The sequence below is a fragment of the Magallana gigas genome, chromosome 3, assembly GCF_963853765.1.
Source record: "Magallana gigas chromosome 3, xbMagGiga1.1, whole genome shotgun sequence".
Classification (NCBI taxonomy): Eukaryota; Metazoa; Mollusca; class Bivalvia; order Ostreida; family Ostreidae; genus Magallana; species Magallana gigas.
This window is the reverse complement of record NC_088855.1, coordinates 24,357,605-24,418,552: the sequence shown is the minus strand read 5'-3', so window position 1 is coordinate 24,418,552 and position 60,948 is coordinate 24,357,605. Positions and strand designations below refer to the sequence as shown.

Below are 60,948 nucleotides of genomic sequence, written 5' to 3'. Positions count from 1 at the left end.
TTGAGTTTCATACGTTGAATTATAAGCGAGTTACAGAGCTATGTGAACAAAGCTATTGTTTACGGTTTGAATGTTGAAGTGAAAATTCCAGTTTTAGACCTAAAATAAATGTGCTAAACGTTAGGAACTGTTTATTTATGCTTAAAATGAATAAAAAGAGAAGCTTTATAAAGATTTTTATTGGTATATTGAACATATGTAAACAAAAACAGGACACAAGCCTTGTTTACATGACAAAGAATTCTACGACTGACTCTCAAATTTAATTAAGTTAGAAATGCATTCCTATGGCATTGTAAATAATAAAAACAGACAGATTGAATTTGACCAAAATCGAGACCATGCTCCATTAAATATAGAAATTATATAGGCCTACGTGTATTTCTTGACCATGGTTTGGATATATCATCTCAATAGTCTTACAGTTAAACTGAAATGTCCATAAAATTTAAAATAAATTGTTAAAGCATACAATACTAGTAAGTATTTTGAACATATTCTCTCCTGTATTTTCCGATTATCAGTTGATAGCCAACCTCTTATCATCAAAGAAAATTCAATTTTAAATTAGATTTTGGTTTTGAAAATTATAATACTCAGTTATCTACTAAATTTAGACAAATATTCATTCACTAAACTAGTTTCGTAAAACAAATCATAGTTTACCCTTTGAAACTGAGAGATCGCATGGAGAACTACTACCCGAAATATGCACTTCTTAATGATAGTCAAATTGCTGACGGATTTCACCGTCTTTTTAGTGTTATGTTATCTTTGTCATGGGGAAAAAATACAAGATGCAAGAAAAAAATTTCAGATCATGGTATTACTTTTTACAAAGACCAGACTAATCAAATGCCATATTTAGTTTTACATTACAATTTCCAACGAAGATTTCTTTTTTTTTTAAAGTTCAAGGGATATAGCACTCAAAATTCCATATTCTAAATTTGAATGCACAGATTTTTTTTAAGTTCGAGGAGCAAACTGTCTAAAATCATCGGACCTGGACCAAATTCGAACTTGGTCGTATCTTATGGTTTAATACATGTATATATGCTGTTTCAACTTTATATTATTATACATCCCTTCCAAATTTAGAGAGCGGAAAACGAAAATATTAAGTTTTCCATTTTTATAAGTTCAAGAAGCTTACTCTGTCAAAAATCATGGAACAGATTCGAACTTGACCAGTATTTTCTGGAAAAATACCTGTATATGCAATTTTTTAAATATTTAAACACCCTTTCAAAATTTAGAGAGCGGAAATTGAAATCATATTGTATCAAGTGCGACATTCATTTTGTTTACTTTGCAATTGCTTCGGAATTACAGGTTTCCATAGTTTGTTTTTTTTAAACACAAATTTAAACATTATGATATTAAGTTTTATTTCCTAAGCAACGAGGGAAGCCCAATTGTTTTTATTTTACAATTAAAAGATATATAAGACGAAGAACTATTGTTACGTTGTACACGTACATGCACTGTTCTGTTTGCTGTGGAGAACAAATAAAGCATAGCGTCATCTTACAGTGCAATATAATACATGTACTGTTGAAATTTTATGCTCAGCGATGCGAGTGTTTATACAAGTAAAAGGGTATGGTGGTCGCCCGCTTGGACACGTGGGTTTTCTCCGGATACTCTGGCTTCCCCCAACGTTAATGACAAATAAAGCATAGCGTCATCTTACAGTGCAATATAATACATGTACTGTTGAAATTTTATGCTTAGCGATGCGAGTGTTTATACAAGTAATAGGGTATGGTGATCGCCCGCTTGGACACGTGGGTTTTCTCCGGATACTCCGGCTTCCCCCAACGTCAATGACCCCCTCGCGCTACATCCGTACCGCATGAGATATATGTTGCATAAATTGTTTGTTAATAACTGTAAATTTACTTTTAGGTACTACTAGAATTCCATTCATTTGATCTGGAATGATAATTAAGCTTACTTAGTATTTTTATACTTCAGGTGGCCATGAGATTAAAAGAAATCTTGTCCCCAATCAGAACTTACCAGAAAAAAAACCCCAATCTTTAACCTGAAACCGTGATTTGTTAACATTATATTGTGCTACAATTTTATATTAATATGTAAATGTTTACTAACGAATACGCGATTAAATATGTTCCAATTAATATTGATTCACCTGGCGGTTAAGTGAGGTACGGTACTCGCTACTTTTTAGTCTCTCTGCACGTCATATCCATGGAATTCGACTAATTCGAGACAACGAGTATATCAGTGTTCGAGATGCCGTGGTTAAGCTGTTCACGTGAAGTGCCCATATACATTTATCTGCACGATAAATAATTGGAGGAGAGTTACGGGGATTTGATCAACCTGTTTTATACACAAATCATGTTAAACTTTACCAAACCATTTATAAATATTGTTCACAATAGAACCATTTTAACACGGCCTTTGATTTTTGGTAGGACGTAACTATCTATAATTTGCATCAAAACAAGTTAACAATGACGCTGGTTCGAATGAAATACCGGTATGCATAGATTGCGTAGTCTTAGCTCAAAAGGCAGACAAATCTTGTTGATTTGTAAAAGAGCCATGACTGATGAGTGGCCAACAATGAAATAGGCGGGACTTTCACATTGCTGTTTGACACAACTACCCAAAGTCAAAGCTCTTGTTAAAATGGTTCTTAACACTTTAAGTGGGTGGGATTTAATTTGGTCAGTCCCAGGAAGGAAAACTAGCTTAAGGTACTTTTTTAAATCAGTTACATTGTGTAATTTGGCTAATGCAAACAAACATTTCAAACACTTATTCCACACTCAATAGGCCAACACCCAGCAGGTTTTCACAGTAACAGAGTGGTATGCATCATTACACTTGACTTTGCTGAGGCAGGCGGTATCATCAGCACCCATCCCCCAAATTTAAATTAACATAAACATTATTTATCAAAAAGTTGCCCCTCCTCCCTCCCCCCCCCCCCCAAATGAAATTGACATAAAAATGTGAATTATCACGGAGTAGCCCCCTACCCCCAACAAAGATTTTGGATGAGTTTGCTCCCCCCTTCCCCATTTTCATTCAAAAACGGTGCTATCCCTCTGAGGTCAGCTAAAAATGCGCTGTATACTTTTGATGATAAAATTTATTAAAAAAGAACATACATGAAAATATAAATAAACTGGTAATTTATTCATTGTAAATCCTGCAACTGATATCCTGTTCATGAATCAGAATGATAAGGTCAGGTGGTTTAACATCCATTTACAACATTCTTTTTACTAAACTAATTCAAATCAGTAAAAAACAAATATATTCCTTTCTAGGATCATAATAAAAATGATGATTTGTTACATGACTATTATCCAAATCAAATGTCTTTCTCATGCACACTCACAATCTATACATTTATTATCCGGAATCCTGCATGAACGAAGTGTCGATATCACTCATTTAATGGAATCATTGTGGTAAAAATGACATATTACATGTGTCAGCTCGGATCTTTTTTTTCTTTATCAGTTCCTAAAACAGGCTTTTCTAGTTCCCAAAGATCAATTTTGTGATCTTTGACTGCTTTCTGAAAATTGTATAAATAAAAATATTATTATTTGGAACAAGTACAATAACTGTACTTGTACAGTTACAATTTAATTAATTTATTCTATCAACACCTTATGTATAAGACTAAGTATTGCTAAAACAATAACAAATATACATAATGGCTACTTAATTTGAAATGAAATTCAAAGGGAAAAAAATAAATTGACACAGTTTTTGCACGTTATTGTACATGTAAAGAGTAAGAAACATACCTTGACGCATTCTTGATATACTTCAAATAAACCACTACATTCGTCTTTCGTGTTTCCCTTTAGATATTTTTCAGAAAACCATTTGTTAAAACATGCATCATACTTTTCTTTGAGCTCTTGACATTCAGGACTGATGCTGTTCATTTTATCAGGATGATCAAGCAATATAAGCACAAGAAGTTAGAGTTAGGGCTGATGAAACATGTGAAATGACATGCTTTACTTTTCACCGGAAGTGCCTAGCAACAGCCATGTATTTTATTAATTCGATTTAATATAGTTTATCGAGAAATAGTGTGTCTTGCAGAATAATTTCGTAATATGCAATGTAGAAACATATATGACGTATTTAACATTAGTGTCAATTTAAACTTGAATTGACTTCCATAACAAATGAGTTTTTGATAATGTATTAATCCGCATGTCCTAACACCTAAAAGTGAAACTGAAAGTAAAAAACATGCTGCAACGAAGGTTAACGTATTCCGTAAAGTTTTACATCAAACGATGCTTCTCATCAAAGGTATATCAAAATGAATGGAATACATTGATTTATGGGGTGTATTGTTTATATAGTTTAAGTTAACATTACAAGTGTATTTTTGCAGGTTCCAGAAAAACCAACATGGGTTACCATCGACAGATCGAAATTGCCAAAGGTTAATTTCTGTTTTCTCTCATTTTCTGTCTCATTTAGTTCCTTTTAAATCTTACAAACATGAAGTATTTACTGTATGTATGTATGATCAAATCGTCATTACAAAACAAGTATGTTTAGTCATGATTTGATCATACATACATACTTACAGTAAATACTGCACAAGACCACCTTTGAACGGTTTTAACAGGATATCAGTGATTCCAAACAAATCTTGAAATTGGTCACTCTATTAATATATAAACAAGTAATGGTAAAACTATTTCAAAATGATCCTCATGAAACTGATGACATCATGCAACAACGATAATCTTTAGTATCATCCAGATGCACTATCAAAGCAAATTTAGTGAAGTTAGGACCATTAAAAACTTAGATATCACTCCTGTCAAAACTCTAACCATGTAAACTGGATGCCAATGCTATGGTGTTCCGATGGGGCCACTACGACCTTCGCACTTTCGCCTTTAAGTCGAAGATGCGAGAGTGCGAAGTTGCGAAGGCGAAAGTGCGAGAGGGCGAAGGAGCGAAACTGCGAAGATGCGACGGCGAAGCGTGAAGATGCGATGGCGAAAGTGCGAAGATACTACTATCGCTCTTTCGCCATCGCAACTTCGCACTCTCACCTTCGCAATTTCACACTCTTGCAATTGCCTATTTTTATAGCATTCAGAAAGTCTCAGTCGATTACATAGAATTTGATGCAGGCACCGTACTCGCCAAGGTTTTCCGATTAACCAATGATATTATTGGTACGCATGCGCTAGGCCATTGTGCTTACTATGAATGTTTATAAATATTTTAATGTGTATATGTGACATATATGTTTACCAGTGCTGGCTATGCCTAATCATTATATACTCCACATTAAATGTTATGTCCGCCATAATGTGTACATTCTCCTGTCACTTACCAGCCGTCTGTTTACCGTGGATCAAACACAGTAACATTCTAATTTCATTATGCGACACTCCATGCTATGGATCTAGAGGGGGAGAGCACCCCCCCCTCCCCGGAAAATTCAATATTAATAACTTCACACATGCAGTAAAGGGGGAGAAAGGGTGCGGATTCCAACCCCCGGAAAATTTAATTTTATTAATTATATATAATAAAATCTCCAAAATATGTCTCGGAACCCTTCCCCCCCCGACAAATATAATTATATATCGACACCCACCCCCCCCCCCCCCCCAAAGTTATGGATCTGCGCAGGCTGTTGAAAATAAATTCTAAAAAGTTTATTGTCTACCTCAAATGTCCTTTTATACAGCTAAAATTGTCTTTAAATGATATAGATCTCCACAATTATAAAAAGGTGAAGGCGAAAGCGCGAAGATGCGAAGGCGTTAGTGCGAAGTTGCGATGGCGAAGGAGCGATAATAGTATCGCTTCTTCGCCTTCGCAACTTCTGACTTTCGCCTTCGCATCTTTGCGCTTCGCCGTCGCATCTTCGCACTTTCGCTCCTTCGCCGTCACACCTTGGCAACTTCGCTGTCGCAACTTCGCACCTGGACCTAAAGGAGAAAGTGCGAAGGTCGAAGTGGCCCCATCGGAACACCACACAATGCAGAGGGTCTCAAAGCACAGAAGGCAATGAGAATTACACTTTTGTTTGTATGCTTTAAAGTTAAGACTTCTATTTATACTTTCAGGAGCCAAAAGTAGATAGAGAAGTGGTAGATTTACTAGAACGACTGTCTCTAGTTGAGTTTAATAATCAGGAGGGAGTGGATCGGTTGACAAAGGCTGTTCATTCTGCTAATTTGCTGCATGCAGTAAATACTGATAATGTTGAACCAATGGATTCAGTTTTAGAGGATAGGTGATTTTTATATGCATGTCCTGTTTACATACCTTAAAACTACGTTTTATTCAAACATTTTAAACAATTAATAAAAGGGAAAAAAATACTGTTAACATCTCTAAAACTTCAAGGCAAATAGTGAAGTTTCTTATAGCAAAACCCTTTTATTTCTACAGTTATAATTTTTTATTTATTTTGTATTTAAGAAGATTTAAATTATCACAGAAAAAATTTGTAAAGATCCAAAGAGAATATCTTGGATTAAAGTATTTTGTAAGATATAGAGATAAATAAATTTGAACATTTTATCAAGTTAGTTCTTCGTGCTTCTTGGTTTTTCCTTTTTATATTTTGTTTTTTAAATTTTCATTTTCAGAGTTTTATATTTGAGAGATGATGTTGTAACAGACGGGAATTGTTTAAAAGATGTTATGAGAAATGCAACAAAAACTTTGGAGGATTACTATGTTGCACCACCAGGTATATGTATTGATATGAACATTACTATACATACAAATGTACAGTTAAATATATTCGTAATTATGAAAATTGATTATATCATTGACAAAAGCATACCTGATAATTTAAAACACAATGATGAACTGCGAGTTGTAAATATTAAGATAAGACTTTAAAAATTGAAATTTACCTGCTTTTTTTCCCAAACAGGAAATATACCTCTCAAGCAAAAAGAAAAAGACTATGGAAACAAAACTTAGTGCTTGTTGAAATTGTTTTTATTTAAAAGGAATGATAATATAATAAAATCAGCTATAAATTTCTATTGTTTTTTGTGTGTAAATCTCTATTACAATCAATCCTGCCAGTTCTTTGCACAAAACAAATTTGTTTTTTCCTGGAACAGGTTAAAGCTAATCGCGTTATTTGCGTCAGTTATGAATGATGGTGAAACTTTGTAATCTGCAGGCCATGTTCAATAATTTTTTTAATATTTAAAAATTATAATAGTTGGTTTCATTTTACCTTTTGCTTTTTATGATGGTAAACTTTAATAAACTACTGTAAACATATTATATTTGGCATGTACGATATAGGGCGGAAAATGGTATTCCTTAGTGTTCCTATTCTTAACATGTAAAGGGTATATATATAGATTGACGTTGAAAGTCTAGGATGTTTACAGTACATGTATGTCCATAAAGTATATTAGTGACATTACATCTTCACTAGCTGAGGGTGTAGAGGAGCAGAGTGGATTGTAAACCCTTGGCTGTAGTGAAAATGGTGACATTACAGGGCAAAATGTTTGATGAACACACTATAGATACACTGTAAATACTGTTACTAAAACTAACAAATGCATATTACATTTACAATTAAAATGCATTCAAAATGCACATGCACAATTTCACCAACTTTTATCTGCCAAATTAACTAACTGTAGGACTTGAAGACTCTTGTGCAAATGTCCCCTCAAAAAATCTGGCCATATAGTTCACTGTGGTCTCATCCATATTCATTGAATACCAATTTTCATGTAATTTTTTTGTTGAGTTGATCCATAAAGTGTAATATTAACGGAAGTGCAATTTTTCATAATATATTGTACTAATATTTTTGTTACCAATGAATTAGCATATCCTTGAACTTAATTACAGTAAAGTAATGAAAATTGACACCCTTGGATATTAATAAAATCCCAGATTACATTGTATGCTGACAAGATGAAAGAAAAAGAAACCTCATATACCCCACGCTTCCCCATTATACAAAACGATGCTACACATAATGAATGACAGGGTATTAATTTAAAAGCACTAAATAATTCAATAAAGGGACAAAACTCCCAAAGAATTTATCACATCAGATGCATATCTATACTATAAACTACAAAATTCTTAATTCAAAAACCAACTGATGGATAGGCAAAAAATTATATCTCCTGCAACAAGTTTCATGGGGTATACTAAAGATGGTAAAGACGCAAGTACCACTTATTATTCAATTTTTACTGCACTTTGATTAAATATTGTGTATACTGTAGATTCCTAATTAAATGTGAGATATTAATATTTGCATAGTCGCAAGAAGCACATCTCACAGAGTTTAAAATCTCACTTTTATTTTGAGAACAGGTGTTAACTGAATGAAACTATGATAAGAATTTTGTGTTTGCAATTTTATATTCTCACGATTTGATGCAAAATGGCTGAATTACAGAATTAAGTACTCGCGTAAAATAAGGAATCTACAGTACTTAATAAACAAACTGTACAGAAATAAATTTCTTAAGGTTTTGCCTTTTTATTTCAGTTTTTTAACTGATACATATTTGTACATTGTATAACAATCAATCTATATAACAAAAAAATATACAATTTATAAATATATTTATAATTTACACTTAATACCAGTAAATTATACAGGCCTTTATCATTTCATGATTTTTATAAATAGAAGTTTCAGTGCATGTGTTTAACATGACTTGTACAACTTTTAGCTGGTAAATGATCTTGTCAATTTAAATACAAACCATTTTCATCAGAAGATTGGTTTAATTAGATAATCTACTAATAAATAATGATTATTTCTCTTTCAACAATGTACAGAGAGAGAGGAATAATTAAAACACTTTTTTTATTAGAAATTATAGGAAAAAAAAGACTTTTAAGACAGTTATATAAAAGTGCACTTGATGCGCTTTTAAAGTCTCTTCTTGATTAACCTCTCCAGTTTTCGGATTCTACTAGATTCCTGTTCTGAGTTTTGAGTTTGTAGGGCACTGTTCTGATTCGTGTCACTGTGTGTAGATCCTGCTGCTGCAGACACGGGCATTTTTGCTCGATAAATTTCTAGAATGTTACTTTGCTCACTTCTCCGCAAACCCTGAGGACAAACATGTACAGTCAATAAAAGTGCAAAAAAGGAGACCCAAAGGCCACATTGCTCACATGAACAACAACTTCATTTGAGCAAAGTAAAGTGCAAGTAGCTTTACTTAAGAAAAATACCATACAAAACATGTCCAAAGGTTACATGTCAAACATTTAAAACATTAAATACATCTTTCAAAACATTTGATTGAATTCAATCCATCCTTCTTTCTATTATAACCTTGCTATCTGTTATATTTTTTTTAAATTTTTCACATATTACCATAAAAGCTACTGGCTTTTGCCTCAAAAGATTTTTTCTACATGTAATTGCTGTATAGTAGCTAGCTTTCATATCAATTTTACAAATTAAATCTTGAATGTTTTCCAAAAGAATATATACAGAAACTTTTTCCTTCTAGCTAGGTATCTTATGAAAATGTTTGGATATTATAAGCTACTTGGTTCTTGAAAAAATGTTTTTATAACACCTTTCCCTGTTTCCGTTCTTTCGTAAATTTTATCTTATCATAAAATAGGACCTGATCGTTCATCTAAATAAACATAAGTCCTTTTTCCAAGGATGTTATGTGCCAAATTTAGTTAAAATGGGCTCATTCATTCCAGAGAAGATGAAAATGTGAAAAGTTTCTGACATCAACAGCAAAAACATACAACCAACAAATTATGATCAGAAAAGCCTGTTTTTCTTTTTGTTTCAATGGTTAGCTAGTACAAAGAGAGAGAAAACTTTCAAGTGGTTTATTACAATTTTTACAAAAAAAATATAAATAATGCTTTTATCAATGCATTGCAAAGATTAAAAATTTCAGGATCTTATTATTTTTGTTCAACCTTCCCTTCAAACTTTTACAGTAAATCCCAAGACTAACCTTCATTTCTAGAACTTTCTGGAATTCATTCAGATCTGAATCACTGAGCATTCTGTAGTAGCTCTCTACAAATCGATGCTGGTCAGTATGTGGTGACATCACAACCTGTGATAATTCAAAAGACTTAATTAACATGCTGTAAAGATATACATGTGTTAAGTCAAACTTGCTAAAAAGAACTTGCGCACACACAAGTTTTTCATTCAGTCTTTAAAATTCTTTCTGAATCAGTTCATACATTACCTTAAGGATATGCTCTGCTCTAGTCATGCCTTTCACAACTATTTTTGTGTAACTATAAAAAAAAGAAGTATTTTTACAACATCTATTAAATAAGGCACTAGCTCCGACAAACTATGCTACTGTACATAGAGCCCAGAATAAAAGGAGCTTCACAAGGTATGTTATTGTGAAGTGTCTTGAAGCATACCATCATAATGATAACTGTTTTATGTGATGTGAAACATGTTCTAAACTTATCTCAGTCATTTGAAACTGTAAATACATGTATTTACATTGGTTTAACAGATTACAACTGGTTTGTAATTACAATGTACCTTGTTGGAGCTTTCCTAACAACTTGTGATCCAAGTGATGGTAGATCTAGCAGAATTGTCTTCAGGGAATGGGTGTCTAGGAGTAGCTGTTAAGAAGACAATTTCACTTTATGGTAAATAAAAACTGTATACTGATCAATATAAATGTCCCCTAGTAAAGTATACATTTAATTATATAAATTGTTACCCAAGTAATACGGAGATAAAAAAAATCACTGTCAGTGGTAAATATAACTGCTATTAATCTAATATTTTAGTATTTTCTATTGCATCATTTGGTACATTTCAATGTGAACACATTTTCTATGATTGTCCAAATCAAATTTGAATGCAAGTGAAACTTCAAAATATGTATTAATGCGACACAATGTAAATACATGAGTGCTATATAATTGTGTTTCTTACAAAGAGCAATGTATTGTACAGAATAACAATGGCATATTCTGTTATTTTCTTACTTTGATAGTAACATACAGTAACATAGAGGGACAACTATTGCGGTTTGAAAACATATCATACCTGCTCTGCAGCCACTGTGCTAATGTTTTTACATTTGAAAAGATGACTGATGAACTTTGGGATAAAGGAGCTGAAAATGAGAAATATTAAAAGAAATTAAAATGAAACTTATTCCTTGAGTATAAATGTATATAAAATTACTGGTATAGATATAAATCTGATTTTTTCTCTAATTACTCTAATACATGTACATGTAATATATCTTAAAAATTGTGCATACTTGGCAAACTTTAAACAAAATTGTGTAAAGAATTTGCGAGATGAAGCTAGGTTGTCCCTAATGACTGGTAGATTCTGCTTGAGGTGGCCTGTGAGGGCTGATATATAACCACTCTGATCTCCCACAGACTCAACCGATGACCAAGACATCTAAAAAAGAAAAGGAGGATTCATTACTATGCTACTATGGACAGAGACTTAGATAAACTGATATGAACTTCATGTAACTTAAAATTCTGCATGAATACCAGTGTGCTATATGGACTTCAAAAAATTTACCTTGCTCATTGCTGTGAGTGCTGGCTCACAAGCAGTTTCTAAATCCTGCACCAAAAGCTGTATGCAATTGGATATAACACTGTAAAGAAAACGGTACCTCTTTATTAAGTTTTTGCTTTAAAAATAAAATAAGAAAATTTATTAGAATTATTTTATAAGCCTCTTATAGCCTAATACATGTATAAGTATGATAAGCGGAAACTTTGATAAAAAATCTTGTTTTAGTAAAAAATCTATGTGTTGAAAGACTGAGTACAGTATAACCTCTGTGTAAACCAACTATACCTTATAAATTAGCTAGGTTATACAGCCGAAATGTATAAAGAATGTTTAGGTGTAATTCCCCTTTCATATACATGTACTCTGACCATTTACTGTGTACTTTTTGAGTGGAATATGCAATTTACATTTGTCATACCATCTATTTTTTTTTAATTTTAATTCATAGAATTTTGTAACTCTGTAACCAATATTTTTTGTTTTAAAATTTAGCAAAACATCTGTATGAAATGATATTTTTTTTAAAATGAAATTTGTATTAAAAAAAGGAAGGGGGGGGGGGGCCAGAAATTGAACCTTATCAAATATAGTCCTGAAAAAAACTTTCTCTTTTTACTATCATGTATTGAGTATCCTCTTATGCTGTCTCTGATACAACTGTGTGTCATTCTGACATTACGTAACCACTTAAGGTGATGTTTCATTGTGCTATTTTAAACAGGATGTCAGTAATTTGAGCCATAAAAAACCATAAAGCCATGAACCATAAAAAAATCCAACAAAGGTAGAGGTTTTCATGGCCAGTTGAAACAAATTACACTGTATAAGTTTCAAGGTGATTATTTTGGTGAGAAATATCTCGGCAGTATTCCTATTGTCTTCCTCATCGATAACAATATTGACCAATATTTTAAAAAAATATGTTAAACTTTATTTACTTGTGGAATGTGTCTTGCTCTGAGTTCATATCAATTTGATTTGAGAGACTGGGGTTGACTTTCTCTTTCAGTTTTTCTTCCAGCTGCTGACTAGTCTCCATGCAGTATTCAGCTGTACACAGTATGCTACAGATCCGACACTGTTCCTCCTCTGTAAACTTGGTGACCTCCCCTTCTTTCAGGATGCTTTGAATTAAACCAGACGCTGAGCTGATTCCTCCACTCTGGTTTGAGGCCCTTCACAGAACAAGATTTGTTTTTTTCAACAGTTTCAGTAACATTAATTGACATAAAAAAATATATAATACAAAGTCTAATTATTTACAGTAACATAATGTACTTCAATGCCTGCAAGGAGTTTTCAATCTTATATCAACTAGATGTAACTGTGAGCAAGCTCTCAAATGATACCCCTTGCTTAGAAAATATCAAAACTGAAGTATTTCTCTATTTAAAATTATTGATGCTTCCTTTTCTCATAGTGACATTGAACTTGCAGAAATGACCAAAGCTAAGGTCAGGACATATTGACAGGTCACAAGCAATCTGTGTGTCAAATTTTAGCTCCTAAATATTTTCCATTATAAGACATGGCCTAGACATGAATTATGCATTTTTTAAACAATGACCTTGAACTTGTACAACTGACCCTAGGTCAAAGTTCATGACTTATTCTCGAGTCGTAATAAATTTTTACATGAAATTGAAACTTAAAATGTTCTCCATATGAACAGTATAAAGTAGACACGAATTATAAACTTTTTCTTCCAATGACCTTGAACTTGCCCAAATGACCTTCGGACAAAATCATGTCACACCCTTAGGTCGTAAGTAATGTTTGTGTGAAGTAACAACTTCCGATGTTTCTTCATGAGAAAGATATAGACTGGACACAAATTTTGCACTTTTCTAGCCAGTGACCTTGACCAAATGATCTTGGGTCAAATTCATGACACACCCTCAGGTCATAAACAATATTTGTGTGAAGTAAGAACTTCTAATGTTTCTCCATATAAAAGATATGGACCAGACATCCATTTTGCACTTCTCCTGTCAGTGACCTTGACCAAATGACCTTGGGTCGAATTCATGACACACCCTCAGGTCATAAGCAATCTTTGTGCGAAATAACAACTTAAAATTTCCTTTATAAGATAGATTTGGACAGGACACGAATTTTGCAAAGATAGACAGACCGAAGGACAAGGTAATTCCTATATACCCCACCCCCCCCCCAAAAAAAACCAACTTTGTTTGCAGGGGGTATAATTATCATTACTATGCCAACTATCTTTGAAAAAGTAACAATACCATACATAAAACTAAGGGATACAAAAACCTATAAACAAACAATTTGTGTGCATGTTCAGTGATTGGGAAGGCCAAAAATGTCAATGGGACTATGGCCCCACAGTTATTAATTTTAATGGGCCATTTTCATAATGAAAGGGCCATCTATTTATTCATTGGGGCCATTTTGTAAAATTGAAATTTGAAAAACAACTTCTACAAAATTTAAAAACTTAACCAATTGGTTAAATTTCATTTATTTGATGTGTTTATACATTTCACTGTGCAATTTTTTGCTTAATGATAAATACGATCAGTCTCTGTACTTCTGTGTTTTTTGGGGTATTAGTCAAACCCTTTTACCCAATTATTACCGTTATGTAGAGAATCTTTCAAACTTTGTAGGTAACTGTAGGGAAACAGTTTTTTTTTATTATTTAGACATTACTTTTGTGAGTTATTAACTAATTACAAGTAACAACTAATTGTAGTATCGACACTCAAATAAATAAACATCGGTTGTAATTTTCAATGCACAGTGTGGTTGCATCACCCGTATTTAATATTGTTATACTTTCATGTTAAATACTGAAATCTGATTGGTTAAGACGCAGTTAATAATATTTTCTATTACCCTCAGCGTTAGCAACGCACTTAGCAATGGGTAACATTAAAAAATGTTACATGCGCGAAAATTATGCGCGTACGGTTCGCTGTAGAATTCACGTTATTCCTATATAAAAGCAGTAAAATTTTCTTAAAAATTAAGACATTCAGTATAACAAAATAAATAGTGCCTGTTTGGGAGGATAACAGTTGAAATTGACACCCCTCGAAAACCATTGTCAACCTCCGCTTCACGTCGGTTGACAATGGTTTTCTCGGGGTGTCAATTTCAACTGTTACCCTCCCAAACAGGCACTATTTATATAATCACAACAGGGATTAATTGAGGCTGTGAAAACGTCTTTTCAATTAGATAATCATCATTTTACTGCATTTGGGGTTAGTTTACATAATTGAGAACTCAGAATACTGGGCGACTTCAACTTCTCTTTCGGAGGAAATTCTGGAATGATCTACCACGCATAAATGAGTGGAAACGTTTTTATTGGTTGTTTATTTCTGTTTTACCAAACACGACCAATGAAATTTGATGTTTTAAAACGAATGTATTAAAAGACAATTAGGTAAGTCGTACAGAGTAAATTTCCAGCGGACATCGCTAAAACTTTTATAACCGATGAGAAATTTGAATGCGCACTTTGGCGCTTAGAGTAATTGATTTAATGCGCCATTTTTCTCTTAAATGCGACTATGGCGCGTGGCGCAGGTCCTTCCCAATCACTGCATGTTTGGAGAAACTTTGTCTCTTATACTACATGTACTCACTTTGGCAAATTGTTGAGGAGGACTCTATTGGCGTATTCTCTGAGGTATTTTTGGAATGTTCTAGTGAGATCAATCATAGGCTTGCCTGTGCTGAGCTGGGAACACTGGACCATGCACTTTTTGTAGAACACAAACAGATCAGCACAGCTTGGCAGCACATTGCTGCTCTCCTCTGTCTCCATTCTAGGGGTTCCCTGCTGCCTTAGATCTTCCAGAAACCGGTTTATTAATTCTGCTAGATTCCTACAAGATAGATAGAAACTATTGAAGCATCTTATTCTTATTTATGGCTATACATGTACACGAAACACACCAGAATGTGCAGATAAGTTATACTCCCCTTACACCTGGTATTCAATTTGCCTACATAGCTAGTGTGTAATATAGGTAAGACAAACTGATAGTGTCCATGTACATTAAGATCATTTTATTTTGTTTAGTTGTATCAATTATCTATACATCATTTTTAGAATGAAGGTACAGTTTCTTTTATATGTGCCCTAAAACTTGAATGATACTAATGACATTGAAATAATGAAATTGCATCCATCATTAGTAGTGGAAGGTGGTGATACAATTAAAACTTAATTGTTTTCTGCTAAAATTGATATTTTTCATGATATTTTTAAAACAGGGCAATAATGACTAAAACTTTCAAAGTAGGTAAGAATACTAGTACAGAAATGAAATAACTGTTTTACACTGTATGTGCTTCGAACTTGAAGTTAGTATAGTACGTGTACCAAAAATGGACATGAAGAAACATGATCAAGTACATTGCATACTACAGTAAATGTACAAAAGTCTGCTCATCATATGTACCAGCATTTACGCTTTGGAAGTGATATTTCAGCAGTAACAGCAAAGGACTTACTTGTCTTGGGAATCAATGTAAATATTAAGGTGTTGTTCAAAGCATTTTGATATGATGCCTGTGAATGGAGAACCAGCCTGCTTCAAAGGCTCCTGAAAATTCATGAAGAAATGTCAGACACATATACATGAATAATGTACTATAATTTTTAAACTTTAGTATCTTTTAACAAGACATCCAGGGGTTTGAGATATCAAAGTTGATAAATTTGGCATCCTTGTTATACATAGAATGCTGCATGTTATTTTTTCTACTCATTAGAATATCCAACGTGTAATTCAAACACTTTTATTTTAGAATTTAGTTATAGACTGTAGATAAGGTGAGAAGGTATATATCCCATAGCTAAACCTAATACCATTATATCATCCACAGTGTTAGTTGAGTACAGTACCAGTAATTTTCTATTAATTTTGACATTTGTGAAACATCATTATTTTTAATACAGATCAGATGTAATCCAATAAATGCCAGTCAGTTGGCTAGTTTAAATTTGAATAATTTATCATACCTTTGATTCTTCAGATGAACTCATTTCTTCTTCCGATTCTGTTTCGAATGGATTTGTAGACTCTACAAATGGGTTTGAAGACTGTGTTTGGGGATTAGCTACTTTCCCACTCTGAAACAAAAGTAGAACATGCACATGTAGCTGTTTCATAAATGTTTGATGTACATTTATATATTTTGTCTGAGTTATGTGAAAAGGTACATGTTCATGTTAAATGTAAATGCAAGTGATCCAACACATTGTGACATCAAAAAGTATTAGATATCATTAATGTGATACAAGAATAAAGAATTGATTGTAAATATGAGAACCTCCTACCTGTGCTTCATTCAATGTCACTCCAGTAAATCTTTTTGCTATCAAAGCTTCAAAGTTTGTTGTTCTCTGGATAGCAAAAAGCAACAGTTTGACATCAATTTCATGTGTCCTTCTTCCCATAATTCTGGATAGCTCTGACCTACATGTACCAGGGTATTAATTAAGTACATTACACATGTTATAAAACAAAACTAGTTCTGAGAATTGATGTTACAGATTTTACTCATTTCAATGACTGAAAATGTTTAACAAGACTTTTGGAACTCATTCACATTTTTTCATATAATTATTTAGAGCAATACAAATATCTCATCATCAGAATTTACCGGGTAGTGAAAAAAGATACCTCGTTAAGTTGCAGAACTCAATACAAATTCTTTCTGAAACTTCCCAAGCCTCTGGAAACAATGGACCAAATTTCTCTTCAAAATCTACTAATGTTCTTTTTATCCATGCATATCGTCTGTCTATTTTGTCCAACCAAGCAACCTGTTAAATCATGTAAGGCTTTAACTTAGTATTCAATAGAGCAGGTACTCTCTCCATTTATGCATCCATTTACATAATTACTAAATGCTATGAGATAATTCTATATGACATAAATACTTACATGTAAATACTAATTACTCCCTCATACATCAGTTCTTTCAATTTACAATCGGATAATTTTAGGATCCAAAGAAAGTATGGTTATATTTAATAAGTCAACTACGACAATTAGCACTTATGGTAGTAGTCATGTGAGAGAAACCATGTACATGTAATATATAGCAAATTCACAATACTTATTACCGGGTTTAACAAAATCATAATAAAGATATGCAAAATGTTTGATGTTGCAAAATTAATTTCAACAGTTCATCATACTCACTTCTTCTTTTTCACCAAATAGGACCAAATATTCTGATAGCTGAAGTTTGACGAACCATGCAAGAAGATCTTTTTTTACTTTGGAATCCAAAACATCAACAACTAAGCAAGCTTCCTTCAGTTGTCTTTGATTGGAGGGACCATACTGTTTTGAAAAAAGCAAAAAGACAGAAACGATGACATGTAACCCATATTTTAAAATATAAACCAATTGACTTTTAAAAATAACAACAATATCTTTAGCAAGCATTCAATATTGTATAGAAAAATTCACCTTTGCTCCAGCTCCTTGAAAAGCTTCCTCAAAATCAGCCAGAATTTGTGATCCCAGATCTGACTGAATTGACTTAACTCTTCAAAAAGAAAGGGAAACTCATTGAAAATAAAACTAAATAGAGATACATATACAAAAATCTAATATTTTGTCTAAAAATACTTGTCCAAGTGATAGGAAATTTGTGAAATATCATTAATCTAGCAGTACAAATCAATCCACCTGTCAGCTAGTTCTTTAATTTGAGGTATTTCCATGTATTTCTGAAAGTGTTCCAAGACGTTCTGAACTCCTTGGAGTAAATTTGCAACTTCTCCATATTGTCGCCTCTTCGATAAATTCCTACGAACAAAATAATGAGTTATCCAATACTTGCTTGTGTGAACAGTACATGTTGATGGCTAATTGATAAAATAAAACATACGTCACCAATCTCTCTTTTTAAAATACTTACGATAGAGAATCCACACCTCCCACTAGCATATGTAGATGATTAAGTGTTGTAATGGAGCTAGTCAGATTCTTTTTGGCATGATCTAGTTGTTTTATATCTCTAGTTATTTCTTTCACCTGATTAAGAAAAATGAAATGGTTAGTTTTATAATTTCTATAGTTTCTCTTACCCCCGCCCCATTTGTAGACTACTTAATGGAAAGAAAAACTACACATAATGATGTTAAAATTTCTAAACCTAAAAGACAATGAGTTATTAACTATGATAATTCAAGATGAATCATGCATGTCACACATATCTGACATCAATGTTGAAATGTAAGACCAACTTCTCACCATTTCCTCTGATTTGTCTGCCTTGTCTTTGATCTCCTTGATCTTGGAGAACAGTTCCTGTATTGCTCGCTGTGCTTCTTCCAGGGCTAGCCTGCCATCCTCTCCAGCATTGGTTTGGCCTCGAACCACAGACCGTATCTCATCATCTAGTTTTCTGAATAAAAAAAATCTAATGAAGTGGAATATCTAACAGAAATTTTGTTGAATTCAATAAATTTAAGGAATCCCCCTAAGTATATTTGATGCACATTTTCACATACAGAAAAAGTGTATAGATAAATTAAAATGCACTTAATTAGTAATTTTAAAATACATTTTCATCACATGAAAGTTTACCTTATTTTCATTCTCATTTTACCAACCACATCGTCAATGTTCACAAGTGACTGCTCTGTAGGAAATAATGTGTTGATATAGTCTATGGGATTAAAATCTGCTCTATCCAAGGGATCATCACTAGGAAGAATCTAAATTATAAAAAGGAAAAACAGTTGCTATAATATTTAAATAAAACACACTGAATTAGTGTTTTATTTAAATAATTTTTAAATTTTAAAGGCAGGCATACAAAATTTGTTTCCGCTTTCCAGATCCTACTTTATATTAAACAAGTTTTCCATGATCTTGGCTTCAAAGGCCAATATGTTGCTCGAACAAATCAAAATTAAAGTACTAGCTGTCTATCTTAATCACAGTATGACATACCGTATTTTTATTTAGCTTTATACTCTTTATGACTACCACATGAACTGATAAATGATCTACATTATACTTTAAAACCTGAAAGAAAGATTCTTTGCCTGAATGGTGCACAGGTCAAGTACCCAAGACACATACAGTCTGGCTTGCACTGTTGGTAAAATTTAAATAAGTCAGAGTGTTTTACAAGCTACTGATGTGTAGCACATGGTAGATGTATGAAAACATTTGATAGAAATAGTTTAGTGTTTTGAGAATCCAACCAGGATTTAAGTATTAATGGGCCAGAGGCCCATCACCATGAAACTCCAGAGTAATCCTGTAAGTTTAGGTTAATTGTCGGTATGAATTAATAAAATAGCCCTTTTGGGAAGACTCAGAGCTGAACCAAGAACTCCAGACTGATGCAGAGCAGACAGAAAGAGTAGACACTGATTTCAGAAATTATAGATCCTAAAAGCAAAAGTGGGGTCCAGACTAACCAACAGAATTATAATATGATGTCATACTTGTAGACTGGTCAAACACTAATTACCCAGTAGTTTTAACCTTGGTTTATGATTAGAGTAGGCAAACAAATCTAAAATTTTGTTCCCTCTTTCCAAAAATTAAACTGTCTCTGTATAAATCTCTGTTCATTCCAATGGTCACATTGTTTACATATTATTTATATTAAATCATAGAATTATTGCCATGATTTCCATTGCTATCACTGACAAGTAAGTTTATCTTTTAATTAACCCTTAACCTCTTAATGCAACCTTTTGAAAATCAACAAAAAAGCGATGGAAACAATAACTTGACACATACAATAACAAATTCTTTATTTATATCCTGTAAGCAGTTGAACATTTTATTTATATTTAAAACTATTTGTCTATCTGTACCAAGCAAGAAAAAAAAATAACTATGTTCAAAAGATGGCAAAACGAGCTGTCCTTGCAAAGTGCAATCATAGAATACACAAATATGTATAAAAATTCTATCATACACAGTTGATATAGCAGTTTAGAAAGGCTAACAGGTTTGTGTTGTGATGCATCATTATTTCATCAATGTTCATGTGATGCAGGTAAACAATCAAACAAGAATATGACTTAATTTTGTAAATTATTACTACTTATTACATAAAATTGATTTTTTTCTACGAAATAAATATTCACTTAAAACACCTGTTCAATGACTTCCTGTATATCAGGTGGGAAATTGAGTAAAACGTCTAATTGATCATCATCTAACACATCATCATCGTCAACAGTAGCCATCTTGAAATGCAGACGACCGGAAGATTTGGCGTATTAATACCTATTTGACCATTTCTTGAATTTACAATTTGTATATTTTGTGAATGACTTTTCAGAACAAATTCATTATTTTAGATGTGTTATATTCCATACAATTTTATAAATAGTCGGATTTTTGCGAACTATTTTCTACATGCGTTATTGCCGGAAGTGGAGTAAGAAGGCATTCAACCATGTGGAGTAGCTGATGTAAACATGGGGAAAAGAAAGCATGGATTTAATTGGAAAGCACGACAACAGAAGGAAACTAATGTTGACAGGTCTGCAGAAAAGAAGGTTAGTTGCCAGCGATTGAAAAGTTTAATCTGTAAACATAATAATGTGGAGACTGAAGTTTGTTCTTAATCATTTTAAGTACATTCATTTATTTCAAAACAAGCAGACAAGTTTAATAATGTGTTTAGTACGTATTAAAGTAGTCAAAACATTGGGTTGAGGTGATAAACCTTTGTACAGATTGGTCAAAATTTATTTTGTAGTGAAATTACCAAGTATATAGTCTAGATAAGAGCTAGTCACATACATGCCAACTTTTGCACCTACCATCACTGGCACCAGAAATGAATGTTAGTTTTGCGTTTGAGTTATAACTTCTATTAGATGCAGTTTGTAGCTCCCAGTCTGACGAAATTTGGACAGATAACAAGGGAGCCAAAGTTCCATGTTAAAAACCTTTGTTTAAGATGCTTGCTAAACATGTTAAAAACTTTCAATTTACGACACACAAAAATTTTTTAGTTTTGGGCTGATTAACCTTATTTCTACACTAATTCTGTGACAATATTTAGTACCATTTTAATTCTTCAGAAAAATTACAACTTATATCATCGCTTTACTTGCCTCAGAATTTTAGAAATACTAGGTATTTGTGATTAAGAACTATAAACAGATGAAATGGAAATATAAACCTTCCTTTTTAGATTAAAATTGTGAACATAACCTTTTTAATTTATTTTCTTATTTTATGTCACAGATAAAATTAGATATTGAGGATAAAGAAAAATTTGGATATGATGACAGCAATGCTCTAGTTTTACCATCAGAGAAGAGGTCTGCAAAACTAAAACAAGAAACAGATGGACCAACTGTCAAAAAGCTAAGCAAAAAAGAAAGGAAAAGATTGCAGAAAATAATTGAACAGAAGGAGAAAAAAAATAAGGTAAGTAATAGAAGCATTGCATGTTAATTAATAAAGTAGCTGTTATTTATTATAAAGAAATGCATCAATTTCCATACTTAGCTATTATAGCTAAATAACTATCAGTATGTAATGAATAAAATATAATGTTTTGTACATGCATTTAATATGCAACAATTATTACTGTAGAGAGCGTCATTATTAGAATCATTGTCAGCTGTGCAAGCAACTTCAGAGGAATTAAAGCATCTTGCTAGTATTGCAGAACTTCAAACAGGAAAGTTTAAAAAGTAAGCAATGGTTCAATCACTTTTTCAAAACCATGCAGCTTCGTTATAAAACATGTATATATTAAAATATATTTGATTGACCATTCAGAGTTATTAAATGAATTTTTATTATCTTTTTACATGTACTGGTCTATTCCTGATAATTATCTTTTTTGTGAAATAGAAAATTATTATCAAAAACTGATGATGAAGAAAGGCCGAGGAATGCAGTTGCGGGAAGTAACAAAAAGAAACATAGTGTGGAAAGTGATGATGGTGACATAAGTGAGGACTCAGACAGTTCAATTCACACTTCTGACATGTCCTCAGACGAAGAGGAAGAGAAGGAAGTGGTACAAGAGGAGGACCAGCACACCAGTTCAAAGGTCCTCGAAGGAGAGGAAGATATAAAATCTAAAAAACCAGAGACAGATAGCGGCTGTGATGAGAAAATGTCAGAGGACTTAGAAACAGTTAAAAGTGTGGATATTTCTGTAAAAACAGCTGAGAAGAAAGTCATGGAGCATAACCCTGTTTTGAATATTCCTGTTAACAGAAAAGCAGATGTACAGGCAAGCTATTGTGTAGTTCTAAATAGTTTATCTATGGAACATGCTTATCATGGGCAACATTATTTTCATACTATTTCCTACTATTAATAGTGCATTTATGATAAATGTATTAATTTTATAATCAGATGAATTTTATAGTACTTTTTGCTCCAAACCATGCAAAAATGATGTAAATAGTGGTGTATTTTTCAGTACATCAAAATCAACATACTGATTTAAACTATTTTAGGAAGCAAGATTAAAGCTGCCTATTTTAGCAGAGGAACAAATTATAATGGAAACTATAAATGAGAACAGTGTGACAATCATTTGTGGAGAAACAGGTTCCGGGAAAACCACCCAGGTGCCGCAGTTCTTGTATGAAGCTGGATATGCCCAGTAAGTGAATCAGTTGATAAGACAATACATTCTAATAATACTGTTAAATACTTATAGCAGTATGAAAATATTCATTGTATCATGAATACAAAAAGCAATCAATTCTTCGTAATTACATGTAACTGCTTCTTGTTGATGAGAAGGAATGTGTGGTTTTTCTGCATGACCTTGGAAAGGACTGAAAATAAGATAAAATTTTTAAAATATTTTAAAATCTACAGGTAGTTGGACAAAAAAGTTTTTGAAGATATAGTTTAAAATGCACAGTTTCACTGAATTTTTACATTCATGTATGATAATACATGCTCATATTACCCATATAATAGTTCTTGTGTCAATATGTAAGTATAGTTATCACATATTTGTCATAATATCTTTATGATGAACTTTTTGATACTGATAAATTGAAAACAATATCCTTTAACCTTATTCCTTAAAGGTTGCCAAAGCGGATTTATAGATGATCATGTAGATTTAAATGCCATATAAAGATCGTTCATTAACATTCTGTTATAAAGGATGGGATTTTTATCCAACTCGCTGCTTTTTGTTCTTCATGGCAAGGCCATGCAGGGCTATCCATGAGTTTTGAGATAACACACAACTTAATGAATAGGTCAAACTGACAAACACTATCAAAAATCATGGGAGATCCTGCATGTCTTTACTAAATACTCTTGATAAATATGTTCCTGGAATTAATCTGCGAATTCTTACTCTTTAGAGGTGATGGCATCATTGCAGTGACAGAGCCAAGGAGAGTAGCAGCCATCAGTATGTCGTATAGAGTGGCCACAGAGATGAACCTCAGCAGTCGGTGAGTGCACCGCAAGGGCCTACTGAGATACCTATAATGTCAGAGGTTACCATTCACTTCCCATGCAGTCAGAGGGATGGCTCATATTTGACTTATTTTTCTCTTTCATATTCCAGGGAGATATCATATCAGATAAGATATGAAGGAAATGTGACAGAAAATACCAAGATCAAATTCATGACTGACGGGGTTTTGTTAAAGGAAGTACAAAAGGTCAGTAAAAAATACACACTGGAAATTGTACTAGTATCTATTTGTACATATTGGTACATTATATCTAATTATCATGTTGCAGTATATTGCATTGATGGTTTTATTATTTATTAAAATTACATTTAAATGTCAGAATTTTATGTGCACTGTCTATATACATGTACTTGTATGATTACAACAGAATTAATGCATTAAAAATTATTTTTACTATCCAGGATTGTAGGGAGTTTTGTGGATTGTTAGAAGTTTAAGCTTAATTGTCAAATGAATATTGAATTAATTTTGTACTATTTTCAAATAGGATTTTCTTCTGACAAAGTACAGTGTTGTAATTATTGATGAGGCCCACGAGAGGAGTGTATACACAGACATATTGATTGGTCTCCTCTCAAGGATTGTCCCCCTCAGACACAAGGTACTGTGTGTGGCCAGTACGTTGTTATAATTAGAATACAATCATATATTTGTTGTAGTGTAGTAGTAAAACCCTTTACTAACTTAATGTGAAATGTGTTTATAGTACATGTTTGATTTAGTTTATTGCTTTATTGAATTAATTTAAAAACATTCTGAGTTTTCATTACTTTATGTTTTGTACAATCTTGCAAAGAGTCAATTTATGACTGTTATGACCCATGTATTAGAAAGGGAATCCCCTGAAGCTGATCATTATGTCAGCCACACTGAGAGTAGAAGACTTCACAGAAAATCGAAGACTGTTTAAAATAGTGCCTCCTGTGGTCAAAGTGGACTCGCGTCAATTTCCTGTCACCATCCATTTCAATAAAAGAACTCCTATGGAAGGCTTCCTTAATGAGGCATACAAAAAGGTAGCAGTACACTCGTATTTCAAAAATAAAGGAAACATTCAAATATGTACATTGAGATGTTGTCCTGTGGATTATGGATAATGTACTATGTGTTTCTTCCCATTTTGAGGTTTGCAAAATACACAGAATGCTGCCAAGTGGAGGAATCTTGGTATTTGTCACCGGACAACAAGAAGTGTACACGCTGTGTAAAAAACTCAAGAACACATTTCCTGATAATCGCGGACAAAAAGGTATGGTGTATATGAAAAATTGCTCTATGGGGACCTTGAAAATCAAAGTATTGAATATGTAAAAGTAAGCATTGCCTTCTATTTAAAAAATGCAGTATCTCTCAATTTACTATGCAAATACCTGTTCCTTCTAATATGAAAAAGTATATTTATTTAGAACAGCCTAAAGAAAAAACTAAGAAAGGCAGAAGAAGGAAATCTGACAAGAAGAAAGAAGATGTGATGCCTTCAATTAATCTGGACAAGTAAATCTTACTGTTGATAATATTTCATTACAGTACTATTAAATGCTGTTGCTAAAACTTCTTTGCAATGCCCAAAAATACAATAAATATTACTAGTATTCAATCACATTCCTCAGAATATGTTCAATATGACAATACACTCATGCCTTTTTGAACTCACAGTTACTCTGTGGATCCCATTGATGAGGAAGAGGAGAGAGAGGCTGGAGAGGACTCGGACTTTGAACTGTTAGATGATATAGACCTGGATGACAGTGTACAAATGGTAAATCTCATACCCCCGCTACATGTCTTTAAATTTACACACCCTGACATTTATTTGCACTACAAGATACAGTGAGCATAAGAAATCTGTACATTTAGATGTACATGTATGTGAGCATGCATATGTTATGCCAGATTTTACTCATTATACCTAGTAACATATCTATGAAAATGCAGCCCAACGAACCTTTAAAAAAATGACCATCAAGGAAAATTGACATGTACAAAATTAAATGAAAGCACAAAAAGTATAAAGCCTTTTCTTAGTGTACTTTCACAATATTTTTTAGCTATTTAAGATAATGAAGAAAATAATGTCCTCGTGTTTGAATTGTTTTTATCCCCACTCTCATGTACATTAGTTTTTTATCATTATTTACTTGCATTGCAATTCATAGTTGAGCTTTAGGATTATTTGTGATATTCATGAAGTTGAGATTTGTATTCTATACATTTGTTAATCATTCTTCATTGTTTTGAGTTCTGTTAATATTTTCCTTTACATTTGTAGAGTTCTGATGAGGAGAGTCAGAGTAAACAAGTGTGTACAGAGCCATTGTATGTGCTGCCATTATTTTCTCTGTTGTCCACAGAAAAACAAGCCAAGGTGAGTTCTACATCATAATTTACAGAATGTAAATGCATCTAAAGGGAAGAATAATATACATGTAGTATGGCTCCATTAGAAGCACATGAACATACATTATAATGATATGTGTTTATTTTCCTCTCCTTTCTATAGGTTTTTGCCCCTCCCCCAGAGGGCTGCAGGCTGTGTGTGGTAGCAACCAATGTGGCAGAGACATCACTCACCATTCCTAACATCAAGTATGTGGTGGACACTGGCAAGGTAATTAAAGCGTGGGACATTTACATGTACTTAGAAGTGCTAAAAGTAGCATTTCCATCGTAGACTTTGCCACTTTTTTTGCTCAAATACTGAACACTAGATTTATGTGCTTTTACGAATTTGGTCACATTTCAGGTGAAGACAAAATTTTACGATAAAGTGACAGGTGTATCAACATTTAAGATTGTTTGGACATCCAAAGCAGCAGCCAATCAGAGGGCTGGAAGAGCTGGGCGTGTCGCTCCTGGTCATTGTTACAGGTTAAAGAACCAAATTTTATCTGTCTAGTGTTCATCCACTTTGATGAATCCTTTTAATTGATAAACAATGTGATACTATTAGATACTCTGTAATTTGAAGCAAGAGATGTGCAGAATTGCTTGACTTGTCAAATATTAGATAGAAGGCATGATTGATTATAGTCTTACTGATACATGTACATGTATTTGTAACAGGTTGTACTCTTCTGCTGTATTCAACGAAGACTTTGAAAAGTTTTCCCCTGCAGAAATAACAAGAAGACCTGTTGATGATTTGATTCTGCAAATGAAGGTATACTATTACTTTTTTTATTATACAGAAAAGTTGGTTTTATAATCATGCAATAAATGAACCAACAGTAAAAAGTTTTAGACATTGGTTCCCATGAAAATATTTTCTCCAGTGTTAGTGCTTAATATATAATCATTGCAAGTGTTGCAGATTCATATTTTATTTTTATCATGATTAGTATATCTTTATGCTGTTTGTGAATTTATGTTTAACTTAATAATTTATGAAGCCCCACTGTAAATATCATTTACCCTATAATGTCTAAAAAAAAAGTTTGATCAAGAATCCAGAACAGGACCAAGATATTAAGATTGATAATGTAATACCTGAACCTGTACTTGTAAGTGCTTAATATGGATTGTGATGATTGCTTCCCTCCTCAGGATATGAACATTGAGAAAGTTGTCAACTTCCCATATCCTACACCTCCTGATATTGAACAAATTAAGGTAGGATAAGCATCAATTATATTGGTATGGCCTTATAAGAATGTGAATTTTTTTTTAGTAAAATAATTTCAACTATTGTTTGTTACCGTAATTAAAGATATGAGATAATACATCTATATGATGTTGATTAACAAGAAAATTAACAGCTTTGTAATGTTTGGGATTGGCAGTACTTGATCTGTGACTATTCATCTATCGTATACTTTTGACAGGCTGCAGAAAACTTGTTGATATCACTTGGTGCTCTAGCTGTGGAACAAGTACAAAGGCCGTTTTCACGGCGAGGCAGACGGAAGCCCCCCGACGTAGTCAGTCGTATCACCCCCCTAGGACGAGCCATGGCCTGTTTTCCTGTTTCCCCCCGCTATGCCAAGATGCTGTCCTTGGGTCACCAGCAGGGACTTTTGCCCTATGTTGTTGCTGTCGTGGCAGCTCTCTCTGTACAGGAAGTGTTCGTTGAATTCCACAAATCCTCTGAAGATGTAAGTACCAGCTGATGTGAAGTCAATAGTACACCTTTTTTGTCTTCCTGATATGATCATGAATATTACAGGCAACAAATCTTTGGTTTAATTTTTCTTTAGAGTTGGAACCTGATTTTTAGAAGTTAACATTTTAACAAATTTTTATCATATTAAATAATTACCAAATTCAGTTTTTATGCCCCCCTTCGAAGAAGGGAGGGCATCTTGCTTTGCTGCTGTCTGTCGGTCGGTCGGTCCACTAACAGTTTCCATTCATTTTCTTCGCAGAGGATCAACATATTGGAATGAAATTTTGTATACAGCTTTATCATGATAATATCTAGGTCAAGTTCGATATTGGGTACGATCGAGCAATTTTCGACAGAGTTATGGCCCTTGGACGTAGAAAAATTCCAGTTATTTGCAGTTTCCGCTCATTTTCTTCGCAGAGGATCAACATATTGGAATGAAATTTTGTATACATCTTTATCATGATAATATCTAGGTCAAGTTTGATATTGGGTACGATTGAGCAATTTTCGACAGAGTTATGACCCTTGGACGTAGATAAATTCGAGTTATTTGCAGTTTCCGCTCATTTTCTTCGCAGAGGATCAACATATTGGAATGAAATTTTGTATACAGCTTTATCATGATAATATCTAGGTCAAGTTTGATATTGGGTATGATTGAGCAATTTTTGATAGAGTTATGGCCCTTGGACGTAGAAAAATTCCAGTTATTTGCAGTTTCCGCTCATTTTCTTCACAGAGGATTAACATATTGGGATGAAATTTTGTATACAGGTTTATCATGATAACATTTAGGTCAAGTTCGATATTGGGTACGATCGAGCAATTTTGGACAGAGTTATGCTCCTTGGACATAGAAAAATTCCAGTTATTTGCAGTTTACGTTCATTTTCTTTGTGGATGTTTCCAAGGGAGGGGGGCATAAGTGTTTTACAAACATCTCTTGTTATATCAGAGTTGGAACCTAATTTTTAGAAGTTATCATTTTTACAAAGTTTTGTCACATTAAATAATTACCAAATTCAGTTTTTTTCATAGCTGGAACCTAATTTTTTGAAGTTATCTTTATTACAAAGTTTTATCATATTAAATAATAACCAAAATACAATGTACAAGAAGTGTTATAAGTGTGTTATTCCTTTTTAATAAAACAATAGGTGAGGAATTTCAATTCATTCTACTACTGTATTTCATCTTTGCAAACCACATGTCTTTTTGTTCAGAACTAGGCTAGTAAATTTGATTAAACCGTAGAGAAATAATTTAAGAAAATAAATTTATCTAAGCTACTCATAAAAATGTTTAATATAGCATTTAACATTTGTTATATTAAAATAATAAATATTGTGATGGTTTTTTTTCCCTCAATCTTTAATCGATAGTTTCAAAAACAAATAGCACATAGTATATACATGTAGCACATTCTAAACTAATTTATTTTCCTTTGTGAATGATGATTTCTCTTATCACACATTTTCATTTTGAATTTCAGAAGGCTGAGTTTCAAGAGAAACTGAAATACATGACACAGATCAAAAGAATGTGGGCTGGCTCTGTAAGTATATGATTTACTTGTACATGTATTTAAAAGGACAACATTACTGCCATAAAGCTGGTACATTGTAATAATAATACTTGAGTAGTGACTTGGTTGGTCAAGTGTTTGTATCCCTTGAAGCCAGAGGATGTCTTAGAAGATTTGATTATGTATCAACCAAGTTCACGGCTATTTCTTACATTTACTTTTGACAAAGATGGATTGTTTCAAATTATTAACCTATAACTGTTAAATTGTTCTATATACGCATGTACATTATGAAGCAGAAGACAACCTATAATCTTATAGGCTGATTATGAAGATGTCATAAATATGACCTCTTGTCCCCTGAAAAGGTTCATAAAGAAATGAAAACATTTGCTTTTCAGTAGGTTCAAATTAAGAAAATCAATGTACATGTATTTGCAATGTTAATTACATTTTAAACTAATGGAATGAGACAGTGAATACATGGTCATAGATTGTACCGAAAACTCCTTCATTTGATCTTACTGACAGAAATTTCGAAAATGAATATAATTAATAGATAGTACTTTTTTCTTGAGGTAAAGGACCCAAAACTGATGCTTGATTAAATTCTGTAATATAAAGTTCTTTTTATCCTATTACCAGTACATCTGCTGTGTCTATTCTATATACTCATTCAATGTGTAAACCTGAGGTAAATTCCATGAAAGATGAACACCTACAGTTTCAAGGCAACTTGTAACATTCTTTTGAAAGACAAAACCTACAAATGTACTTTTCAGGGGCATTCTCTCCTGCTGGGCGATTTGATGGTCTTGCTGAAGGCAGTAGGGGCCTGTGAATACCAAGGGGCCTCACCTGAGTTCTGTGAGAAACATGGAATCAGGTACAAGGCCATGAAGGAGATCAGAAAGTTACGAGCCCAGTTAACTAATGCAGGTAAGATTTCTAACATTCATAAAACATTGGTAGAAACTCCAATTGTCATCATTTTTTTTATATTTCTCATCTCAATTTGTTTACATGTATTTGTTTATCTTTTTCAGTGAATACAGTCATTGATAATGCCAACTTGTGTGTGGACCCTAAACTTGACCCCCCAAATGATCTGCAGGCTAAGCTCCTGAGGCAGATTGTTCTAGCTGGCCTAGCAGATCATGTAGCAAAGTGAGTTCTGATACTAGTACCGGTATATCATCTTAAATATACAAAGTGTTCCATCACAAAGAAACCTGAAACTGCACCTGAATGTATAAAGGAAACGTTTGCTTAATTTATTAAATGTGAAAATCTCTCATTTGTATTGTATTTGTTTTAAAAAGCTTGCATTTTGTCCTTATTTGGATAGGAAGTGTCCAGACCCAGCACCTAATGCTGATGAAGAGGCCAAGAAATTGAAGCATGCTTACTTTGTAAGAGCATATTACACAATTTATACCAGTATATTAACACAAACACCATTCATGAGACAAATAAAGAATAACCGGAACATGTATTTAATTGAAATACTTTCATTTATACATGTTACAGCATCTGTGTCCAAGCATCAAATATTTTCAAAAGACCAAAATTAATCCATTTTATAGTAACATTCATATTTTTCCATGTAAAAAAGTTTTAATTCAATTAAAAGTCAAGTGGATTAAAATTCACTTTTAATATTGTTTATTTTATGAATAATTTGATTTCATGGTTAACAATAGAAGAAAGATGTTTGTGTATTAAACCTCACCTCATGTTCCTTTTTATCAGTGTACGGAGCTTGAGGAGCCTGTGTTTATCCATCCCCTCTCCGTGCTGTATAAGCAGAAGCCAGAATACATAGTGTATCAGTACATACAAGAGACCTCCAAAGTCTATATGAAAGGTAAGGATCAGATCAGTGCTGTGAGAATGCTCATTATGAAGCATGTTGTTATAGACTGTTGCAGTATGATACAGTGTTCTGTTACTGAAACAAATGTTCTTAATGACAGGGATCAGTGCAATAGAGCCCGAATGGTTGCCAGTCTTTGCGCCATACCACTGTACATTTTCCAAACCATTAGAGAGCCCAGAGCCCTCGTACAGTAGCAGCAAGGGTCAGGTGGTGTGTCACATGACTTGTACATTTAGCAGATGTTCATGGCCAGTCCCACCAGTAGAGCTCGAGTATCCAGAAGGCTTAGACAGATACAGATGGTTCGCTCGTTTCTTGCTGGAGGGAAAAGTAGTGCCAAAATTGAAACAGTTTGGAGATGATCTCCTATCCACTCCTGTCACAATGATCAAGTCATGGGCCAAGTAAGTTCATAAAAATTAGTATAAATTTGTTGTATTATACATGTCCATTTTATTCCTTAGAGTGCAGTAGAAATGACCAACACACATTATTACAAATGTACCTTCATGTGTTTTTCCACAGCTGTGACACATGCTTTTTATATTTTTCTTGAATATGTAGATAAGGCCACAAAAAAAAGAATTCCTTGGTTTTCAAGCCAGTTTTGTCGAAAGATACATTTAAAAGTTAGAGTATAGTGGGTTTCATTTATGGACTTCATAACTATATATGGCCATAGGGAGTTTTAGGCTAAATTTTAATTTTTAATACATGTATAATATTAATATATGATGATCCTTGTATTTCAGATTACAGCCTAGGACTGAGGTTCTTTTGAAAGCTTTAGTCTCCAAGGGTGTGGACAATAGAGATTCTCTGTTAAAAGCATGGAGAACAGATCCAACATGTAAGTTGGAATTCTTTTCTTTCAATTGTTTGTAGGAAATATAAACTGAATGTGTATTTCAATTCACAAAACAGTCTTTGTTTATCAAACCTATAACCTTGAACAGAATTCAGAGTGTGTTTATAACACCAGGGCTCCAGTGAGCTCTTCTAAAAAAGATCAAAATTTGTCCAGCATCAGTCCATCTTTGTTATTGTCTGCTGTGTTCTTTTTTGTTTTTCTCTGGAACCACTGACCCAATTTTCAAAAAAATGCTTCAAAGTTCTTCTCATGAAGGGCCAAGCCTCTTTCCATGGAGAGGTAATTTGGAAAGAAAATAGGATAGGATTAATTTTGCATTTGATTACGCAAAGTTACAGTGGACAACACCTTGAATCAGCCTGACATTGTTGCCGAGGCAATTTGTAAATTAATCTGCATGGCAACAGGCTTTAATATATAGGGTGGTTTATATAGGGTGGAATCTTGTTTGTTTGTTTGTAAAATGACTCTTAAATGTCAGAGAGGGACCAAATTTGAGATGGAAGGGGAAGGGGCTCAATTTTAAAGCTGCATGGTCCGATTTTTTCGCTATTATAGTATCAAATAATTTTATATACAAACCAATTATCTTAGAAAGTTACGGACTTTCGCCTTTTTACACCACCAGAGTCGGTCTCCTTTCAAAGTTAGAGAATATTCAAAGTACCGTAAATAAAATAATTTCTTTTTGGGCAAACGAAAAAACAAACCAAACTGCATCATGGGAATGTTTAGAAAAGGAAACTGTTTGATTTCGTCCCCCGCATGATTAGGTTTATTCAACCGCATGTTATGCATCGAATGTAAACAAAGCAAACAAAAAAATATTAGTGAATAAATGTACACAGGTTCAATTTTTATTTGCCAAAATATTATGACCTTTATATATAAAGCGATGATATCATTTCAAAGTCGTAATACTAATATAGCCCTCTCGACGCCAGGGGGCATATTTTAATATGAGATGAAATTACGTCGTACCCTTTTTGTGTCGTTTGTTTTCAAAATACATTTTGAACATTATTTTTTCATTGAAATATGGCTTGATTGACCGGGAAAACTACTGCAATGTCTTTTATTATACACATACCTAGCAAACCCATCATTTAAAAACAGTCACAAAATTTGATATAAAATTGGACCAAGCAGCTTTAAATAAGATTTTTGAATTATATATACAAAGAAAACAGTGTTTAAAATGCTTAGTTATGTAACAATCCAATGGGGCCACAGAGCAATTGTGTTTTGGGGGAGAGTTCATCCAATTTTGCCAAGAAATTCTTTCAAAAGAAAATAGAGACTTTAACCCCAAAAAGTAAAATGATACAAGATAGTGTAGGAAACTATCAAAGTTAAATCATGCTGCAACCTGTGGGTTCAGATAGAGGTCATTGTTAAGTGAATTGGTAAAGCCACTTAGTTCTGTTGGATTTTATTTTGATCGGGTTAGCTGTTGGATTTTATTTTGATCGGGTTAGCAATGTGGCCCATTGGCCTTGTGGTATGAGACGTAATAATACTGCAATGTAATTCTTAATAATGAAAGAACTTGTTTTTTTCAGATCTGCTTTCTGAATATTCACAGTGGCTACCATTGTCAAAACATGATGACTTGAAAGACTGTTGGCCTCCTGCTACGTGATATCTGGGGCCTTATGTTGATTATTACACCGAGAGGCTTCATTGTTTGTGTGCAAGTATTGGTTGTGTGGTTGGATAAATTGTTAAAGAGTCATACAATTACTGTTATTACTGGTATTTGAAATAAAACTACCAAATTTTTTTTTCTGTTTTGTTTTTTTAAAACACTGCCAGTATAAATAGAAAAAAAAAATATTAGTTGATGAGGGGCACTTCAGAATACCAATTCAGTCTGATTTCATTGAAAGAAAGATTCTTGACATTTATTTCAGATCGAAGTTTTTCTGGATTTCATTTGCCTGTATCTATCATTTTTTTAAGCCTTAGGAGATATAAAGAGGCCCCCTCCAGCAGCTTATTATCTGTTGATGTACAGAATAAAAAATTCCAAGTCCAATATTGTGGAAGCTGTTAGAATTTACTGTTCAGACCCCAGATATTTTTTACCATTTTTATCACACTTAAATCCTTGGGTACTGTAAAAGTGGTCATTTGCGCATGGGGAAAATTTGCACTAGGTACGTGCTAAGCTCTAAACATTGCATGCATGTCTCTTTCAAGAATATTTCGATCATACTTGAATATAATTAAAAGCTCCATAGTTCTGCGGGAAATTTACCTATGCACAGAGGCATTTAACATTTGAAATAATTGTCAATTTCTTCTGCAATAGAATGAGACCTTCAAGTTTAGGTTCATATGTTGCAAGAGACCCAGCAGCCAGCTTCTACATGCATGTAGTTTGTTGTGGTTAAAAGTTAAGCAATGCACATACTCTTCTCAATTCAACCATGAAGATTCAAGATTGGAAACAAATGTTACAACAAACATTAATTTGTACAAACATTTATTTGTTGTAACAATTTATTTTTACTGTTTAAAATCTGCTTCCTTCCTTATTTCAAACAATAACCAATGTTTGTGTATATGAGTACACTTCAGATGTTTTGGAACGAGGAAAAAACAAGAAAATGATTTTTAAAAGATCAATTTTAAGATAGACAACATGTATATTTTGATTTAAAAAAGAAAGAATATGAGGAACAAATTTAAGAAAGTACATGTACAATTATTTATACATCTACTGTCTAATAAAAGAAAATGTCAAAAAGTAATTTTGATTAAGAATTGAATTACCGTAATAAAAGTATAGACCTTGATGTACAAAATGAACGTAGCTACAAATTAAAAAATATTGAGAATTAAATTTTAAAATAATTTTTTTTACCATATAAATTAAAAAATACCTATAAAACAGTCTAATGTATGGCACAAATGTACCATAATATCAAAATTTGTGATTGTACTAAGTATGTACAAAATGTAATTCCTCTAATTGACTGAATATAAACATTTTGTAACAGGTTTTTTTTTCAGATTCTATTTACTGTAAATTCCTTATTTTATGCAAGTACTTTAAAATTCCCTGATTCTGCTGTTTTGTATTTAATTGCGAGAATATATAAAATCATGAACCCTTTTTATTTTGTAATAATTTCATAGAATTCAAAGACGTCTGGAAAAAAAAATAAAAGCGAGATTTTAAAACATGTGAGGGTTGTTTTTCACAATTTTCCACAAATGTTAATTCCTTGCGCTGAATAAGGAATCTACAGTATATATATACATGAATATCTGACCAACAGTGATTTTCATTTATAAAGACATGTTTAGTACATGCAATTACATGTATCATCAATTAGGATACATAAATTAACTGTGTGCTAACATCTGGAAATAACACAAAAAATGCCTAATCAATTACAAACATCCTAAGTAATATCGTATATCAAACAAACATTATAAATGTTTCATTTATGGAATTTTTTTTTTTAAATTGTCCATTTTTTTACTGTTAAATTTTTAATTTTCATTGACCAAAAATCTTAAATTCCACCAAAATATACAGCACCTGTCCAATATTTTAATAAATCTCTATAAAATTTCAAGAATGGTCAATACATGAATGGTGAAATAATCCCTGCAACAAAATTGACCGATATACAGTATTTGTCTTGCCACTTTAATTAACTACTTTGAATTACTTCTTACTCTTAGACTATCAGAAATTCTCTGTCTCATCAATTTAATGAACTCAATGTACTACATACTGTAAATATAATAAGAAATACCAAAAAAAATTATAACTATTCCATTATATACATATTAAAAGTTTGTTATTGCACAGCTACTGCATGTTTAAATCTTTTGTTTCGAAATTCCAAAATTTTGATTTGTGTATGCAGAGATTAAGAAAGATTTTGATTGCCTTAAAAATCTGTGCTAATAAGTTTTGTGTCATAATACTTCGATTATACCACAGGTTTTGCTTTCACTTTTGCAAAAATATTATTGAATATGTATTTGTAGATCAATTACCAGTACATTGAAAAAATGCCTTTAGTTAATTAAATTTTGCCTCCTACAATACAGTTTCTCCCAAACAAATTATCCCTTGTGCATTGTAGGCCCAAACTAGATTATTTCTCCTCTAGATCAGAATTTTAGTAAAATACTGTAATATCATAAATATTTCTTGGGGCTCCATATGAGGATTACTTTCCATCAATTAATTGACATCTGACTTTTCTAGTACATAATTATACATTTCCAGGATTGAACCTAGCATTATGAACCAATGTATACATGGTTATTTTCGCCCTTTATCAATTGCAAAGGGTTTCGCCCTGTCTAAAGAGAGATCGATAGTTTGAGACTAGGGATTCACTTATGTCTTAAATAAGCCCACTGAAAACGACAGCCAAAGGGGCGAAAAAAATAATATTAGGGTGAATATTTCCCAGTATATACAGTATGTTCACGCCGCACTTTTAAAAATTATTTTTAGAAAGCACCTAGAGTACAGTAACACACACATGTACATACATATTACACATACAAAATGTATTCTTAAGGTTCACACAGTTATAAATTCTACATCATGTACAAATGAATTTATCAGTATATATACATGTACTTCTCATTTTCACAATTTCACAAATAGAACACAATAATGCAAGGAAACACCATCTTCTGTATATCTTGTAGCTCATTTCTGTATCGAAAGTCTGAGATCACTGATTACATCCAGGCAAAAACAAAGAAAGCTGCAAGAAGTTACGAGGTACGTTAACTTTGTAATGTACATTTCAAAACACAGTGAATTGAGGTACAAGTACCATTTATTACCTAGGGTAGATACATGTAATTGTTGCATCACTAAGATTGATTCATAAGTGGAGAGAAGAATAATGATGTGCCCTAACTTTGTCTAAATCTTCCATGTTCATCTTCAATGCTGAGAACACAACATGTTTCCTTTATTGAAGTTCAGGATATCACACACTCAAGGGAAAAATTATGTGTTGTCTTAAAAAAAAAAATCAATATGGTAAATGCTTTAAGGAATGACTTCTTTCCTTAGCCGAGCCTTCTGGAGAATTTGAGTGCGTTTCCTTCGCTCTACATTTTGGTTACTGACAGTCTGTTTTAGAGCTGGGAGGGTGACCGTCTCTCTGTTCACATACGCTACCTCAGGGCTGCAGAAAAGGAGAAAAATATGATGACAATTTAAATTTGTACAATTTATTGCTCCTGTATGTAACGTGAGGAGGCTGGATGCTCAAAATTTTACCATCAGATCTATCTTTAAAATTTAGATATGCTTTTCAGTCTTGAGTCTTAAAACGTATCATTTTGCAATCACTTTTGTTGATATTCATGATGGACCCTTTTCAAACTAGAAACAATTAACCTGAAGGGATTTAGATTTGGAATTTTTTTTCCAGAGAAATTTCAATTGACTTACAGTTTCCTGGAGGGATTTTTTAGTGCGACTTTAGGCAAAGTTTTCTCCGTCTTTGCATCATCTTCTGCAATGTAAGCCTTGGCAAGAAGGTAGGCATCAGGCGTCCATTTATGAGAATACAGCACATCTCTTAAATCGGATTTTAAACTGTCAAGCTGAAATCATAAATGTTTTTGTAATGTACAAAACCATCACCTATCACAGATTCTCTAATTTTGTTAAAGTACTTTATGCTGCCTTGTTCACTTGTAAGTAAAGGAATAATATTTACTTGTTAATCAGAAAAATAACAGCATACTCCATCAAGTGAATATGTATAATATCGGTATACAGAAAAAATATAGATGTAATTGGTTTCTGTTTTTGCCTAAATATATCATTTATTTAAAACTTTCATTTCATAAAATGGATTTAAATGATCGAGGTACCTCATGAGCTTGATTTTCATTGACTTTCTGTAGATGTTTAATGATGGCCTCACATTCAGCGAGTGTTGGGGGTCGGACTTGATTGCTGAAGGGGTTCAAACTCCCGGCAGCGATCTGTTCCGCTAGTGCCCCACCTCCCTGTGACACCTGCTGTTGTAACATGTCTATCCGAGCTTGTCTGAAAGTATCGATCAACACTTCAGAGTTCAATCACTAAATCCTTATATCAGGGGACATAAATGAGATGGGAGCTGATATTAATGTGTCTTAATTATATTCACAGAAAAAATTGCTAATATCTTGGTGACATCCTAAGTATGCATGGAATTATTAGAATTTGTGGTGGATCAATTTCTTTGGATTCTGTTGGTTCTTTCACCACACCAACTACCAGGTAGTTTACATCCTCAACAAATTATGTACAGTACAGTAGTAACTCATTATATAATCCTACAAATACATAAAATTATTTCCTAGTGAACCTGTGACATTTCTGGGACATTTCCTGTATCCATGGAAATTGGTCCCCATGAATATTAAATTTTTCCACATAAACAAAATTCTTTTTATCCTAATTTTAATCAGAAATTTAAATGTTAAGATGCAAGGTATATATCAGTAGATGATTAATGAACAGAATTATTTGAGGTCATTAATCGCTAACCATTACTTTAATGTATTCTAACAGACCCAGCCAAATTAGCGAAAACATCACAATGACCATATCTTACTGTTTTTTCTTGACATCTTCTGCCTGTTCCAGAAGCTGAGACAGATAATTATTGCGATTTCTGGATTCCCTCAAAGCATGCTTCAGTTCTTTGATTTCCTCCTCCAGGAAAATCACCTTCAACTCGTCAATTCTGTCCTCTGTAAAAGTGTGGTGAACAGCTAGCATGAGTGCAGGATCATTAACGAACAATGATAAAATCTAGCAAAGTGTTATCTTATCATAATGAGTTAGGAAGATTTGAAAGTTAAGACTGGGATGGATTTTTAGTTAGGTTAAATGATTATAGTGGTTTTGAGGCTTAATTATTTTGGTACTATAGTGAACTGAATCTGATAGTGCTAATTGTTACACAATGTGAAGATTTTTTTTAGAACTACCGTGTTAAAATTTTGCATCACTCCTACATACATGTAATAATTATATAACTACTGGTATCGATATTAGGTCATTTAGAAAGCTTATCTAGAAGTGGTGACCCTTTAATCAATCCTTCAAACATCTATAGACCTACCAGTGTGTACAGCAAAAACAATGTGTTAAAAATAGGGCTGCAGAGTTGTAAGCATGAGTTTTGCGAAACAACTTTAAACAACGACAAAATCTCAATCAATTTAGTTTTCTGGAATCAATCAACAACATTTAAATGAAATTGTTTACTTAGAGAATTTCAATCTCTATATGCATGTATTATATATCAAGTATTTTTCAATACTTAGGAATGCATTTCATAATTAAATTCCTTTTAAAATACTTTATTACGTACTACATAATCCAAGTTTATAAAAACCTATCAGCTATTAATAATGAAATGATAAATATGATGATTTTCAAGGTTAAAATATTCTGAGAATGCAACTTAATTATAGGCATCCCTGTGTATTTCTTGGAATGATTTACAACTCAGGTAACCTAATAATGTATGCTTATCTTGGAAAAAAAATTCAGTTATAATAATAATTTTATAATTGTCAATATTTACATTTTGAGTATGTTTTAAGCACTCTTAACAATGAAAAAATTGACTTCAAATAATGTAGAAAACAATAAAATGATAATTTATCTATTTTTGGAATTTTAGGAAGCTTTGAATCAAAATTATAGAAATACCGTACATTTCTCCATAAAGATTAGTGTCTGATGAATACACATGTTTTTATAAAATTGGTCATTCTACTATATACACCTACTGTTGCAGCTTAATTTGTGTTTTGTATGGTACAAAGCTCAAGTGTCCATTTAAGAGATCTTCATTGGAAAGAATTTAAAATATGATATTATTAGCCTAGCTATTATTGGTATATGTGCATGCTGCGAACACGTTAGAATGATTATCGCACACAATGCACCTGTAATCATTTGCAGCCACCAGAGGGCGGTCAGTTATGCGATATGAAAGTAAAAAGTAACTGCATTTCTGCAGAGCTATGAACATCTAGTTCTACCAGACGCTTGAACTTGCACTTGTCCAGCAACAAAGCCTTACTCTGAGAGACAACGAAACCAATTATGAAAAAGTTTTTTTTTTAAAGCCCGAGTTACACAACGTCTGTCCATGGATATACCGGTACATGCCTGTGATTGGATTTTTCATGTACATGTACTGCAAAAACTCTGTCTTTTCATTTCAAATATTTTTTGTTAAGAAAAACAAATATGGTTTGTGGTCGATCTTTTAATGCGTAATGCATCAATTTTTCTTCTTTTTTCTTGTTTTGATTCTGATGTATGTTTTATAGTATTTGTCTAGTACTGTATATATTAGCCAATGAACATTATTTTATACTTCTAAAAATAGACACTAGTAATACATGTATATAACAGAATTGAAAAATTATGATGCAAGCATTTTAAATTGCTTAATTTAATCGATATGCATGAACACCTCGGCTTCTTTTATGTTTTGACACTATTAATTCAAGGGGTGTTTTCTTTTTCATAAAATTGGAAATGAATAATTTACCTTTTAAATGAAAAAAAACTAATATTACTTTAAGATGAAGATATAGCATAAAGCTACCTTTCATTTATACAGGAATATACCATCCTGATAAATGAACTTTTAAAAAGCTGAATTATATACATACATTGTATATAGTTACAATGACATAGTATTGCAATTATTTCATGCACATACATGCATTTGAACTCTGATAAACTGATAAAAATATTTATGCTGAATTCACAAAACATCTCATCAATGAATCATTAAGAAAACTAAACAATATATGCTAAAGGAATATACCAAGAAAGAATAAAGAGAGCGGAAGTTTGCGCTACAGTATATTCTTACCCCTGGATCGACCTGCTGAGCTATTGTATTCAAGGGTTTGAGAAAACAAAGAAGTGGAAGAATATTCTGAAACAGAAACATTTAGTCTTTTTAGTGAAATTAGTTGGTGAAAGTTTTCCTTTTCCTCTCTGCAAATGGAGGCAGATATGGATATTTTACAATAAATTATTTATTAATTTACAATGGAAATAAATTGTTTCACTGAAAAAATATCAAACATTTTGGAAAAAAAAGGAAGGACTTTCTTAACTATATTGTTATTTAAATAAAATTGATATAATACAGTACAACTCAGTTATACTGAGTCCACTGGGAACTGTGCAAATTTGCATTGCTCTAAATGTTATTCCTAATTATTATATTTATAACAACTCAAATGGCAATCAATATGCATTTAAAATGACCCAGTGACTAATATTGGCATGCATTACATAGAAAATGTTGACTCATGAGGGTAATAGCTCAAAGTTCATATTTCTTGGTTATGTATCCGCGATGTCAATTTTTGTCTATCTGTTTCATTATAAATGCATATTAAGCACACGCTGAGTCACATTCAAGTTTCAAACTGCCTCCATTATCAATTTTGCCTTTACTCAAGGAAAAAAATATGACCCCCAACAACAAATGATAAAATCACACCGGGTAAAACATGTTAAAGAATTAAGGCATCTGGGGCAAGAAAAAAACACTTTGTCATGAACGAATGTTAAAATGTTAATTCAACATACACAATAAATCAAGGCATATTGCATTTGATAAATTATTTTATAATATAAAATGAATTAATAGCCATAAATTTTTTTTACCAATTTGAAAAAATTAATCAAGTTAATATTCTTTCGTTTTCATAATGCAAGACATGGTTTCTAACAATCTAGAAGAACTATTTTCCTTCTCTGTACAGTACAACCATAAAAAAGATATACATGTAATATGTATACAATATAGCTATAAAAGTTTCCAATCTTAGTAGATATAAAGTGTATATGATAAAAGCAAGAATAATGAATTTTAAGAGACACAACATTCAAAAAGTAATATATGATTGATAGAAAATTCTTTAGAAAACTGGGAAAAAAAAATCAGAGGAGAATTTTCTGCCGACGATTGAAATGACTGCGTACCTTTGTCTAATCCTCGCGACACCAGCTCATTCTGTGCGGACCTATCCTTCGCACTCTGCTGACTACTGGCACTCCTTTTGTCGGCTGTTTGGAGTTGCTGCTGTTGTTGTTGACTTTTTTGACTCATAATGATTTTGAATTGAAGGTCTACAAAGATGTTGAGTTGACATTAACTATATAAGTATAATTAATACAACAAAGAAATTTAATTTAAGGACCTTCTAAAGTTCATATACATTTATGAAAGTTATTTTTGGACCTGGAAAAAATTATGTTCATATTAAAGCTATTAGCTAAAGCTTTAACCAGACCCAAAGTTTGTCAGTATGATGGGCTGAGAAAAGGAAACATTGTGTGACAAATGTGACAGCATTGGTATTATCATTGAGTACGATTCAAGGTTATTTGATGTAAGAAGAACTGGATAATTATGCATATTAATAAATGATTCATGTATGTGTATATTTGTGCATGAGCACGGGAAAAGTAATCGAACAAAACAACATGGAGGTGAGGTATCCAGTTAACAAGCACAATATTTCTACAGTAAGAATCATGCACCTTTGTTAAATTCCTTTTCGAGCCCCTCTATTTCTGCATGAATTGAATGTATATAATCTTAGACCCATTCCTTTTTGAGCCCCTCTATTTCTGCATGAAGAGAATGTATATAATTTTAGACCCGCACAATAAGAATCACCTTTGTTTTCCTTTTTGAGCCCCTCTATTTCTGCATGAAGTGAATGTATATAATTTTAGACCCATACAATAAGAGTCAGGCCTAAAAAAAAAAATAGTGTGTTTAGGGTAACACTGATGAAAAAATTGGGTTAGGTAGGTGGGGATTTTTTTTTGTTTTATCTATTTTTTTTGCCTGAATCCTAAGAATGTTTGTTTGTTTCATATTTAAAAACGTATTTTTTATTGGAAATAAGATAAAATTCACAGTCGGATAAAATCAGGCATCTAAAAATGGTAGGATCGGGCCATTTTTGTAGGTTAGGTCGGGTTACCCAAAACACACAACTTTTTTTTTTAGGCCTCACCTTTGTTTTCCTTTTAGAGCCCCTCTATTTCTGCATGAAGTGAATGTATATAATTTTAGACCCATACAATAAGAATCACCTTTGTTTTCCTTTTTGAGCCCCTCTATTTCTGCATGGAGAGAATGCAGGACTTCTTGATGCTGCTGCTTCAGAAACATCATGTTCCGCTCCAGATGTTGGATCCTCTGCTTGGGATCCATCTCCAATAGATCCACCTCCCTGTTCTCCTCTCCGTCCTCTTTCTTTGACATCTCAGGGTATAAGTGAATTTTATCTCGTACAAAAGGTTTTGGGTAGCGTCCCCTGTCAAGTGTGTTGATGCGTGACCACTGAGGTAGAGTGCTAAGGGGAGGTAAATGGTTCATGGACTTGAGATCCGATATTTTTTCCTGTACAACTCCCTGCTTTATCATACTGTATTCATTTTTAACTTTTCCCAATCCATGAAACCACTCTGGCTAGTGTGAAAGCTCCTTCCTCTTTGATTGTCCCTTAATTAAAAAAACAAAGAGAAAGATAAAGAGAAAGATTAAGTTAATCTGTCATGAATATTGTATCAAAAATAAAGTAAAACAATGTTTGAAAAACAGAATAACACCTGGTCTTGACCATCTTTTGAATTGGATACTGTTTATAATTGAATATGCTTCACTATCCAGTATAAAATTTTAGTGGGATAGGGAGAATGGATACATGGTGTACTCAACAAATTACAGAAATCCAAATATTTTAGGTTTGAAATTTGAATAGTGTTGTCCCTCTTTATACAGAGGTCTTTGTCTCCAGGAGATTAATATATACTGTGGTTTCATTAATATTCGTGGGTATCAATTTTCGTGGATTTAATGATATTAACAGTTTCAAGGACACGTAAATTCGTTGTTCATGATCCTATCAATACAAAATTCAAGTAGAAATTGCACTTCAATGAACATTAAATTTCGTTGATCAACTTCACAACAAAATCCACGAAAATTGGTATTCAACGAATATTGATGAAACCACAGTACTGTAAATTCCTAATTAAACAGGCAGAATTAATATCCGCGAAAAATCGCGAGAAGCATGTATCTCGCAGATTTTAAAATCTCGTTTTAATTTTTACAACAGATACAAACTATTAGGGAGTATGATAAAAATTCGGTGTTTGCCATTTTTTATTCTTGCGATTTGATCGATGCATAACGATTGAATCGATGAACTAAGTACTTGCGTAAAATAAGGAATCCTCAGTACCTGAAGTATTAAAATGACCTAAACTATTCAGCCCTCTTAAAAAACTGTGGACATTGACTCAAATTACAACACAGCTCAACTAAGTTCTTATTATAGAAATGAATCTGTCTATAGCAACATCAATGTAATCAAGTTTGCTGCATGTTCAGACTGCACCTTTAGTTCAGAGTATTGCTAAATCTTTTATCAGTTTATTTGAGATTTAGACACTTAAATTTATTTTCCATGTAATGCATATGTCACATTTAGACAAGTTTCACTCATTATAACACATTTAATAAGTTTTTGATTCTTTAAAAACATATTGAGATTGGAAGGGGGGGATGGATTGCCAGGTTAAAGAAAATATTTAGAACTTGAATAATATAACTATTGGTTATAACTTGTCAATATAAGGACACTGTGCTTAACCATTAATACAATTTGTGCATGCATGTGGATTAAAAAAATTAGCTTTTAAAGACTAAAAATTAAAATTCAAAGTGTAAAGTTTGATTAAATCAAGGTAGACTGCCTGTATATAATGGCTCTCAGTGTTCCTAACATTTAGCGGATTATAACCATATGGTGTTTAAATAAATAAAAAATAATGACTAATAGGTCTACATTTTTTCCATACAGACTGAATTGAATCACTCTATCATGAGAGGCATGGACATAAAGGTTGAATTTTATTTACAGTATCGGTGTTAGTACATGTACAAGCAAGATGTTTGAACATTCCACTGCTACATTTACTCTTTAATTCAAAATGACAAAAAGGACCATTGAAATTTTTTCAGTCATGTCATTTTACAGGTACAAGGGCTTGAACACCATCTTCAAGCACTTCGTTGAAATTTAAATGTACAAAAAGATCAATCAAAATGAGTAAATCCAACAGAATAAAAATCTGAAAGCTTAAAGCATAATCCTGAAATTTCAGGGTATTATACGTGTTGTATTCAATGTTCTTCATTCAAGAGAGGCTTTAAAAAACAAAACTTAAAATCTTTAATATTCAAGGCCAAGTTCCTTACTGGCAATATCTATCCAATCTGGCACCCCTATTTTACTGCCAAATAAAATATATGCACAGGTGTCTCAGCCAATACAGCTATTTCTAATTGGCAAACTTGATTGTTTTGTCTGTCTGTCTGTTTGTCTGCTTCATATTTCTTCTGTTAATTAAGGGGATATGAGACACCTCCATTTGTGACACATTGTCTTTTGAATCAAACAATAAATTTAAAAACTAACTTCATATATTTTAACATGCGTAAATTTGGTGTCTTCCACTATCTTGTATTGTATAACAGCTTTTAATATGTATATGTAAGAACTAAAAACCAGCATGGTTTTCTTTTGTTCTATGATATTTTTACCTTTAAAAGAAATTTATGATAAAGAAATTTATGATAAAGAAATTTATGAAAACATTTTAAGGTAAAAATTTGCACAATTTAGAAGACGATGAGTATAATCTAAACTACAAATATGATTTGTAAAATCTCAATTAGAATTATCAAATTACTTGTTTTGATATTTTTATATTTCATGAAATATTATTTTTCAAATGTTTGCCAAAAAATTTGGAGTGTCCCTGTCAGTCTTGAATTGAATTGAACATATTTTATTGATTAAATCAAATGGATAAGACACAAGTTCTAAAACTTAGATAGTCTTCTCCTAGTAATGAAATTTTATAAATATTGCCAGTAATAACGTTAGATATGAATACACATAAATATACATGAATAAACAATCTACTACATATATAATATCACCTTATAAATTCAGACATTTTTTGAAAAACGACCACATTCACTCAAAAAAAATTGTAGCGTCTTGAAAATTTCAGTGTTTTGTGTATTTGTCAAAGAATCATCCCCCCATAACAGTAAATCACCTGTAACAGTAAACTGTCAGTCTTGGATATGCTTATTAAATTCTTAATTAAACCAGAGGAATTAATATTGGCATAAAATTGTGAGAAGCACACTTGCAGATATTAAAATCTTGTTTTTATTTTTTGGACATACTGGTATGAAACTATGATAAAAATTTGGCATTCACAAATTTATATTCTGGTGATTTGATGCAAAATGGTTGAATCACTGAATTAAGTACGCAAGTATAATTAGGAATCTAAGTACTGTGTGACTGGCCGTGGGTTTCAAACAAAGTCAAAAGGCCATACACCGCAAAAATATTTTCTTAAATGCAAGAACCCAGCTAATTGTAACAGCAAATGCTGGTTACCATCTATTAAATGGACAATTATTTCACATGATTAGAGCAATGAAAAATGTAATGTTTGTATTTAATCTAAACAAATAGTCTTTATGAAAATAGTGTGTTGAACTGTTTACATCAAGCTCATTTCTGTTGTCTTGAACATGTTGAATGCACACTGTATTAAACTTAATTTTTAGAACATTAACCCTGATTGAAAAATGAAATTTGTGAATGCTTTCTTACCTCTAACGTTGTATAATTCCCTTTATCTTAGTATACGACGGATCGTCATTTTACACAGTCATTATGTCCTTGTGGCCTTCCATTCAGCAATTTATAACACTGTAAACAAATAATATATCAAATCAAACATCTTTGGCTAGCATTGTTAACACTTCGACAAGAGTTAATGTTGAATAACATTGATATGCAAATGAGATTTATTGCACCGTAGCTATTGGACACTCGGCTTTTTGTACTTCAATATGAATACCTCAGCCCGCGTTTCCTCTCTTTTGTCAATTATTTTATGTCTCTGATTGATGTATACTCCTTCAATTTAACATAAATTTGTTCGAGAAAAATGTTCTGTACTTAATGAACAACTGATTGTTTGGATTTTGACTCAGGATTTAATTAAAATAAGAATATTTTAAGAACCTTTCACGTTTTTCAGAACGTCGTCGTTGCTACAGCAAATATGTCGCAAGGGAGTTAATCCACTTCCGGACAAGAGGGCGCTTTTATTTTCACTTTCGTTTTGATTACAACGTGGGTCTTGTTTTTTCGATGAAAAAGAGGAGGTATTTGAAACGGTTTGTTAAATCATGATTTTGATAAGTATGTAGTAAATAGTTAAATTTAGGTATATATATATTTATTTTGCTACACATACAACACATTGGCTCAGTCACCTGTATATAAAATACACTCATCTACATATGTTTTATAATCATGGAGATGCATTTACCTGTGGGGCTATTTGGACCGTGGATATAGGCTTGGGCAGCTCAGTGGTAGAGCCTCTGACTAGAATTACAGGAGTCCTAGGTTCGATTCCCGGTCCAGTCATAAGTTTTCAATATTCCTCCTTTCCTATTACATTTGGTGCCGTGACCGTTCCCCTGGAACTGATAGGTTAACTCCTGCCAGGGGAAGAACCTGGGGTGATCTTTGAGGGCGAAGATCATTTAAGGAGTGAGGAATGTTGTAGTTGGGACTATATGGACTATGGATATTGGCCTGGGTAGAGTGGTAGAGCTCCTGACTAGAGTTACAGGGGTCCCAGGTTCGATTCTCAGTCCAGCCATAAGTTTTCAATATTCCTCCTTTCCTATTACAGGTGATTAAAAATGAAATGAATGGCAATAAAATATTTTAGGCTCCATTATACATGCATAAACATTTATGTATTACGGCTAGGTTCTCTGGAGGGGCGAAGCCAATAATGCGATCACAATTTCACTGTCAGATTTTTTAGAAAGATGCAGCTATTGGATCTGCCTATCAATTTATTCATTACGCTAAAATTCACATGCCTAGTTTAGACAATGTGACATCATGTTAGTAGAGCAGACATCACTCTACAATTTTTGTCAAAGTAACCACAAAATTGAAGAGATTAATACAATTAATTGCAAACCAGTTTTTTTAGAATTGCAGTATGTTATTCATCTTTTTCATGCATGACATTATTTAAAAACAGTAACCGCAAAGAAATACATTTAAATCATTGGTTGTTCTTGAAGTAGTGTGTTGGTTAAATTATGGGGAAGAAATAACGTCAAATGTCAGCAAAAGTTCAGATCATTTAGGAACTGTTTTTTATGTGAGCATTTATGTGTCGCTTACTTTAGTATTTTTAAAGCATTTATGCAATTTACAGGTAAGAATTGTTCTTACAAACACTTCACTTTTCACCATTTTGCTATGCATTGCAAAGGATTATTGGAAATTAAAAAAAATTTCAGTTGGCCTCATAAAAATTTTCTCCTTTCATACACGTTATTAATTGAGCTCACTGTGCTTGCTATAAACGAATATATTTCAATATATATGTAGTACATTTTCTCTATAATTTTCAGGAAGGTTTATACAGCTTAATCATGAATGTAAAGGAGCTAGATTTAGGACACCTGGAGACAGAGTTTGCTCCCATTCTCACTGTGTCTGCACCTCCCCATGTCAAAAAACCTGCTATAGAGTACTTTCTAGGACTGACTGGTACAGATGAAGGAAAGATGTTTATAGGCAATAGTGATAAGTTCATTAAAAACATTCTAGACCTGACTGAAGACCCTGATGATGCAGTGGTTAAAGCCTCCTATGAAACTCTCATTAACCTTGCAACACTGGATTCCACATGTCAGAGAATTCTGAAATGTGAAAACTGTTCCGATGTCATTATCACAAATTTTGAAAAAATCATGGATCCAAAATATAAACATGCTGATCTCGTGTGCAAATTTCTGTCAAACTTAACAAGATCAGAAGAATGTGCCCAAAAAGTGGCCGAAATAATCAAGGATACAGACAAAGTAAAGGTTGTGAAGTTAGTGACTATATTGTGTACTAAAGACTACAACTCGGATGCAGATCTTCACTACTTGGCCCCTATTTTGGCCAATTTAAGCCAGTCTCGTCACATTCGTGATGAGATTTTGAACAGAGACCAGTGGGTGATTCAGCGATTGCTGCCATTTGTCTCGTACATGGAGTCGGACATCAGACGTTTAGGGGTTGTCAGCTGCATAAAAAACTGCTGCTTTGATGAAGGTGAATATTTAAATAAGTTACAATATCAAAGAAACAAAAATAATGCAGAGTCTATGAATATGAACAAAACTTTTTAAAGATTTACATAATAGTATAAATAAGTATTATAACAAAGTGTAAAATAAAAACAGACATCTTCATAAGTATATATTTACAAGTTTTTGTTACTAAATACTAAAATCTACTCAAATAGAATATGAAAAATTACTGTATACAGGGTTATTTTCGCCGTCTGTTATTTTCGCCATTCTTCACTTGCAAATGGTTTCACCCCATCTTGAATTTGCTCAGACATAGCTGTGTTTAAAGAAAAATATTTTTGAGACATTTGAACTCACTTGCTGACAATGAGGGTGAAGGGGGCAAAAAAAAAACCGGGGCAATATTTCCCTGTATACAGTATTTTGCTCACAGCACATTGACACTACATGTTTATAACAAGAAGATAAAGGAAGTAATTTACAGACTGTTTATTATAAAAAAAAAAGTTGGCATTTCAATGACTCCACAGAACACCATGCCTGGTTGTTAAGCGACAAAGTGGACATTCTGTCCTATCTGCTTCTTCCTCTGGCGGGCCCCGAGGAGTTTGATGACGATGACATGGAGAAACTGCCAGACAGGATACAGTACCTACCTCCAGACAAAACCAGAGAACCCATAGCAGAGATTCGGCGCATCTTGTTACAGGCAATTCTAAAAGTTAGTATCACTCAATAGTATTGGGTTATTGATATCAAATAGATTATAGTTTTTGCTCTGCTATGAATTTGGCCAATGAAAATTGAAGAGGTTTTTAATGCTAAATAAATATTTCAAACAATAAACTCTTTATTTTATTACATATATCTACAAAAATGAAACAAACATTTTAGTTATCTTCTCTCATTTTATAGTGTTTCTTCCTGTTAGTTTGCACAAATACACTGAATTATACTAGAATTAATAAGCTTGCAGAACTTTGTTAAGAAGTTGTTGATGACTTGTTATCAACTGATATAAATAGATGACACTGTGCAGGGCCCTTGGCTGTCCTACTTCTTCCTTTGTCTGCATAGATTGGATACACTGTCCTTGATTCCAAACACTATCGATACCTGATCAATGTTACTCAGTTGAGCAATGTGGCCCCTGGGCCTCTTGTTATGTGACTGGATTGATTGCTTCATTACTGGTATCTTAGAAAAACAGATATTAAACTTATTTGTTTCAGATAGCATCAATATTCTTAGTATATGTCTTTAAAGTCCTGCAAGTCCATATTTAGAAACCAAGCCATAATGATTTTAACAAGACCATATACGGACTATGTTAGTAGTTTGAGCTATTAACCACCAATTTGAAAATGGAAAAAAAAAACTGTGGCTTCAAAAATTTGGGTTGAGATATCTACCAAGCTACAGTTCATCAGCAATTTTATGAAAATTGTTGGCCATTCAGTCATTGGCTTGTAGAAATCAGTTGTGCCTATATGTATATACGTTATCAAAGCATATTTCACACCAGACTGGCCAGTGTCATTATTTTATGATGCATGAACTTACCAGTGGATATCATTGCTACATCATATAAGGTCCATGGTCTTATAAATATGGCTTTCGATGTTTGAAATATGCATACATTTATCCCCTTTATTTAACTTCTTCTCTGCAGTTGTGTGCAACTAGAGATGGCAGACAATATATCAAAGACAAAAACACCTATGTCATCATTCGAGAACTGCACAAATCGGAAGGGCAACGGAGCAATATACCCGCCATCATGAACCTGATAGACATTCTTATAGGAGACGAACCAGAACCAGGCATGGAGAACTTGCATGAGGTGGAAATTCCCGACCACCTGAAGGAAAAGTTTAAAAAGGAAGATGAAGAGGATGAGAAAGAGTACATAGCAGAAAAATCCAGTTAGATGGAATGTGCAGGAATTCCCTCATTTCAGTCAAAAGAAATGCAATAAGATTTAGAGGATCATTTCTGATACATTTGAGTTTTATGACTGTGAACCAACAAAAACAAAATATTGTTAAAAGCATATAAAAGTATGTCATTATTGATGTGGGTTTTTTTTTTATAACATATAAATTACTTTTATCAACAAAGGTGAAAGATCAATAAAAGGCCCACCGACACCTGAGTAACCGAGATAGACTTGTAAGGGTGTCTCATCATATTTGCATTTTGAGCTTTATTTAGGAGTCTGGACACTACTCTGTGACCCCTCTGAGTGGTTCCAATAGTATAAGCATGTTCACTTGATTGACAGGAGTTAAGGGCAGCCAATTATGATATCCTAGCTTAACATTTGTGATTTCTGCCAAACCAACTTCAAAAAGATAAGAAATATATTGTACAGTTTTTATTGCATAATTATATTAATACATATGATATCACCGTCTTTGATAAATAAAGACACAAACTGGAACTGGTTATCCTTTGATACCTGGCACTGCCGATTTTTTACACAGTCTCGCCAGCAAAGCTGACATTTGTAATAATGATTGAACCCCTTCAGCAATTCTCATGTGAGTATATCCTATTTCCTGTAACAAAGAAAGAGTGTTTTGTTGTTTTTTTGTAATGCAAGGTCAAATGAAACTAGGAAAGTCGAGCAACATTAATGGAGTTTCTAGTAGCTAAATTTCTTCATACCTTGATGAATTCCAGTTTGAGGAATTCTGGGATTTTTTGGTTCTTGCACACCCTAAAGATAATGGTGATGATGTCGTCTGCTGAATAGCCTAGCTTCCAGAGGTGAGCCATGGTTTTGTAAGCTTCCTCCACATTGCCATTCACACAGTGCTGTAGCATGTCTTGAATAAGCATTGGATGGGGCTCATCACAAACCTGGAAAACAAACGGCTCAGGATTTACATGTATTTCTGTTTTCTTCTCAATGCTTTACTCTAAATAGATCTACCGGGAAATTCTTTATAAAAATGTTCAGTGTTGACTGGTTGAACTTGTGTACATTTGTTTAAGACTGTTTCAAATATTGTACATGTACTACTTAGCTTAACATACTTGTATGACCTACAGAGTGAAAAAATGTTAAATCAATAACTAAACTGCTCGAAAGTGTGGAATACGTGTTTGTGCTTGGTCAAACAGATTTGTCAATAAGAGGTGATATTATCATAACAAACCTTGAAGACATTTTCACTGTTGACATGACCAAAACCTTGAAATGTGGACTGCAAGTTGTTTAGAGCCTGAAATAGTAGCAAATCCTTGTTTACTGATTAATTCTTCTTCCGAGTTTTTTTTTTAACTTTATCATGATTGATTATTATTGACATTGTAAATCGGCATTGCTTTGCTGATGCAAGTTAACACTAAGTATACCAGTAGCTAACCTGTCGCATGTCTCCTTGGGCTGTGAACACAATGGCCTCTAGACCGTCATCTGTGTAGCTGACCGCCTCGGCCTCACACACTTCCAGTAACCGCTTCAACACCTGGGCGTCAGTCAGCTTAGAATATCGCAGGACGGCACACCGAGACTGGATAGGTTCTACAGTAAACAAGTCAAATTGTCACATAAGGTGACTCAAACTTGCTGGTTATATAGATCTATGGTATGTTAATGGTCAGGACTGAAATTATCCTCGCTACAATCACACATTAGTTACAAGCAGCATCTTTTCCTCTGATAATACATTTATTATTTCGCTTGGTTTGACATTATTTGTAAACTATTATGTAAAGAGGCTGTGTCATATTGTACTCTTACACTAATCTCATAGTTAGTTGATTTACTGACCAATTATTTTGTCTGATGCATTGCAGGCTAAGGCGAACCTTGTTGTTTTGGAGTAGATTTCCATTGTTCTTCTCAGGGCTTGCTGAGCTCCATCTGTCATACTATGATAAACAGAGTGAGACTCGTTATTTATACAAATATATACGCATTAACAAAAATTCATTTGAATAGAACATAATTTTACCTGTCTGCTTCATCTAGAATTATAATCTTATGTCTTCCTTTTGGCAGAGTAACTTTTTGTTGTGCAAACATTTTAATTTTGTTCCTTACAACATCTATACCTCTGTAAATAGAGTATGAGTAATATTTCAAATTAAACAGAAAAACAGTACAGTAATTGAAAATGTCATTTACAACTACATATTTTTAAAATAACATAATTCAAAGCATATCTATCTTCTCTATTGGGCCATCCTGCCATCTTAAATCATAAAATTTTTATACCTTAATATTAATTAACATACCTGTCATTAGATGCATTCATTTCAAGGACAGCGTCTCTATAGGAGGGACCAAGCATAGCTCTGGCTAAACACAGTATACTGGTGGTTTTACCAGTACCTGGTGGACCCTAAATGTTTCAATAAAACAAAATTTGTTTTCAACAACAATTTTAGAAAATAGCCATACAAAAAAAATGATCATCTTTACAGATCTACATTAAAAAAACCCACACAAATGTAGGCCTGTCCTTGCCCTCAGTATCAAAATTGAGTTTTTGACCTCCTTCACTGGCTGTTATAGTAATTGTTTTTTGCTTGCCCAGAAAATAGGAATCTAAGGTATTAAGATTGCGAAATGAAACAATGTCATAAAGGAAAAAAATTATTTTTGAAAATAGAATTAAATTGGTGAATGATTTAAACCTTTTATCTAAAGCACAGGAGCACAAAAATAGAGAATGTTAAAAATGTTTATTATTTAATGAAGTTTACAAGCAAGAGGATTTTCCATAGTGTCGTACATGATGCATTTTCTCTTTTAAAACGAACAAATAATGACTCATGTTTGATAAGTAAATCATCAATCTATCATAAGGGCATTTGACCACAAATAAATGAATGGGAGTTAACAGGTGGGATCAACTGCCAACATGGTTTATAATAATCCATATATTATCTGCTTCGGGCTGCTACATTGCGAGTACCTGATATATCATGGGACAGATTCTCAGTGTGACCTGCATGTAGCCTGGTCATGGTAAGAGATCATTCTTTCTAGAAGAGAACCTGACAGGAGATTCTGGGGACCCAGGTTCGAATCCACATCCTTCATTATTATTTCTCCCATCCTGTTACAACCTAATTCCCAGAGATGTAACTTAATTAACCACATTATCCTAATTATTGAAATATCAATTGTATGTTGCGCTTGCCCAAATGGTTGCACCGTAAATAATACTTTTTTATATAAAAACAATCATTGTAAGTAACAATCGTAGATTTTTTTGTGGCAGACTGGGAAACAGTTACTTAGTGTTATATATAGTGTACTTATTAGCATCTATCTAGATACCTACCGCAATTATAACATTAGGAACATTTCCATCTCGTCCAAAGACTTCAAGACGGCTAATAGTTTCTTCGTTTCCAACTATATCATGAAGTTTCACAGGCCTGTACTTTTCAACCCTTTGAAAGAAAATAATAATTGACGTCAATCTTGGCAACGTAATTCCATAAAGATCGTATCAGATACATGTTTTAGAGTCATATTAATACCATGGTTGTTCGTGGTGAGGATTACCACTGGACTTTGTTGCAACTGGGGTTTCGTCGATTTCCATTTCTTGATCAGCCATCTTTCCCGCGTTGAATGTAACATTTTCGCATTTCGATCCCGATTTATATTATTTAAAAAACCTCAGGCAATTAAGCACCGATCTGGGATCTCTTCTTATAAGGAGAAGGCTTTTTTTGATAATTGAGTTAATACAAATGAATAAACATTTTTTTAAGCAAAATCAAATTTAATCTGTTAATTGCAAAAGCCCATATTGGTCAATTACTTATCAAATACATGTACTGCCTATAAAAAAAATGTGTATACTATATTCGTGTATATATATGATGTATGTCTACGAGTACGCGTGGAGCTACAATTGTGTTTACAGGTACACGTACCAATTTAAGTTATCTTTAATCAACTGTTCATGTACGCGTACGTGTATATTCAACAGTTTCAACATGTTCAGCTTACTCTCACTGCCAAGTTTATGAAATATAAATGTGTTCAATATCTGACACAGTTTGTCTTTAAAAAAATCACGATGATTTAAAACTTTATGCATATATACAAAATTATACAAAGACAAATATTTCACAGTTTCATTGGCACAAAAAAATTGACAGCCCCCCCCCCCCCCCCCCAAAAAAAAATCCCTGGCTCCACCGGTACCGTCACCAACTTTCCTCAAGTCAATACTCAGCCTCAAGTCTGAGTTTTAACCTCAAATTAATGCATTTTTCACATAAAGATTTGAGATGAGGACAAAGTTGAGTACTAGTAATTTGAAAATTTTGGTGACGGCGGGACCAGGACCAATATTACAGTATAACCCATATACCCTATATTAATAAAAATAACCTTAAAAACTGTTATAAAACATATACAAATGAATAAACTATTAAAAAACTACTAAAAAAAAACCTAGATTTTTTTAAACACCCTTCCGTCCTCTGTGCATAAATTGAGAGGAGAAGAGTGTGCTTTAAAACTCTGTTAGGCCCAACGTATGCTTCTTTGTCTGGGTACTTATTTTCTTGGTTTCTTCACATTTAAACATGATTCGATAACGAAGTTTGATGACACCAAGAGCTGAGTGAGGACATCTATTTACGAAAGTATTAAACAGGCACGTAGCACCACGGGGGCCAGGGGGGGGGGCCTGGCCCCCCCCCCCCCACTTTTTCTCGCAGGAACAAACTTTTTAAAATTTACATATAAAAAATTGAATTATTATGGAGTTGGCCCCCCCACTTTTTTTGGAGTATGTAAGAAATTGATATGAATATAAGGAAATGAGGAGTGAAATTAAAGTAATACACTACGGCAGCCAGCCCCCCCCCCCCCCCCCCCCGGATTAGGATTTTGAAGATTTTGGGAAACTTAAAATTTCCCTTCTTTTTTTTTTTTTTTTTTTGCTTGTCAAGATTTTTTGGATTAGTCTGCCCCCCCCCCCCCCCCCACTTTCAAAAACGATGCTACGTGCCTGTTAAATATGACACACATCCAAACCAGTAGATGTTTTTAGTTTATGTGCTCTTAAACTGCTTCTACTATGAGAGGACCTGTCGGATTTCATTTCCTGCGTACATCAAAGTCAGAACTTCTTTTTATCATGCATATTTTTTAATTTAAAGTTTTAAATGTTTTCTGAACCAAAATCCACTTGATATGAATGTGAAAACAGCATAATTAGAGACGATATTTGAAATAAATCGATGAGTAGAATGATATAAGATAAATAAAATTAAAAACTTGGACAAATAAAGAATTAACCAATTCATGAACACACAAATGAATGAGACTCTCTTATCAAAAATTAAAACGTAGTATACAACATGGGTAACATGCCCTTAAATTAGAAATTAAAATGTTTAGTTACTGATCTTATAAAAATAGATTATGAATTAATTTACTTGGCATGCTAAACTAAAGCGATCCAAAAGTATTAAGACTGTCGAACAAAATGGTCACTTTGGGCGTTTAACTCCATTTTTTCCGGTCCCGGGAATGGATTTATCAATACTTTTAATAACATAATTTTCATACTTTTTCTCAAGTTCAGTAAATGTGATAACTCATCGATCTGTCGGAAATTCATGGAAATTCAGTCTACGTGTACTAGTTAATTACAAGTAATTCATTATTGCACCAGTATAATTCATTGAGGCATTCATTTTTTACATGGATGTGTTTGATTATATTTTCCCTTTACAATATATCAACTGAAAGAAAATAATTTTTGATACTGCACATATATAATGAACATTCTTCCAAAGTTACCGCAGCGAGAATTTGGATAATCTCAGAGAGAGTAATCGAGACTAAAAACTTCCGAGACGTCAATCAAAAATTTTCAGTCTAATTAGGAATATTTGGTGGGGCAACTTTTATCACAATCTGTAAGTAAGTAAGTAAGTAAGTAAATCATTTATTATAGTGACATGTGCATTTTGCATGTTACAATAATACAGTGAAACAATAATACAAGATAATAGCACCCGGCCCATCGGACCTATATGTCACTGGTTATATAAATTACATATTTAAAAGTCAACGTGAAAATTTTGATTGTCTTAGTTTTAGAGCATTACTAATAAATTGAGAGCATTGCCGGGGATAAGTACATACTAAAGTTCTGAATAATTCAAATTCTTCATAATTTGTTGAGCCAGTGGTATTTCTAATAAGTAAATTTCGTAAATCATTATATAATGTACATTTTAGGATGAAGTGAATTTCATTTTCAATTTCATTTAAATTACAAAAAACACAGAGTCTGTCAGTTAAAGGTTCATTTCGAAAGCGTCCAGTTTCAACACGTAAAGGGAGAATTCCACATCGGAGCTGAGCTAGGGCAGATCTTTGATTTTTTGGAATGTTCATGAGAAGATAATTTTCTGTTGAGAAGTTTTGCTTTAGGAGACGGTAAGTTCTGAGTTTGGGAGAGTTTTGAAGATTTGCGAACCAAATGTTTTCTGATGTCGAGTGTTGGTTTTGGATAAAAAGTTGGACGTCACAGCATATTGCGTTAGTATAGATATTTGACATGTTCACGGAATTTAGCACAGCTTTTAGTTGGCAGTTCCATCCCCTTTCGTTGTTAAGGCATTGATCCCAGATGAAAACTTGTTTTGCCGTCCTGTTGTTGTCCATTGTCTGAAATTTGTTCCAAAGGCGGACCATATTAGATTTGTGTCTGGAGCTAGCAGGGGCCCATCCGGTTTCTCCTCGTACGGCTAGTAATGGTGCTAAACGATGTGTTCCCAGGAAATATCTTGCTGCTCGGTCCTGCACTTGGTCCAGTGAATGGAAGTTTTGGTATCCCCATACTCCGCTGCAGTAATCTATTACCGGGGCGACACAGCTATAAAATAATTTTTCAAACGTAGTGAACCCAATGTCCTTCAAGCTGTGGATTTTGGATATTAAGGAACCAAGAGCTCGTCCTCCAGATTTAGAAAGATTTTCGGCATTATTTTTAAAGTCTCTGTTTTCGTTAAATAACACTCCGAGGTATTTATAAACTGATGCATATTCTAATTTCGTGTTTCCTATGTAAAATGTAAAGTTGCTTTTTTACTGTTTCGTTTTCGGAAATGTAAGATTTTTGTTTTTGCTAAATTGATTTGTAAGTGCCACTTTTTGCACCAGTTACTTACAACGTCAAGAGTGTCTTGCATATTTCTTTCATTTTCAGTGATGAGAGCTATATCGTCTGCATATAGAAGAATTCCAACATCAGTATGATGAATAGGGATTCCCTTTTTTGTATTTTTAACTTCCCTAGCTAAGTCGTTAATAAAAAGGGCAAAAAGGGTTGGCGCTTTGGATATGACCGAGAGTAGACTGATGCCCCTGTAATTCAGTGGAATTCTATGGTCAGAATTTGGGTCTTTTAAGATGTGATATATGATCGCTTTTTTCCAAATGGTCGGTATTTTGTGATTTTCAAATATAAAGTTGAACATTTTGTGCAGAGCTTTTATAACAGTGTCATTTTTTAGTACTTCATTTGGCAGTTGATCAATTCCTGTAGATTTCCCGTCTTTATTTTTTAGTACGATATTCCTTATTTCGTTTATATCTATAGTTTTGTTAAGCTCTGAGTTGGAGATGTATAATGGATCAAGCATGTTTTGTTCAAATGCATGTTTTTGGATAATAGCCGTATTTCTAAATTCGGAGTCGAATGAGGAGTCCGTATTTGGGTTGTAGAGATTGGAGAACTCAGATTTCCATTTTTGTTTAAGATATTCAGGATTCGTTGTTACACTACCGTCCTCCATATAGCATTCATACGGGATTTTAGATTTTCGCTTTGGGCCCAAGTGTTTAATTTTGTCCCAGAATTTGCGCGGGTCTTTCACCGAAATTTCTTCTATTTCTAAACTCTCTCCTTTGCGCCATTTTCGATCATAATATCGGAGTCTTCTGTCAAGTTTATTTTGCGAATATTTAATTTTTTTCTGTAGTTCTTGTTTTTCTCTGTGATTTTGTTTGCATTTCAGGAATTTCTTTTCATTTTCTCTAGCTATTTTCCACAAAGAGGTAAGTTCTTCATTCCAGAACGGTTTGTGATATTTGAATTTCTTACGGGTTCTCGCTGTACAATCAAACTTTGGGATCACATCTTCCATTTCTTTTATTAATATGTTACAGAGGTCATTGTATAAGTCGTCGGACTGGTTTTGTGTTGATCTGCTTTGTTCAATGTTGGTTATCAAGCGTGAAATGGCACTTGTTGCTATGTTTGATTTCATGAAGTCAGGTGGAATTTGGCGCAACTTGTAGCGATGGTTTTTTGCCGCATTTGGGGTTAAACATTTATCAGCTGTTAGGTGCGGAATTTCTGCATTTATTGCCAGCTCAAATGAAAGCAATGCGTGATCGGGACTTTTAGATTTCTCTCCTAGCAATCGAAATAAATTAAATTCTTCTATTAAGTCTTTGCAATTGGTAATGCGAAAATTTTTGCATTGCTTGAAAATATCATGAGGTACACAGATGTAGTCTACTACTGATTTTCCTCGTGTTGAATAATACGTGTACTCGTTCGATTCATTGCCGTAGCGACCGTTTAGAACACAGCATCTACTATCGTTTAAAAATTCCAAGAACGAATTGCCGTGCTGGTTTTGAGTGTTATCAATAGTAATTCTAGGTGGTAGTTCGTCTGTGCCTTCATTACCATCTTGTGTTTTTCCTATTCTCGAGTTAAAATTTCCACAAATAATAACAGAGTCTATATCATAGTGTTGGTACATTTGAGTTAATAGGTGTGTGAAGAAAGAAGACGAGTCTCGTCCCCATGGAGAATTTTCAGGTGGCAGGTAGCACGAGAATATCACAAATTCAAAGTCAATTTGCTTGTTTTGGAATTTAACACCAAGAATCCCTTCGTATGAGTTATCTATTGTTTCTATATCGTAGGTTTCAAACATCCACTTTTTAATTAATAAACCCACCCCTCCAGACCCTTTTGGTGCTTTAATATGAATGTTTTTCCTGTTTGATCCTATCCAAATGTAATCAAAATTGTTCATGTATATTTCTTCTGATTCAGTTAAGTGGGTTTCATTGACGCTGATGATGTCGCAATTTGACTTATTTATTAGTTCTTGTCTCAGTTCTGTGTTGGCTCTAGTCCAACCGCATACATTTAAATGACCAATTTGTACATAGGGTTTACCGAGGGGTCGGGTAGTGTCCTAATAATCAGGGTCGTGATCGTCGTGATCGTCGTGCTCG

At 33.2% G+C, this 60,948-nt stretch overlaps 6 protein-coding genes and 1 long non-coding RNA gene across 12 annotated transcripts; 3 read left to right on the top strand and 4 right to left on the bottom strand.

Moving 5' to 3' along the window:
- Positions 1-3,156: 3,156 nt before the first annotated feature.
- On the bottom strand, positions 3,157-4,058 carry LOC105321941 (uncharacterized). The gene is made up of 2 exons (XR_010711963.1): positions 3,904-4,058; positions 3,157-3,565 (listed from the first exon to the last, which is right to left on the bottom strand). It is a non-coding gene; the product is annotated as an uncharacterized lncRNA (long non-coding RNA).
- An 83-nt stretch (positions 4,059-4,141) lies between these two features.
- Positions 4,142-7,047, top strand: LOC117692912 (glutamyl-tRNA(Gln) amidotransferase subunit C, mitochondrial). The gene is made up of 5 exons (XM_034482414.2): positions 4,142-4,323; positions 4,409-4,459; positions 6,114-6,283; positions 6,642-6,745; positions 6,935-7,047. The coding sequence occupies exons 1-5, from the start codon at positions 4,261-4,263 to the stop codon at positions 6,982-6,984; spliced, it is 438 nt and encodes a 145-aa protein (XP_034338305.2). The 5' UTR covers positions 4,142-4,260; the 3' UTR covers positions 6,985-7,047.
- A 1,467-nt stretch (positions 7,048-8,514) lies between these two features.
- Positions 8,515-20,827, bottom strand: LOC105317482 (vacuolar protein sorting-associated protein 53 homolog). 2 transcript variants are annotated; one of them, XM_011414129.4, is made up of 20 exons: positions 20,694-20,827; positions 19,159-19,289; positions 18,823-18,976; positions 18,488-18,603; positions 18,256-18,375; positions 18,034-18,112; positions 17,761-17,904; positions 17,236-17,378; positions 16,890-17,028; positions 16,572-16,682; positions 16,061-16,152; positions 15,187-15,429; positions 12,505-12,741; positions 11,567-11,645; positions 11,289-11,437; positions 11,069-11,138; positions 10,550-10,635; positions 10,236-10,287; positions 9,993-10,097; positions 8,515-9,112 (listed from the first exon to the last, which is right to left on the bottom strand). In XM_011414129.4, the coding sequence occupies exons 1-20, from the start codon at positions 20,784-20,786 to the stop codon at positions 8,930-8,932; spliced, it is 2,526 nt and encodes an 841-aa protein (XP_011412431.2). In that variant the 5' UTR covers positions 20,787-20,827; the 3' UTR covers positions 8,515-8,929. The 2 variants fall into 2 exon arrangements, with proteins under 2 accessions (XP_011412431.2, XP_019918454.2); XM_020062895.3 differs by having other exon boundaries at positions 20,685-20,775.
- A 52-nt stretch (positions 20,828-20,879) lies between these two features.
- LOC105317480 (probable ATP-dependent RNA helicase DHX37) lies at positions 20,880-34,189 on the top strand. The gene is made up of 26 exons (XM_011414128.4): positions 20,880-21,101; positions 21,799-21,984; positions 22,153-22,253; positions 22,417-22,804; positions 23,034-23,182; positions 23,907-23,999; positions 24,116-24,212; positions 24,514-24,627; positions 24,857-25,042; positions 25,152-25,275; positions 25,433-25,520; positions 25,683-25,785; positions 26,296-26,391; positions 26,527-26,634; positions 26,770-26,894; positions 27,090-27,186; positions 27,570-27,635; positions 27,848-28,117; positions 29,624-29,686; positions 30,439-30,595; positions 30,703-30,823; positions 31,005-31,068; positions 31,409-31,523; positions 31,633-31,939; positions 32,288-32,385; positions 33,969-34,189. The coding sequence occupies exons 1-26, from the start codon at positions 21,021-21,023 to the stop codon at positions 34,046-34,048; spliced, it is 3,477 nt and encodes a 1,158-aa protein (XP_011412430.3). The 5' UTR covers positions 20,880-21,020; the 3' UTR covers positions 34,049-34,189.
- A 688-nt stretch (positions 34,190-34,877) lies between these two features.
- LOC105317479 (coiled-coil domain-containing protein 74B) lies at positions 34,878-47,712 on the bottom strand. 3 transcript variants are annotated; one of them, XM_034482410.2, is made up of 9 exons: positions 47,593-47,712; positions 47,176-47,274; positions 43,559-43,970; positions 42,434-42,580; positions 41,307-41,372; positions 39,015-39,153; positions 38,284-38,461; positions 37,856-38,010; positions 34,878-37,586 (listed from the first exon to the last, which is right to left on the bottom strand). In XM_034482410.2, the coding sequence occupies exons 3-9, from the start codon at positions 43,890-43,892 to the stop codon at positions 37,448-37,450; spliced, it is 1,158 nt and encodes a 385-aa protein (XP_034338301.2). In that variant the 5' UTR covers positions 43,893-43,970; positions 47,176-47,274; positions 47,593-47,712; the 3' UTR covers positions 34,878-37,447. The 3 variants fall into 3 exon arrangements, with proteins under 3 accessions (XP_034338301.2, XP_011412428.3, XP_011412429.3); XM_011414126.4 differs by lacking the exon at positions 47,593-47,712 and adding an exon at positions 47,426-47,571; XM_011414127.4 differs by lacking the exon at positions 41,307-41,372 and having other exon boundaries at positions 47,593-47,711.
- On the top strand, positions 47,581-51,640 carry LOC105317477 (protein HGH1 homolog). 3 transcript variants are annotated; one of them, XM_066079045.1, is made up of 4 exons: positions 47,581-47,735; positions 49,017-49,707; positions 50,219-50,409; positions 51,361-51,640. In XM_066079045.1, exons 2-4 carry the CDS (start codon positions 49,038-49,040, stop codon positions 51,616-51,618), a joined length of 1,119 nt encoding a protein of 372 aa, XP_065935117.1. In that variant the 5' UTR covers positions 47,581-47,735; positions 49,017-49,037; the 3' UTR covers positions 51,619-51,640. The 3 variants fall into 3 exon arrangements, with proteins under 3 accessions (XP_065935117.1, XP_065935118.1, XP_065935119.1); XM_066079046.1 differs by having other exon boundaries at positions 47,594-47,747; XM_066079047.1 differs by having other exon boundaries at positions 47,694-47,772.
- Positions 51,641-52,050: 410 nt separating this feature from the next.
- LOC105317478 (replication factor C subunit 2) lies at positions 52,051-55,349 on the bottom strand. Its single transcript, XM_011414124.4, has 9 exons — positions 55,194-55,349; positions 54,992-55,103; positions 53,937-54,043; positions 53,654-53,755; positions 53,470-53,570; positions 53,063-53,220; positions 52,853-52,918; positions 52,359-52,553; positions 52,051-52,249 (listed from the first exon to the last, which is right to left on the bottom strand). The coding sequence occupies exons 1-9, from the start codon at positions 55,271-55,273 to the stop codon at positions 52,136-52,138; spliced, it is 1,035 nt and encodes a 344-aa protein (XP_011412426.2). The 5' UTR covers positions 55,274-55,349; the 3' UTR covers positions 52,051-52,135.
- Between the last annotated feature and the right edge of the window lie 5,599 nt (positions 55,350-60,948).

Excerpts from the sequence above, each read along its gene's own strand:
- LOC117692912 (XM_034482414.2), top strand. The coding sequence starts at position 4,261 with ATGCTGCAACGAAGGTTAACGTATTCCGTAAAGTTTTACATCAAACGA. Across the intron at positions 6,284-6,641 it reads GATTCAGTTTTAGAGGATAG|AGTTTTATATTTGAGAGATG; the intron begins GTGATTTTTATA and ends TTTCATTTTCAG. Across the intron at positions 6,746-6,934 it reads TTACTATGTTGCACCACCAG|GAAATATACCTCTCAAGCAA; the intron begins GTATATGTATTG and ends TTTCCCAAACAG.
- LOC105317482 (XM_011414129.4), bottom strand. The coding sequence starts at position 20,786 with ATGGCTACTGTTGACGATGATGATGTGTTAGATGATGATCAATTAGAC. Across the intron at positions 17,029-17,235 it reads GAGTTCTGCAACTTAACGAG|GTCAGAGCTATCCAGAATTA; the intron begins GTATCTTTTTTC and ends TGGTACATGTAG. Across the intron at positions 15,430-16,060 it reads TACATTGATTCCCAAGACAA|GAATCTAGCAGAATTAATAA; the intron begins GTAAGTCCTTTG and ends TCTATCTTGTAG.
- LOC105317480 (XM_011414128.4), top strand. The coding sequence starts at position 21,021 with ATGGGGAAAAGAAAGCATGGATTTAATTGGAAAGCACGACAACAGAAG. Across the intron at positions 25,276-25,432 it reads TGATAATCGCGGACAAAAAG|AACAGCCTAAAGAAAAAACT; the intron begins GTATGGTGTATA and ends ATATTTATTTAG. Across the intron at positions 30,596-30,702 it reads AGCCCAGTTAACTAATGCAG|TGAATACAGTCATTGATAAT; the intron begins GTAAGATTTCTA and ends TATCTTTTTCAG.
- LOC105317479 (XM_034482410.2), bottom strand. The coding sequence starts at position 43,892 with ATGATAAAGCAGGGAGTTGTACAGGAAAAAATATCGGATCTCAAGTCC. Across the intron at positions 39,154-41,306 it reads CTCAGCAGGTCGATCCAGGG|AGGACAGAATTGACGAGTTG; the intron begins GTAAGAATATAC and ends ACACTTTTACAG. Across the intron at positions 38,011-38,283 it reads ATGAAAATCAAGCTCATGAG|CTTGACAGTTTAAAATCCGA; the intron begins GTACCTCGATCA and ends TTATGATTTCAG.
- LOC105317477 (XM_066079045.1), top strand. The coding sequence starts at position 49,038 with ATGAATGTAAAGGAGCTAGATTTAGGACACCTGGAGACAGAGTTTGCT. Across the intron at positions 49,708-50,218 it reads AAACTGCTGCTTTGATGAAG|AACACCATGCCTGGTTGTTA; the intron begins GTGAATATTTAA and ends ATGACTCCACAG. Across the intron at positions 50,410-51,360 it reads TGTTACAGGCAATTCTAAAA|TTGTGTGCAACTAGAGATGG; the intron begins GTTAGTATCACT and ends TCTTCTCTGCAG.
- LOC105317478 (XM_011414124.4), bottom strand. The coding sequence starts at position 55,273 with ATGGCTGATCAAGAAATGGAAATCGACGAAACCCCAGTTGCAACAAAG. Across the intron at positions 54,044-54,991 it reads TTCCTAATGTTATAATTGCG|GGTCCACCAGGTACTGGTAA; the intron begins GTAGGTATCTAG and ends TGAAACATTTAG. Across the intron at positions 53,756-53,936 it reads ATGAATGCATCTAATGACAG|AGGTATAGATGTTGTAAGGA; the intron begins GTATGTTAATTA and ends CTCTATTTACAG.